Raw genomic sequence first — 71,664 nt, forward strand, 5'->3', positions numbered from 1 at the left:
TTTCTGTTATTTTCATGTTGCTTCTTCTGGATTGCAGGAGTCCAGAGGCGTTGCACACTTGGGCCAGAGCTATAGTTGATGCATATTATAAAAGCAGAGAAGGCACTCTCCTTAGGCAAGCAAGAGACTTGATGAACCCTAAAATCATCAGGAGAGTCGAAGAGATAGTGAAGATAATAAAGGATAAATACCTTTAAGTTTCGATCATCTGAAAATTGGAGTAGGGCAATTGCTGGTATGGAGAAGGGCAATACCTCATATATGAAATGCAGATTGTTGTGACTTAATACAGTGCAAAGGCAATTGTAGCATGTGATATATCAATGTAGCTTTCACTTAGATTTATCTCTTTCTTTTTCAGTTACATATTGGGGTAGTATCCACGTCTTGGATATGCTAAACAGTGTTTGTAATTCATTTGACTAGTATAGATTTTGTTAAAAAAATTTATCAGAAGTCATATTTATGTGCCCAAATGTCCTTGTTGAGCTAGTTGATAATATCAAATAATTGTCCGGATCCTGCTGACCTGAATCATGTTGGACTTTTTTTTGCTTTACAGTACAGCAAATGTTTCTACACATGGTTGAGCTGAACATAGTACCTGGTTGTTCCTGATGTGAACTGTTGTACTACCTATGTAGTATAGTCAACAAAGATTGAGAAGTGGGTGCATCTAACAAAAATTTCTTAATATGTTTTGTTTCTTCATATTCCGTTACATTCTTATGGATGAAAAATGTTTTTATCTGCTTGCAGTTGTAGAAGATAGATTTTCCAGACTCCAATGGAGTAGAAGCCTCAAACTCTGAACTGGTATTCTATCACACGGCCAAGTAGCGTTATCCTCGATGCATATTGTATTAATTAGAGATCTGTTAGAAACCTAATTTTACATTATTTAATGTCATGTCACCTTTTATCTTCCAATATCAAATTCCTCTAGTCTTGTTTGATGTTTCTTGTTATCCCCTGTATAATGTGGTTGACGTTTGGGACAAGCTGATACGTACATTTACTTGCCAGGATGAACTACTGTACTTTTCATGCAAAGGTCACTGCAAATAAATTATTGCACGCAAAATGAAAACTTCAACTTGCTGTTAAATTCCAAACGAGTTAACCCAGAATATGCTGATTCCACCGGCAAATCCAAATCAACCACAGAAACGTTTAGTTTCTTTTGGTTTTTACTGTTTTACAATTGAGATGATTGCACCGCTTGGACCACTCCGTCCAAAGTTTAACAAATTTCCGCATAATCATACTCGCTTAAAACGCGAGAGTTGTATAGGATACAGTGGCTAGAAAATGAGTTTTACCACCAGTATATGTATGTTTGAATCGCATTTCTGCAAAGTTTTCTGCGTTCCAAGTTGAAGCTTTGCTTGACCCAGTGCCGAATCTTGCCAAGGAAGGGCTGCTCCTGCTCAATCATTTACTTTCTGATCCATAGAAAGCGAGAGCGAGCACCGGCTGCTGTTGCGAAGTCAAAAAGGATTTTATCCACGAAAGGCTAGGCACGATGCTGCACACGCTGCCCCCAGAATGCATCGTCAGCTTTCGGAGCACAGTGGTAATTCACAGTTGATTGCGATCGGTCGCGAACTTTTATTTCTGCCTGCCCTGGGCATAGTAGTTGAGAGGACTACGAAAGTTGAAAACCTAGGGCTCCACGATGCATGGTATGAGCACCGTTGATTTCTCGAGACACACATGGATGCTCCACGATTGGATCCTCAACGTTGAGTTGTCGTTCGAACGTTAATTTCCTTGTTTAATTACGAGTGACGATCGATCAAAATATATATACAGCTGCATTTTTTAATGATAATGCGTCTCTGCCGACGATATTTTATGCTTATTTGTTTTAATGGCAGCTCCACTGTTCTTAATTAGGGGCAGCATTTGTGTAGAGTTTCAAGAGATAAGTTTTGTAAGTGGAAAAGGAAAAAAGATGAACAGCGAAGGAAAAATATATCTGTGCTACGCCAAACCAACTAATTTTGGACGTACACCTATATCAGATCCTATATCGTCAGAGTGCAATGCAAAATCGCCCAACGTTGTCTCCTAGTTCTTGACAATGTAGTCAGGGGTGTCCCTGTCGCCTTGGCCTGCAGCCGGCCAACTTGTGCCCTCCTCCCTCCATCGTCTCCCTCCCGCTACAGGACACCTTCGAAGGAGAAGCAAGTCCCCGCCCACGTGAATCACTTTATCCCGGCCCTTCCTTCAACACTTTTAAGCGAATCTGCCCTGCCGCATTGCAGTATAAATGTTACCGCACTTTTGTCGGGTGGGCACCAAGCACTGAACAGCAAACCTGAACGCGACGGGTGGCGCGTCGGCCAGCGGGCGTGCACATGCATGCAGTGGACAGTGCCGACGACGATGAGGCCAGACGAGGCTCTCAACTTCCACGTCGCCGCGGCAACACTGTGGTACATGTGCTACGCCGACACCGGTCATCACCATCGGCACCATGATGCTGCTTCACTTAAACTACTGATATGTGTTTGTATATTGTAATAAAAATATAATATTAGATACAGTAATATTAAATATAAAATTAAGTATAAAGATATAGATACGTTATGGAACACTGTCGAACGAATACGTTATGAGTGATATTATAGTTTTATTTTAGATATAATAAAAAAAGAAAAATAGATTATCTGTAACAATGTAGGGAAGTTGGAGAATAAGAATAGATAAAAAAAATGTATAGATTGTTTAAATTTTATTACTTTTATTATATAGAAGAAGAGTAAAGAGAAGAGGTGATATGAGAATAGCTCGTATTTTATAACTAGAGATTAAGAACATCTCAACCACATCGGATTGGATTTGAGACTACGTGGAGGGGCGGAGGGCAGGAAAGGGAGTCGATGAGAGCTAGTCGCTCACGCACTCAGTTCAGTCTCCCACGCTCCTCTGGCCCACCATGTGCAATCTCTCTCCTGTCTTCCTTCTTTTGTCGAGTGAGCAGGCGCAACAGCAAGCCTGAGCAAGACGGGTGGCAAGCATCGCACACTTTCGGTGCAGCGAACAACCACGCCGCCGCCACCGCTGACGAAGATATGAGCTATGCGTTCGTCACCGCACACGCACACGCACACACAGTGAGACTGACACGGACGAGACGAGGCTCCGAACTTTCATGTCGGGGTTCGAGAGGGATCGAGATGCATGCCCGGCGCCGCAGCGACACCGTAGACTGTAGGAGCACGTGCGACGCCGGCCGACACGGATCAGTACCATCCTGGACGCCTAGGTAGATTAACGGATGCAGGTCAGAGCCTGCCGGAGACTGAAGCTCACGGTAATGGCGGACAGCAGGGGCGATGTGATCCCGATCCCGATCCCGACGCAGCAGGGACGAGACGATGGATGTTTGGTCGGCCCGACATTGTAGTACCTGATGGATGGATGGATGGATGGATGGACCGTGTCATCTTTCTTGAATCCCGCTTCCGCCAATACTTGCTCGTTTAGTCGTTTACCGTTCCTACTGAGCATCACAAAATAATCATTTTTTCAAAAGTCTCGAAAAAGGGGAATCAATTTTTTAAAGAAGTCGTTAAGTAGGAGAACAGGGACGGGGCACCATTTTACGAGCGTCCGTCTAAGGAATCCACCCCTTCCTCCTCACACGGTTGCAAAGTTTATACTTCAGCTAAAAATCCTCCCTTCTAAACCCAATTCAGAGTCTGTGATGAACATTTTCTCGGATTTTAAATTTTGGTGAAAGGAAAACAAGTTCACAAATCTTAGACGGTGACTTAGAACATAGTTTATTCATAACTTCTGATGAAAGTTTAGTATTTTCTTAATTAGAAGCTCAGGATGCTCAAAGCATACAAGTTACCACGTATGCACATCATCACGATTTCCGGGGGATTGGGAATGGGGGTAGTCACTACCCTATCGTCTACCCTGAGCAAGGGTATGAACTATTCACTCAAGCATGTCAATTTGTTCAGAGAGGAGTTGAATTGGAGTGAGCGCCCCTCACATCACTCCCACTACCACTCACCATTGCTGAAATTGGATTCCCCCCCAATTCAACGGCGAACGCCCCAAACTCTGGAGGAAGCGTTGCGAGTCCTACTTCTAGGTCTTTGGGCTGGAACATGAGTTTTGGGTAAGTGTGGCTATGATGCACTGTAGTGGGGGAGTGGCGAGATGCTTGGAGAATGTCAATTTACGTTTAGATCGGCTAGATTGGGAAGAGTTTTGTGAGAAAGTGAATGGTAAATTTGGGAGGGATGAGTTCATTCTGACCTTGCATTAGTTCTTTCAGTATAAGCAGATAGGGATGGTCGGGAAGTATGTGGAGAAATTCGATGAGATGATGCACGCCATGCTGGCTCATCAATCATAGTGGGAGTCGATGTTCTTCGTGTTGCGATTTGTAGATGGGTTGAAGGAAGAGATCAGGGGAGCGGTACTGTTACATCAACCCAAAGAGTTGGATACTGTTGTTTCCTTGGCTTTGTTGTAGATGGAGGTGCTGGACATGGCGAGGCGTAGGGATTCACGGCAGGTTGAACCAGGGGCTGCTGCAGTTCGTGGCACAATGCGCCTGAGTAATCCATTGCCGCCACTGCTGAATCAGACAGGATTGCGACCGACGGCCTAGGTGGAGGAACATAGAGGCACGGAAGGCGTGCGGGCCGCTGGTGAGGCAAAGGAATGGCTCACAGCATTCCGAGCATATGGCAAGGCGAGAGGACAATACTACACATCCAGTGAGAAGTGGACGGGGCGAGATCATCGATGCTCGCCTACTGTTCAGTTGCACATGGTGTAGGAACTGCTCAGTATGCTGACTGGCGATGCGGAGGAAGCGGCTAAAGAGCAAGAGGGGACAGAGTCGAGTGACGAGTATTTGATGAGCATCTCCAGAGAAGCAGTAGTTGGAACGGAGTCAGTGAGGACCATGAGCCTGCAAGAGCTGATTCAGTGCTAACAAGTCACGATGCTTGTGGATCCAGGAAGCTCGAATAGCTTCATCAGCGAGGAGGTTGCGGGGTATCTGGAAGGAGATTCTAGGGCACTCAGGCCTATCTGAGCATGCATCACTGATGGTGGAGTGTTGACATGCAACCGAGAATTCCCCAACTGTGAGTGGTGGGTTGGAGGTGAAACCTTCCGCACCACACTGAAGGTTCTCCCATTGGCTAGGTATGATGTCATCCTGGGAAATGATTGGCTTGAGAGATATACTCCAATGGAAGCACGGGTGAAAATAGGTGGTGTTCGAACATCTGGGAAGGAATGTGCGTTACAAGGAGTGGTGCCCAATTTCTATGAATGTGTTGTGCTGACTAGCACTCAAATGGAAGGACCGAAGAATCATTGTGCTATTGCTCAACTGGTTCAGTTGTGTGCCCTGAACATCAAAAGGAGACGAGCTGACAATGCCCAAGGAAATACAACAGTTGATACAACGGTTTCAAGATTTGTTCCAGGAGCCATCCAAGTTGCCGCCATCGTGCCAATTTGATCATTCAATTTTGTTGTTACCTGGGGCTCAACCAGTCAATTTGCGTCTGTATCGCTACTCTCCCGTGTAGAAGGACGAGATTGAGTCGCAAGTGAAGGAGATGTGGTGACAAGGGGTGATCCAGTTGAGCTCGAGCCTATTTGCGTCGCCCGTGTTGCTTGTGCAGAAGAAATATGTCATGTGGCGGTTCTGTGTGGATTGTCGCCACTTAAATGCAATCACTATCAAGAATTGTTTCCCATTGCCAGACGTTGATGAGCTGCTGGATGAGCTAGCTAAGGCCGTGTGCTTTTCTTGGTTGGGTCTACAGGCAGGCTACCACAAAATACGGATGCGCTCTGATGATGAACACAAGATGGCGTTCAAAACCCTCCATGGCCACTACGAATTCAAGGTGATGTCCTATGGTTTCATGGGAGACCCAGCGAGGTTCCAAGGTACCATGAATTTGATCCCGGCACCACTGCTATGGAAGGGTGTGCTAGTGTTCATCAACGATATCCTCATCTATAGCAGTACCTGGGATCAACATCTGGCATTGCTCGAACAAGTGTTTGTGGTTCTACGAGTGCATCAATTGAAGGTGAAACACGTAAAATGCTCATTTGCTAGAAGGAAGCTAACATTCTTGGGCCATGTGATTGGCGGTGGGTAGGTGGCTACCGATGAGAAGAATGTCTAAGCTGTGCGGAAATGACCGGTATAAATGAATGTCAGGGAAGTAAGAGGATTCCTAGGATTGGTGGGATATTACCTCAAGTTTGTGTGTGGGTTTGGTGAAATCAGTAGGCCTCTGGCGAATCTACTAAAGAATAACATCATTTTTTTCTGGACAGCCAATGTAGAAGCCTCTTTCCTGGCCACACCTATGCTCGCCTTGCCTAACTTTGACAAGCAGTTTGTGATTGAGGCAGATGCGTTGGACAAGGGAGTCAGCGCGGTACTAATGCAGGAAAAGCATCCAATAGAGTTTCTTAGCAAGGCTCTGAGCCTACGAACGCGATGTCTGTTGACTTATGAAAAGGAGAGTCTCACGATTTTGATGGTGGTTGAGCAGTGGAAGCCCCATCTTCAGCACGCCGAATTCTTGATTCGGATGAATCAGCAGAGCATAGTGCATCTGGAATGGCAAAGGATCAGTACCTTATGGCAACATAAGCTTATGACAAAATTGATTGGGCTACAATACCAATTAGTGCACAAGAAAGGGGTTGAGAACAGGGGAGCAGATGCACGGTCCTGTTGTCGACAAGAACCTAACGAAGAGTAGTTGCTGGTGGTGTTAACTTGCGTACCTGCGTGGGTGGAGGCAATAAAGGCAAGGTACATGGTCGATGCTCATGCTGAATTGTTGCATGTTGACCAAATTGAAGTCAAAGTCAAAGGAAGTTGTGTAATATACATCGAAGGATGGAGTGATTTGCTATAAGGGTTGTATTTGGGCATGGAACAGTCTAGCGGTTCATTGCGAATTACTAGACGCCCTGCACTCGGGCATGGTGGATGGACATTCAGGAGTGAAGGCCACTTATCTACGTGACAAACAACTCTTCACGTGGCCAGTCATGAAGAAGGTGATGATTCAATATGTGGAGGCTTGCAGAGTTTGCAAACAGGCCAAGCCTGTGCATGTCAGATACCCAGGGCTTCTATAACCCCTTCTAGTGCTGGAATAACACACTTGGCAGATTGTCACGCTGGACTTCATCGAAGGTTTGCCGACCTTTAACCGATCCAATTATGTCCTAGTAGTTGTTGATAAGTTTTCCAAATACGTGCATTTCGTGCCCCTATGTCACCCATTCATTGATATGCATGTGGTGCAAGCATATGTGAATCAAATTTGTCGTCTGCATGGACTGTCACGGTTGATTATCTCCGAATGTGATCGGATTTTCACTAGGTCAATGTGAGGGAGCTGTTTCAACTGGCAAGCACACAACTTTGGATGAGTACGTCATATCACCCAGAGATGGACGGTTAGACGAAGAGGGTAAACCAGTTCTTTGAGACTTATCTTTGGTATTTTGTGCATGCGTGCCCTCGCAAATGGAGTGCTTGGCTGTCGCTCGCTGAATTCTGGTACCACACTTCTTATCATAACGCTCGGATGAACTCCATTCAAGGTCTTCTATGGTCGTCCTCCGCAACAGTTTAGAATTGTGGATTTATCTATGTGCTCAGTGCCAGATGAGGCCAATTGGATCCAATGACGGGAGCTCATGACAGGGCTGGTGTGGCAACATATGATTTGTGCCCAATAGAGGATGAAGCACTATGCAGACAAGAAGTGCTTTGTCCGATCGTTTGAAGTGGGAGAATGGGTGTATCTAAAAATTCAGACCTCGGTCGCCAACCGTGCTAACCATAAGCTAGCCTTCCGCTATTTCGGACCCTTTCAGGTGTTGCATCGCATGAGATTAGTGGCGTACAAGCTGGAGCTACCCGAGGGGTGCCAGATTCATCCTGTGGTGCACATGTCACAACTGACTGCACCCATCGGAGAGCTATGCTGGAGAACTTTCGGTGATCCCTGAAGAGCTTTCAGAGACTCAGGTGCCTGAAGAAATCCTGGACCAGTGGTTGTACAAGAAGGGATCCACGGCGGCAGCCAAGGTGCATGTCTGTTGGATGGGCTTGCCGTAAACTCTAGTGACATGGGAAGACCTCGAGGCCTTAAGGCATTGCTTTTTGAAGGTGCCGGCTTGGGGACAAGCCATTCCTGACAGAGGGAGGGATGTTAACACTGAAGTGTCGGAGGTGGAAGAAGGCGTTAAGATGGATCAGGTCATGGATGGACTGAGGCGAGGGGAGCGCACCAAGAGGCTCAGTAGTAGATACAACCTAGAGGAGTGAGTGTTGATGCTAGCGAGCATGGGTGCATGCATGCGTGCGTGTGTGAGGGGTTTTAACGTTGAGTTGTAGCCAGCAGAAGAGACGAGAATGATGAACTCACTTGAGTCTAAAACTTCCTCCTTAGAATTCCCCTAATCATACCCCCAATTCTCCATTTCCTAGTCTAGATCGATTGTTCTTGTGACAGTCATGCTCGCTATTACTTTATGATCAAGCTCATCGTGATGTGGTTCTATATGATCACTGAAAATATTAGTTTTCAATTTATATATGTTCGCTATCTTTTATGTATTAACAAGGTCTTCTAAAAGTTTAAGCGGATTGTCCATGTATTCCAACAATATGCATCAGTTTCAGTTTGTGTTTCAAAGAAAATATCGAAGGGCGAGACTTCAACTTCCATCCATTTCTGAACAGTTGATACGCTGAGTGATGCCTACTTTTTTATTTACAAAAATCTGTAATGTAATTATTTCAACCATGCAGCCAAGATATTTTGTAAAAGAAAACATGTTGACTTATCACTTAATCTGAAAAATTCGAATTCTTTTTCTATGTGTAACCATCTCAAAATTTGTGTAAAATCTATGGCATGGTTGGTATCCCCTTAAGGCTGGTATCTCATAGTCTGACAGTTATGCTATGACTCCATCCATGGATTTACCAAGGACTAACAATAAGGGGGTTATGATAACTGAGGAATGGAACCAGAAAATTGAACCATGCCAGTATTTACAACATGTTTGGGTCAATGTGTATGGAGTTCCATATGAAACACATTCTTACTTGCCACTATGTGATGTGGGCTCAGTTCTAGGTGCGACCCAGAAGGTAGATATGGTTTATCTTAAAAGGATAGGGGTGGTTTGCATTTGTGTGGCAGTGACTGATGTCAACAAGATCCCATATGCCATTTGTATTGTAGTGGATGACGCAATATATGAAATTTTCTTTAAGGTTGATAAGGTGTTGCCAACTGATAAGTCAGGTGTTGATCCTGATGAAGGAAAGGGCCATGATGAAGATACCCAGCAAGAAGAGGAAGAGAAAGGGCATGATGACTATGAAAACAAGAGGCCTAAGAGCAATGACAATCAAGGGAGTACATCAAGTGCACCATCCAATGGACAACCTGCTGCAGATAATGATACGTTGCCTAAACAAGCGACTCTGAATGCGAAAATTCATTCCATGGTTAACAGTATAATGGACAATGTCGTGGATGAGCTTCTCATGAGCATAGCTGATAAGGTGATTGCTGAAGATGAGGATGTAGAGATCACAAGCAATGATGAGCACAACTCAGCACTTGTGGAAGAGATCAATGACAAGTTGTCGAAGGATGCTGCTGAGTGTACAGATTACACCACGAATTTTGTGCTACAAGTTGGTATGTCCTTTTTTTGCAAGAGCAAGGGGTCTCTTTGGTGTCGACAGAAGGTGTGGGTGGCAAACTATCGGACACGCAGCCAATACCACACTCACCCGTGATGGGGCCGAAGGGGGCACATGTTGGTGTGCTTCCTGGTGAGGGGGGTGAGCTACATGGCATGGGTTTGTCGATCGCTCACTCGCCCCGCACGGACGCTCACTAGCCGTTCAAGGTGCTACGAATGATTCCTAACTACAGCGTCACACAAGGCCGCATTGTGCTGGTGAGGAGTGTGGGTGGCCTGGCGCGGGACTGTTGGCAATGCAATTGCCTCAAGCGGAAGGTCGTTGGCCGTCGGAGGTGCTGCAGGAGATTCGTGACTGCAAGGCCGTAGGTGGTTGTGCTGATGATGATGAGGAGGGTGAGCGGCTAGGCAAGGGATTGCTAGCTGTTAACTCATCCTTGTCGATTGTGGTGTCAGGTGCTGTCTGCTGGTCCCCCGGATAGCTGCTAGAAATTTGTGGCCGCACGGAGGAGCAGCTCTCGACGCACTGTATGACTGCTACTACAAGGCCATGCACGACCATGCATGTTAAGTTCAAGGCCAACCCACCAATGGGCATGGCTGTGGGAAGTGTGACTATCACGGGCCTCGATCAGGGCAAGCCGAACTGTGGCAAGGATCGGCTATAGAGGCGACGAACATGTTGCCGGCTCTCAATCTCATAGAGAGTGCTAGGAATTTAGAAGCGGCTAAGAAGCTGCTAGTTGCAGCATCACCTTTGATGGTTGCAGATGAGGCATCAATAGCCATGGCTTTAGAATTGCAGTAAGGCGGCAGCTTCAGGAACGACCATGGAGTTGAAGGCAACGAGAAGTTCTCATTGTACCAAGTTGATCACTACTCCAAGGCAGCAGGGTATCACTGATGATGCCATGCTGAATGAGGTTAATGATCAGTTGAACAAAGCACATGTCTTAAGCGATTTTCTCGGCCTTCCTCGACATGTGTTACAGGCTCTTTCCAAACAAAATGGTATACAAGCCAATATGACTAATGTGGCAGTGGCGGAGGCGCTTCATGCACTTGACACTTTGGTGGGGATTGATAGGATATCTATGATGAAGAACAAGACAAATGTGCAGAGTGTGATTGCCTCAGAGGTGGCTAATATTACAACCATTCCTGAGGGTGATAAATCGAACAAAAGGACTAGCAAGAGGACAACAACACAGGGTGATGAGGATCATGGCGGCAAAGAGGAACTTAGATGATGGTATATCTAACAACTCCTTTGTTACTTTGCCTTTTGATAATATTAGCTCCAACATAATAAACCTAGGTGTATCTATGGGTAGAGATAATAGTAATATTATGAACTCTGTTATTTCTATTAAATATATTCAAGTAGATCGCCTTATAGTTGCTGCTAAAAAAAATCTAGTACTATAGGTAATAATCATAATGCTAAGATTCCTCCTCGCTCTGCTAATTTTGAGGATGAGGATGATATGGATGGACTTGATGTGCACCTCAGTCACATATGCTGTGATTTAACTGAGGTTCTCAATGATGAGAGTTTAGATTAAATATGTTGTGATCTAAATGCAGTGCCAAGGAAGAAAAGTCCATTTCTACAAAAAGAAAAGGAAAAATTGAACACCCTCCCAAAATGTCAAATACCCCATCAAAATTAGTTATCTAATGAAATGAATCTATTGGAATAGCAGTGGTTGGGAGACTTGGCTAAATACAACTTTATTTTGAATACTGTAAAAGAATAACACCTAGATTTCCTTGTCATTATGGGGACAGGTAGAAGTGCCTTTCATGCATCAACCCTTAGACAGTTATGTGGAGGGATAGAGCTCTTGTGGCATATTATGCCTCCGCGAGGTCGATCTGGTGGAATGCTTATCAGAGTCAATACAACAATTTTGATATTGGCTCTATTGTTGAAGGAAATTTTTATTCTAAGTTCCATCTAAAAAACAAAGAGGATGGTTTCGCATGGGTTTTATATGCGGTATACGGACCAGCCCAAGATGAGTCCAAATCTTATTTTTTAGCAGAAATGACTCATGTATGTAGTGCTGAAACCCACCCAATATTGATCAAGGGAGAGGGATTTCAACATTATGAGGAAACCGGAGGATAAGAATAATGATAACTTGGATCCACACTGGCCCCGTTTATTCAATGCCGTAATTGAAACAGTGGATTTACGGGAGATCGAGATGAAAGGTCACCAATATACATGGGCTAATGACCTTGATCCTCCAACCTTCGAGAAACTTAATAGGGTACTTGTCGAGGGTTAATCTCTGACAATTTGTCCAAGGTATACCGGTTGATGGGAGCGTGATCAATGTTTGCTACGGGTGTGTTTGTATATGGATGATGAACTCAAGAACACAAGGGGTTATCCAAGTTCAGGCCTCCCGTGGGATAACAGCCATATGTCCTGTGTATTTTCTTAAGATGGGGATCAACTTGGTTATAGAAAGAGTTTCGTGCCTTACAAGCCTGATCCTCCCTCCTTTATATAGTAGGAGGAAAGGCGTATATACAAATAGTACATGTCAGAACTATGGCAATCTCATTCCTACCAAAAACCCCTACTACGAGGCCATCATTACGGAGAGTGGGCATGCTCGATCCGCCTGGTCGTCTTGTGTGTCCTATCCCATCATCCGCACATCATCATGTCCACTTGCGAGACCATCGCACCTGCCTGCAGGGCCGTCCTGTAGCATTAATTGCTATAGGACGGGCTACTACACCACTGTGTCGGTCAAGACTTTGCTCGCCAAAAGGAGGTGCCTGGGGAAGGAGAACACTTGAGTGGATAGCATTAAACGAGATTAAATTGGTTATGTGAATACCTACCCTACGACTAGCAAGGGTTGGCCATGGGGTTTCCCTCCACGATTAGGGGACTGGTCGCGCAGGCCCTGCTAGACGTGCGTGCCGGAGTCAGCATTTGATAATATCTACTACCAACAGGCCTTTGCTAGTGTGGGCCCAAAGAACAGTTGACCCCCTATTTTCTACATCGACAATAGCCCTCAAGCTCCCCTGGGGATGAGGGAGACTAAGTGGTTTTGCCACGTGGCCGTGGTCTGGTCGTATCATTTGGGCCCTAGGTGAATATAAGTTTCAGCCCAGGGGTTAGCTGTCGATGCCACCCCCTCACGTGGTTGGCTCAAGAAACCGCTTCTTGAGGGGAGGATAAATGTCCAGAGAGAGAAAGATGTAAGTGGGAGAGAATCTTAGGAGAGAGAAACATTAACTGCCATCGGACCCGAGAGAATTTTGGTTCCCCATGCGTGGCCCTTCGAATTTTGAAACGGGTGGACTCCGTGACAGTTGGGATATCGCGCAAACCCTATAAATTAGAAAGCTAAATGTTCCCCATGACCTTTTGCCAATATCTCCTAGCCTCCACACCTTCACACCTAGAGACCCTTGTTTTTGTCGCCGTTTGTGCCTCTATTGTCCCCTCCGCCGTATTCCAATGGCATCGTGCCCAGGCAAGGAACCAGACTTTTCCAAGTCCAAGTGTACCGCAGCAAGGATGAAGCAAATGTGTGACAACCATCAACTCCCTCGTCGCTTGTTTTCAAGGTACCACCCTAGGGAGGACGTCCCTGCTCCTTGCGACCGGGAAATCGTGATGTTCGTTTCCTTCTTCTTGGCCGACCTCGTTCCTTCCTTTTCCGAGTTCTTCACCACCATCATTTCTTTGTATGATATCTACCACCTCCATCTCAACCTCAATTCCATCATCATGCTGAGTGTATTTTCTCATATGTGCGAGAATTTCATTGGGTTCGAGTCGTGCCTCAACCTCTTCATGTTCTTCTACACTACCAGGTTACAGACTAGGCCGGCCACCGGGAGCTGCGGATTTCACCTCCATGATGGCGTCGTGGGCTCCTACCTCGAGATGGGCCTCAAGTCATCATGGTCGGGCTGGAGAGAGGAATGGTTCTATCTTGCGATAGAAGATTCCTTGGACAACATTCTCATTCCGAGCCGACCGAAATAGACCACCGAGCACTGGGGGAGCGCTCCCGCGGCAACTTCAGAATTGCTGGTTCTTGTGGCATGGGTTAAGCGGCTTGCGGATGCCAAGCTGTCGGGGTTGGACATTGTCTGTGACTACATCAAATGCTAGTTGTGCCCTTTGCGGAGGAGAGCATATCTGGCATCCAAGTACACCAGGAGCGATGACATCACCCGGGAGAGCTCCGCATGTAATACCGCAGTCGCATCCTGAGTCTTTTTTTGTTTTAGCTATGCGGCATCTTAAGTATCCCCCTCTTACCCAGATCTCCCTGACGAGGTCATTGATTCATGAGTTAAATTCCTAATGGTGGCCGCCCTGAGGAAGGGTGGCCCTCTGTGTGATGCTCCTCCGCTATGTGATCTCCCTTCGTCAGAGAGGGCTGTGTCGCTGCAGGGTCTCCCCAAGGTCAACATCCTGCATATAGTGATTGATGAGGTCATGGAGGTCTTCCGGGAAATCAACTCCGGTGCCCACCTAACCCCTCCATTGCCCAGTACCACTTTGGTCGGTAATCAACTTGGTCATGGTGATGATCGAGCTTCTCGAAGCCGGATATCGACCATGGGTGAAGGTCCTGCGTGCGGTGCCAGTCAATAAAGGGTTAACCAACCTTGCCCCAACTGAACTTGCTCTAACCAGGTCTATGTCCGCATTGACAAGAACCGCCCCGACCAGAGTCGCTCCAATAAGGCCTGTACCGACTAGGTCCACCCCAACTAGACCCACCCCGACCAGACTACTGCTGGCCAATGCTATGCGTCAGTGAGGAAGAGAGCGGCGGAGGACTCTACTTTCGTGGAAGCATCCAAACGCGCCCATGGGACACCAATCACAGGCAGTTTCATGAGGACAAAGCTCGTGCTCACCCCTCCGCCCACGCGGTAAGCTTTTTGCTTAGTCTTAGGTGCTCTGATTTATCTTTTCTTTCTTGACTCTATAATTTGTTGCCGCTGCAGGTCCTCAACCCCCCCCCCCTCATAGACCCCGGTCGTAACTCCTCCTACACCTCAAAGATGCTCCAGCCCCCAGCCTCTAGTAGCTATGATGCCAGGAGCACTGGCCATGGCTTCTACGCTTGTGGGGCCGGTCGTGAAGCCAGCTCCAGCCTCTGAACTGCTTTCCTTGGTTACCAACCTCCCTGCCTCCATTCGAAGACTGATCACTAAGAAGGTGGTGGCGGACAGCAGGTGAGCCGAGCTGGAGAGGTTGGTGGCCAAAGAGAAGGAGGTGAGGTGCTTACTTCAACAGAAAAATGCCAAGCTTCGATAGGAAATGATGCGCTCATTACTGAATGTTCTCAGCTCAAGGAGGGTGAGCGAAAGACCCGTGGTATTCTTGAGGAATCCTTTAAGATGATTCGGTGAACCTTGAGGAGCATCGGGCTGGACGTCCCCAACCCTAAGGACAATAGGGCCACTCAAGGCTGGGCCTACGCCATCTATGTTCTGTCGGAGAGGTTTGCCTAGCTCCTGGACATCTTGGCGGTGAGGACCTCGGAGGACGTGATAACAGCGACAACAGCTGCAACGGCGTACGTTCTCAAGTGCTACCGCTATCGCGACCCAACTTCAACCTCGAGACCATCCGAGAAGAGGTTGTGACCGCTGGTCCCACAACCATGGAGGGGCTGGAGGCAGAGTGCCAAGGGTCAGCGGATTTCGTAGGGTCTATCTTCCAGGTGGAGACCATTGAGGAGGCCGTAGAAGAAGAGTCAACCTCGAACTATAATTTAGGCTTGCATTATGTATGAATGAAGCTTTTGATTTCTCTGATGAGCTTGTGTTGCTTCTATGGTCATAGAGCCCAAGAATTGTCTACCCCTCATGCTTGCTCTAAGCCCTCAACCATGCCTGTTGATAGCGCCGATGACCAACGTAGTCTGGAAGCAGTGGCTGAGTGCAAGCTTAGGTTTAAGGTCAAGCAAGAGATCCTGCAAGGTGATATTCGAGGTGCGTTGACCCTATCACCATTAAGCCACGTGTAGTCCCAGCTAGCCAAATGAGACTTCGACCAGCTGACTCCTGTATGGTTCTGGCACTTGTTTCCTAACCAACTTATCGGGAGGAGCTGTTGGCGGTAAAGAGAGACTTAGATCAAGTGATGAGGGAGGATGACCAATGGCGGGTGCGTTTCTATAACTGCCTCAGTCATACGTTCACCCCCTTTGACTCACTGCTCTGGGCCACCGGTATTTAGATCCGCCCACTTCTGGAGAAGTTGTAGCTAGTCATGTCGACTTGTTCTTGGTGGCCTCCGACGAGGTGGCTGTGCTCGAGCAGAGGCTATGTAGGAACATCAGCGATCACTTGTTTGTGACCACAATCCATGGCACCTACCTTTCCTTTGCTTGTGTTAGCGAGCACTTCCCTGACCTAGACCTTGTTCCAGCGATCTCTGAAGGTTTCGTCAATGTCTGGAAGACCACAGAGGAGCTTCACGACCTTACGGGGGACTTTTCTTTTTGCGACTCAATCTTTGCTTTAGTTCGACTGATTTGACCCCCAAAGGGGCATCTTCAAAACCTAGGGATACTGTAAAAAAAACCATTAGAAACAGCCCTCGGGCATTACCCCAGCGGTTATTTTGTAATACAAGGACATGCTTTTATGCAAACTTTCCCTGTCTTCATGTGGCAAGTAGATTTTGAGTGTTTCTTACATTTAGGAGGGACCAAGGATTTCTATACCACTCGCTAACTAGGTTCATGGCGCATAGGATAACCCTTGGCATGACAAGCCCTTCGGTGGCGACTAGCGCTCAACCTGAGTTAGGACTTGTGGCTTCAAGGTTGTTACCCCCATCTGCCCATATCCTTGAAACTACGCGAGTGGTTAATTGAATCCCCACTCAAATGGTTCGATACTCACCATATGAGCAAACAGGCAAAATAACTAGTAGCATGGAAAAATAGGAAAAAAAGACTATAACCTAAACTGCTCGAAAGCCCCTGACTGCCTGATCGGCAAAAAAGATACGAACAGGCAGTCAAGCCTCAGAAACAAAAAAACTTACAAGTCAGCAGGAGACTATTCCTTTTTGGGAAATCTTGCAAAACAAAGAGTCTAGTTTTTTGAATTGGAAAAACTTACAAGCCATGTTCCACGCTTGTCCAGAAGATCATGCAAAATAGGAAAACAAGCCCGTTTTCAAGCAGCTCTAGACATAGAACTTGTGCGACTGGGCTAATGTTCCAAGGGTTGTGCAATTCACAGCCGTCCTCCATGGCTAATTTGACCACACCAAGTCGGGTGACATCGACCACCTTGTAGGGTCCCTCCCACTTAGGGGAGAGCTTATTTCGGCCTGCTTTATTCTAGACTTTCCTAAGGACGAGGTCACCTACGACTAGTGTCCATTCCCGTACCCTGTGATCGTGGTAGCGTATGAGGCTTTGCTGATATCGGGCTGCTCTAATTAGAGAGCGATTGCGAAACTCTTCGATCAGGTTTTTGTCATCGTCTTATTATATCATCTGGTCATCGTCCGAGTAGTTGGTCATTCGAGGAGACTGAACGGTGATTCCGGATGGGAGCATTGCCTCCGCGCCAAAGACCAGGAAGAAAGGGGTTTTAGACGTAGCCCTGCTGGGAGTCATTCTCAATGACCAGAGCAATGTGGGTAATTCGTCCATCCAGCGTCTAGAATAGCTCTTAAGCCAATCGAAGACTCGGGTCCGCCTGATCGTCTTATGCATCCTGCCCCATCAGCCGCATGTCGTCACGCCCACTTGATAGACCGTCACACCCGCTTGCAGGGCTGTCCCGTAGTATTAATTGCTATGGGACAGGCCACTGCACCACTATGCCAGCCACGACTTCGCTTGCCGAAAGGAGGTGCCTGGGGAAGAAAAACACTTGAATGGGTAGCATTAAATGAGATTAGACTGGTTAGGTGAATACCTTTCCTACGACCAGCAAGGGCTGGTCATGGGGTTTCCCTCCGTGATCAGGGGACTAGTCGCACAAGCCCTACCAGACATACGTGCTGGAGCCAGCCTTTGATAATATCTACTACCAGTGAGCCTTTGCTGGTGTGGGCCCAAAGAATAGGGGAACCCTCTATTCTTTACATTGACAGTACTGATGAGTACTGAGTAGGAACCTAAATATTCAAAGGTCTCCGTCGAGGCTATGTATAGGGTAAGATCGGACCACACTCCGTTATTGCTCAATACAGGAGATCTCTTTTACTATGGAAAACAACATCCTTTCAAATTTGAATTAGGATGGTTAATTTGAGATGATTGTTAATATTTGGCAAAAAGAACATCAGGGAACAATTGCCATTGAAGTATGGCAAAATAAAAATAGATCCCTTAGACAATATTTGAGGGGTTGGGCCAAACATATTGCTGGGATCTTGAAGAAAGAAAAGAAACAGCTAACCAATAAAATAGATGAGCTCAATAAGAAGACGGAAACAATTTCCTTATCACCAAATGAGGTGACTTTCAAACATTATCTCAATGAGAGACTCGCACATCTATTGAGAGTAGAAGAGCTCAAATGGTACCAATGTGCCAAAGTGAAAGAGCTACTTGAGGGTGATAATAATACCAAGTACTTCCAACTTGTAGCTAGTGGTAAGCACCAGAAACAACGGATATACAAATTAGAAGATGAGAATGGCTCCTATATTAGGGCAGCTAAACTCAAAAAGTATATCACCAAATATTACAAGGGGTTATTTGGAAAGCCATAGCATAATAATTTTGTAATAGATGAGTCAATTAAAAATGACATACCCCAAGTGAGTGAGAAAGAAAATGCAATCCTCACTGTAATTTTCCAGATGGAGCATAACAAGGCTCCTGGCCTAGATGGCTTCTCGGCTGAATTTTATCAAGTCTTCTGGGAAGTGATCAAGGGTGATCTCATGAATTTGTTATCTAATTTCCATCAAGGGAGACTGGCTATATACAACCTTAATTTTGGTGTCATAACACTTCCTAAACAAAGCGCTGAAAATTCAAGAGTATCATCCCATTTTTCTACTAAATATTAGCTTTAAAATATTCACCAAAGTTGGCACTAACAGAATAGGTACAGTGGTGGAAAAAGTAATAAGACCCACACATACTACTTCTATGCCAGGTCGAAATATAATGGAGAGAGTAATAATTTTACATGAAACCATCCATGAATTGCATAGGAAGAAGCAAAATGACATAATCTTGAAAATTGACTTTGAGAAAGCCTATGATTAGATTAAATGGTCCTTCATACAACAATCTTTACGAGTGAAGGGTTTCTCAACACAATTTGTGGGTGGATCTGAAGCTTTGTTTCCGGAGGACATGCAGGAATCAAGATAAATGATGAGGTTGGCCCCTACTTCTAAACGAACAAATGACTGTGACAAGGAGACCCCCTTTTCCCTATTGTTTTTAATATTGTAGCAGATATCTGGCAATATTAATATCAAGAGCCAAAAGTGACAGCCAAAATAGAGTGGTTCCACATTTGGTAGATGATGGACTGTCAATACTACAATACGTTGATGACACTATCATATTTATGGACCATAATATAAACAGGCAAAGAATACGAAACTTCTTCTATATGTTTTCGAATAACTCTTGGGGTTGAAAATAAACTTCTATAAAAATAAGTTGTTTTATTATGGAGAAGAAAAGAAATGTGAAGAACTATATGCACAATTATTTTGGTGTGATATTGGTACACATCCATTTAAATACCTTGGCATTCCAATGCATTATAGAAAGCTGCGAAATAGCGATTGGAAGGGGGTTGAGAAAAGATTTGAGCGCAAGTTGAGCAGTTGGAAAGGGATGATGATGTCAGTTGGGGCAGATTAGTCCTCCTAAATTCTGTCTTAAGCAACCTCCCTGTGTTTATGATGTCATTTTTGAAATCCCTTGTGGTGTCCTAAAGAGACTGGATTATCTACTGTCTAGATTCTTTTGGCAAGGTGATAATCACAAGAAAAAATATAGATTAGCATCATGGGATATTCTTTGCCAACCAAAGGACCAGGGTGGATTGGGTATTCTAACCTCTCGGTCAAGAATATATGCCTCCTCAACAAATGGCTTTTTAAGCTCATTACTGAGGACAGGGTTTGGCAACAACTGTTCAGAAACAAGTATCTAGGTTCCAAAGCGCCCACACATGCACAGAGCAAACCAAATGATTCACATTTCTGGTCTGGCCTTATGAAGATAAAAAAATAATTCCTCAAATGGTGTTCTTTTCAGGTACATTATGGGAGCCATACTCGATTATGGAATGATACTTGGTTGGGCAATATTCCATTAAGCATTCAATTGCCATCTCTGTATAATGCTGCGAGGCACAAGCAAACCACAGCCGCGGAAGTAATGAGAAGTATACCTCTTAATTTATCTTTCCTGTGACCAATTGTGGGTGATAAACTAATTGAATGACAAAATTTAACTTTACAATTAGCTCACACAAATCTATCTAACGAGATATATAGGTTCAAGTGGGCTCTAAAGGGAAATGGATTATTTTCAGTCCAATCCATGTATAAGCAAATAATGAATCAACCTATTATGAATTCCCACAAGTGGCTATGGTAATTGAAACTCCCTTTAAAGATAAAGATATTCCTATGGTATATAGGTCGTTGGGTTATTTTGACCAAAGATAATTTGGCAAAAAAAATTGGGATGGTAGTCCAAAGTGCTACTTTTGCAATCACAATGAAAGCATACATCATCTCTTTTTTAAATGTTCCCCGGCCATGATCATCTAGTATATTGTCATAATAGCTTTGTGTATTAATAGACCTAGGAATATTGCTCATATGGTAGGCAATTGGTTACAGGAGGTGGGAACAAATAAAAAGAAAAGAACCTTGATTGGGGTAGCCGCCATTTTTTGAGCTATCTAATTTTGTCTTAATGATATTGTGTTTAATAAAAAAACAAATATGCTATTTATGCAAGCAATTTTTACGGGAACTTACTGATTAAGGTTCTAGAGACTACTACAAAAGGAGGATCAAAGAGAAGATGTATTGAATGTGTGCCACACTCTGGAGATGGTGATAATGGAAATCTTCGTAAAGCATAAGTGGTAATGTAGTTACAGAGTAGATGCTTCATGATGCTTTTTTACTATACTTTATCTCTTTATTGTTGCTAGCTTTTAGCCAAAATATTGTAATAATGATGGTAGCTGTATGCATCTCAGATGCAAAAAAAAAAAAAAAATAGAATGTTATCCATTTTCTAAAAAAAAATGTGACACTAAATGCAAAATATCTTAATAAAATTGTATGTTTTCAGACATAAAAAGTGCAATTCACCATACATGTTTTTATATAGGTTGATTTGGAGTATGAACCTTTTTGTTCCCTCTGTTCTACCTCTGAAACCCTCCCTGATAAATGGAGGTAAAATGGGGGATGTTGCAAGGCATGAAACTAAGTCTAGTCACAGTCACGCCATCGTAAATTTTTCTTGTCTACATCTTCTCCATGGCAAACAAGATACCAATACTACATCAAAGTCTCACCCGTTTTGGCGTTTTCTTGTTCATTACAGCCTAGTGGCAGTAGCAGTAGTAGCCTACTAGGCAGCAAGGCAGCTTGCAGCGGCCGGCTTTGTCGTCAGCTCGTCAGCCCGAACTGCATGCGTCACCACCCATGGACGGAAGCACCCGTCGAAAAATACAAGCATCCGATAGGCACAGACCCGACGTTGACAAATTGTTCATAGTATCAAACGCAAGACGTCGTTTTAGACACATCTTTGGTACACCTAAACACACATAGATATTGTCAATATGCAATTGATCCCTATCCTTGTAGTTGATTAGTTAATACTATTTGTGTATTTTCATCTAGGCTAGAATGCTAGGCACAACTGTAAACTATTAGGACATGTTTTATAATTGAAAGACTGTTCAAATTTGAATAATGGGAGGTGATGAATTGTATAAAGACAAATGTACGGATCTTGTTGCGAGGAACCGGTGTAAGTCAACTCTTGCCTTGCCTGTCGGTACCAACATTTCTCTAATGATATTGTGGCAGTGTAAGGTGTCCCTGTGCATTCACATAAATATAGGTTTGCTTCTTCTTCTTCCATGTCCATTGCAGCTGCCATTAAATTGGAGCTTGGAAGATACTTCACCTCACACTCTCCTTCTTTTGCTCATCCTCTTGTCGAACTCTCGCAGCTAAGAGCATCCATTTGTGTTGATTCGTAGGTGAGCTCTGGTGTTTTTGAATTTTGATGCCCAACACAACTGCTTCATGTGTTTGTTGAAAAGTTGTTTCTTTTTCCCCCTGGAAACTTCCTCATATGACTTGTCTTCTTGCTTTGTTGATGTCAATTTCTTTCTCTTTTGGTTAGGTGCTTTTGATCGATCACTTTCTGCGATACGCCGGTTGTTAGCTTGAACAAAGGTTGCGGTTGCTATCCTTAAGACCACGTTTGCATGGGCTGTGTATCATCGAAGCAGTTCAAACGAGCTCCGGGGTATGAGGATCCCAATATTTTGGCTAAAGGGACCACTTGTAAGAATCTGATTACTCCATGAGAAAATATTTAGGCTCTTTTTTGCAGCTCAAGAATAAAGGAATAATCCTAGTGCTTGCTTGCTGTTCACCTGTTCATACGTGTTGCAGTTTCTGTGAATGAAGTGGAGGCCCTCTATGAGCTGTACAAGAAGATAAGCCATTCCATTTTCAAGGATGGCCTAATTCACAAGGTACAGCCGTACAGCTTGCTTGCAGTGTGACCAAACCTTTCGCTATCGCGACAAATTTGGCCATGTGATTCTGAAGCTCTAAGCAAAATTAATTTCGACTGGTATTTTTCTTGTGCAGGAGGAGTTTCAACTTGCCCTCTTCAGGAACAGCAACAGGAAGAATTTTTTTGCCGATCGGGTCAGTTTTTTAATTCAGTCTCCATTGTAGCAGTTATCTCTTAGGTCATTTCAGTGCCCTTCAATTCTGGTGCCTAAACATATATAATTCCAGATTTTCCTGCTGAAACCTGACCTGGACACTTTCTTATTAGTCTGTTATCTTCATGCAAAAGCTTTTCTAGAAGTATCTGGTGTCAGCTAAACTGTAAAATCTGTCCAGATGTATGACACTCTTCTATAATATGTTCAGATATTTGATTTGTTTGATCTGAAGCGCAATGGGGTGATTGATTTCGGGGAGTTCATTCGGTCCCTCAACATTTTCCATCCGGACACGCCTTTGGCAGAAAAGATCGCCTGTAAGAATCCAAATTTCCTATTTCAGCTCCCATTTCCTGATGTATATGGCCTGAGGTACTTATTGCTCATTACTGCATTGTAGTATTTCAAGATATGGCATAAAAATGGGTCAATTTTTTCTTTTATATAGGAAAATCGGTCAATTTCGAGTAGTAGTATTGCAGCTTTATTTTCCCTTTTTTAGCTCGCTGAAAATCTATAGCAGAAACACAGTTTTCTGACAATTAGGCAGTTTAGAAGATAGAGGCAAACATGAAGCAGTAAAGATGATTTAGTATGCGAAGCAGCAGTCGTCTTGAATTTTTTTTGTGATAGTTATTAATCTCCTGTAATTATTTGTACCCAAGCATATTCTCTCGTCTTCTGTTCAGATGAGTCTTCTCTGTCTGACATCTCAAGGAATTCCTTCCTGCAGTTGCATTTCGGCTATATGATCTGAGAGGTACTGGATACATTGAACGCGAAGAGGTGTGTATCTTTAATAATTTGAATTGAATCATCGAATCATTCTTCTTACAATTCTTCGAAGGAACGTGATACTTACATAATATGCTGATATTACCAATTTCCATGCATAACCTAGCCTTCAGTATTCAGTACTGACAGGAGACAGCACATTTTTTTTAGGAGTACTGACAGCATATTTTCTTGTCATGCAAGAAATTAAGCCACAGTTGAGTAAAATAAATAATGGTAGCCTATTATGTTTGGAAAAAACTCCTTGTCCTAGAAAATCAAATGTTTATAAACTAATGGTAGCGTGTAATAATATCTTACTACTTTAACTCTGAAAATCCTAGAACTGAGACTTTATCTTTGATCAATCACGCAGCTCAAGGAAATGGTGCTTGCCATTCTGAATGAATCAGATTTGCTTCTTTCTGATGACGCCGTTGAACAAATTGTGGATCAGGTACAGTGCATCTAGATGAACCGTTACTTTCAGCTCTTCCCTACAGCTTATGTCTACCACGGATATTGTAGTGTGACACATTCGTTTGCACCAAATTGCCTTGCTACCTGACATTTGGCTATCACACAAGCCCAATTCCTTCACAAAACTTGTCATAGATTTCATTTTGAAATCGCTACTAGTGGCGCAAGAGCCAAGAAGCATTCACATTATGAGGTAGACAGCCAACACATGGGTTCATGATATGCTAACTCAAGTTACGGCAGACGTTCGAGCAAGCCGACATGAACGGTGATGGGAGGATAGATCCCGATGAATGGAAGGTTTTTGCTCGCAAAAACCCTGCTTTGCTGAAGAACATGACGCTTCCATACCTGAAGTAAGTCTACCTGGCACATTTTCATCTTGCAAAAATGCTTGGTGCTCTCCAGTTACCTGCAAATGATTTCATCTATCAAGTAGTAAACTCTGACATTTTGCGATGCACTGCGCGTCTCCTATACAGGGATATAACCATGGCATTCCCCAGCTTTGTTCTGACCTCTGCAGTTGGTGATGAAGAGTTGTAGCACCCTCGCAAAACTCCCCAGGCTCTTTCTATATTGCTCACTGTGGTCATGGCCAAGCTGTGAGGACACTGCAAGCTCAGGTTGCCAGTCATCAGCAAGCATCTATCTGGTGATTCAAGTCTCAGACATTCAGCAGCAGCAACCTCCTGAAGATGCAGGCACAGATCTGGGATTTTGGGGGTGAGATTAGGTGTGCTGTATATGGTAATAAAGAGATCCCGCAAAGAAGGACACCGCGCAAATTACTGTAGAAACAGACCACAAGGTTATTGTAACATGTAAGCAAGTGGTTCACTTGAGGGCGTGGTTGTAAGGATCAGAATGATGAGTGCTAGGTCTTCCCCTTTTCATTTTTGCTTTGGTTCTTGAGGCTGTAAAACTGGCATGTGAAGTGGCTGATTATTAAGTGATGCTGTGTACCAGTTTATAACAACTTCTAATAATTGGAGTCCCATGGTCAACTTTGTGTTGACTTTACAGAGTTGTAGATTTTGCCAGTACAATTTTGCAGAATAGCAGAAGCTACAGTCGACAACAGTTTTTGTCAGAATATATTCAGAAATGAAACTTGTCAGGTACAAAACTGAACGATCCTTTTTGTCACCTACTATGTTCATCACTCATCAGCACCTATCCATGTCCAGTACGACCACATAGATCCTTTACAGTGCATTTACATAGAACAAGCATGATAATGACGTACTTGCATGTAATCGTGAGCAATCTAAAACTAACAAGTCCATCTGTCTGAATCTTCGTAATTCACACGGCATGCATTTCAGTGTGTAACCTGGTACAGGTTCTTTATCGAAAAACACATATGTTGTGCTAGTAACTGCAATGGATATTCAGGTCGGTCCTACAGCTTCAGTTTTACCATCTCCTGCAAGTCCATAGGATAGCACATCTTGGTGTGCTGACCAGACCACACATTATCCGCCAAGATTCGGTTGACAGCATCTGTTGGGTGGAATTCGTCCCACCAGACATGGCTTGATGCGTCGCTGCAGGCCATCTGTGGAAGAACGCACATGAACAGGCCTCCATACTTGCCCAGCCCACAGCAAGCGTCAGTGGTGGTGACAAAACCTGCACATTGTAGTAATTCGATCATGATGTAAGTGCTGCCCTAAGGATAGAAAGCAATCTAAACATGCTAATGATGCATTTACTCACCATAGTGGTCACGATTATTTAGTATGTCCACAGACCCCTCAAAAGTGTCGCAATAACTGATCATAGAGTCTGTGTGCTGGTGGATGAACTCGCTGGACATGTGTCTTAGGGCATAGTTGAATTCAATCACGACATTGTTGATATAATCAATGCACTCCCCATTTTGACTGCCATACTCCTCAAGGAAATGAGGAGTGCAGCCAACAGGAGGTAGGCCCATCAGAATGACTTTTCGGACATTGATGTTGTACAGATTCTGCATAAAATCATCATTGTCAGAAGAGAGCATGCTATATACAACTCATCTAGATATCAAAAGTTCCACAGATAATCTGACAAGAACATATGACAAAGTTACAAAAAAAACATAATTCCTGTTCATTTATGAAAGTTCTATAAACATGAAAATAACTAAGCCATACTGTCAATACAACAATTTCATGGCATGCGCATCTTCAATCAACGCAAATCACATGTTCTATTTTAAGATTCATCAATGGAGATATATTAGGCATAGTGAAAAAATGAACATGAACCTAGAATCATGCTTTATCATAGTCAGGTCATGAGTAGAGAAGGATAAATGTGCAAGCTGTTTTGCCAGTTGAGTTTAAAGTAGAATACATTTAACTTGGACCCCCAAAATGTAGAGCGGTACAAACCACTCAAAAAATAAGTGAGATACGAGTAAGTCAGATGCACATTCAGTCCAAGACATAATCAATAGGGAAAATTGTAAAAGCCCACTTACATGAAAGGGAGTTTTCTTTTCATTTACCCACTCACAAGATCTTTCAATTCAGTCTTACACTTGCAAATTTGAAGTGTTTTTAGATACCCCCTTGGATCCATATGTCGCTTTGACCATCACACGTGTGTGCCACATGGCCGCAAATCGTGTTGCATGGCCTCCGTCAGCTTGTCCAGCGTGATGGGCGTGTGGCTTAGTTTCTCTCCATAGCTCGGCTCTCTTGTATCGTGCTCCCCTCCCAAACTCGTCACCCCAACACCCTCGCCATTAGACGCCACCCCTCACCAAGACCTCCGTCGTTGCCCCTCCCTCGTCCACCACCCCTTCCTCAGCTACCAGATACACCGGATTCGAAGGCGGAAGGAGGGGCGACCGACCTTGATGGACAAGCGGAATCCGGTGGTCACCACCTTTGAATCCGGTGTATTTGGTAGCTGAGGGAGGGGTGGTGGACGGGGAGGGGCGACGATGGAGGTCTTGGCGAGGGGTGGCGGCCGATGGCAGGGGCAATGAGCTTGGGAGGGGAGCATGATGCAGGGGAGCCAAGCTATGGAGAGCTATGGAGAGGAGCCAAGCCGCACGCCCGCCACGCTGGACGAGTCGACGGAGGCCACGCAGCACGATCCGTGGCCATGTGGTGTACACGTGTGACGGTCAAAGCGACATGGATCCAAAGGGGTATCTAAAAACACTTCAAATTTGCAGGTGTAAAATGAACTGAAAGTTCTTGTGAATGGGTAAATGAAAACCCCCCTGTCACGCAAGTGAGTTTTTGCAATTTTCCCTAATCAATATCAATTATAGGTCGTTAGCCCCTAGCATACACAAGATAACTGTTTCAATCAATTTAATTTAATATTCGATTAAAATGCTGCAACTGACGTCAATTGTTTATTTGCATTTTAATAACCATTCGTTAGCACAGAACTTAGGGTGAACTAATGCAAACCAATGTTGCTTTCTTGAAAAACAACCCATATTTGAAACTAAGAAAACCAATGAAAGGTAAAGGACATACACTCCAGAACTGCTACAATCCAAGGTTATAGAAATATATAATAGGTTAATCCATTTTCTGTGTTCAAATGAGTTAGCTTTTCCAAATAGCAAATGTATACAGTTTCCACATAAACAAGTATGTTTAAAAAACACAAATCATCCATTCACTCCTGGGTTTAGACTTGAGAACTGCAAAATACAATAGGCAAATGTGGGAGCAGCCCGTTAAAGCACGAGATAATTTATGAACTAATTGCAAGTAAAAATGGTTCATGCATGCGATCCCCAACTATAATTGGAACAGCTCCACCAAGCTAAACCATAGTATCACAATTAGAAATGCTCACATCTCGGGGCTAAGCATGATACTCCAACGCAATGATTTGCACAAAAACAGAGATAGCAGCCTAGGACAATCCAAATAGAGCAACAAATGCTGCACAGAATAAACTGGACAATGAGAACACACCTTGATTTCCTGCCTCACTGTATTGACAAGGAGCTGGTTGAACTCCCATGGTAGGTAACGCATCTGGACACCAGACACATTGCGCAGGTAGTAGTGGATGAAATCATTGCTCCCGATGGACACAAAGAACACCGACCTCCTGAACAGGTTGGCCACAGCCACCTCCCCGAGAGCCAGTGAGAGCTGCTCATATGTGTCCTCGACCTGCTGCACCTGCTGGGTCAGCGACACATGCATACCCTACAGCACAACCAAAATTGCAGTCAGCCCCACTGAATTAAGGGCCATACTGAAGTGAACAAACCACAATCAACAATAGAATGCCGTGGTCTGCACCAAGGATTGCGCGTTTTCCAAACAGATTCTCAACAACATCAGGACAATACTGCCAAATTGAACTTAACATGGATTTTTTGGGAGAGATGGGAGGACAGACCAGTTCAGAGCCACTACTGGAGATGATGCCGGCTGCGGCGGACGCATAGTTGACACCTTGGATCATTCCATCAATGTTGGTGAGGCCAGCACTGCCGACGCCCATGCGCATGTTCTGTTCAAGGTAGGGAGGCACGAAGGGGAGGCCCAGCCTCTCCGCTGCACGACGAAATCGAAACAAAGATCAATGACACAAGAACGATTCAAAACAAGAGAAGGTTTGAAGTAGTTCTTCAAAAAAAGAGAAGGTTGAGGAAATCGAGAAACAAGCCAAGGACAAACCAAAACCCACATCGGACATCTAAAATCCTCATCCGCCGCAACCTCAACGCACGGACTACTGGAATAGGGAGCCAGGGAACCAAAGGAGGCTGGGCGGAGCCTTACCGATGTAATCGACGGGGATGCGGCCGTTGGAGAATCGCCCGGTGGGGCGGCGCGTGTCGAAGTCGCGGCCGTAGGGCTCTCGGTCGGCGCGGGCGAGCGTGCCGAGGTAGTTGTTGGTGCCGACGTCGGCCGTGGAGTCGCCGATGACGAAGAGCGCCGGGACCAGCGGCGCGGACCGCACCGACGGGGACGGGGACGGCGAGGACAGCGTGGCGGCGGCGGCGGCGGCGGTGGAGTAGCAGCAGCGGGGAACGGAGACGAACAGGAGGAGGAGGACGATGAGGGGCGAGCGAGGCGCCATTTCCGGCGCAGGCGCGCGGTGGCGGTGGCGAGTTCGCGCGCTCGGCGGGTGGGAAAAAGTTGGGAGCGGCCGGTCGGGCGGAGCCGCTCGGCTCGGGGTGTGTGTGGACTTGGACAAGACGGTGGTGGACTCGGGTCGAGTCGGCTCACATATGCTGGTCGGGCTGGGCCGGTTGGCTACTGGGCCTCGTTTTGTGAACCAGGTCTGGTCCTGTCCGGTTCTGTATCTGAGGTGGGCAGAGCGGCTCTTGGTCGGATCTAGTTAGCGATTAGATCAGCCGCTCAAAAAGAAAAATAAAGTTAGAGGTTAGATCAGGTCTAGCAGAGGGCTAAGCAGCACGCCACGATTTCCTACATCATTTAGTCTAAAAAATCCTACATCATTGTATTGGCACCGAGCTGATAGAAATTCAGTCAAGAACTCTATGTTAGAATTTAGAGGGTTTTCTATTAAACTTTGAATTGGAGTCAACTTTGAATGGAGTTAAATTTCAGAAATTGAAAATTGGAAAAGGAAAAGAAAAAAAAAAGGAGAGAGATGAAGAGGCGATCACTGCTGGGCCACTACAAGCCCAATGAGGCCGAGAAGCCCATCACCACTAGGCGCACCTCCTCTTCCTTCCTAGAAAAGGGTTTCCTAGTGGTGAGCCACGGCCAGGTGCGCATACCCTCCACCCTAGCAGAGTACAACTCATTTGTGTGCCCACGTGGGTGTGGGGTGGTGGCAGCGTCTATTGGCTCCAACATTGGATCGATAGAGCAAAGGCCTCGGCTCCATCCTCACCTCAACCTTCCACCTCGCTTCGCTTGATCTCACCAGTGACCTCCTCAATCGTCCTCCTTGCTTCCGTGGCATGGTGAGTCCTACGATGCCGTAGGCGCACCTCCTTACAGTGGTGTGCCCGATCGTGCAGCGCTCGTTGTCACCGGCTTGTGACCATTCGTTGAGCAACGATCCATGTCTCTGTGACCTCGCGCATCGTCTTGGTGGTTGACTACAATATCTTGGTGCGCAGCTTGGCTTCGGCAGTGTCGCACGAGTGTGTCCTTGTTCTTGTGGTCTTGCGATTGTGTTCGGACTTGTGTGCCTTGCCTTCGTTCATGGCTTGGCCATGATGTTCGCGGCCAATTCGTGTTGTTGGTGATTGTGGCCACACCTTCGTGCATGTTTTGCAGGTGGTGACCGTGTTATGTGCACGTATGATCGTGTTATCGTGTGTTCTCCCCGTGTTCTAGTGCTCAGCAGCAATATCCTTGGCCTGGAGTTAGGCCTTTCTCTGTTCCAGCAATCTTTCACTCCTCGGACTTCAATTGCAGTAAGCCCTGCAGGAGGCATAGCGGCATTGTATCTCCGAGAACGAATGCCCATGACGACCTCGGCATACAAGGGGCATCTATGTTATGTTTTCAGAGCATTCATGTCCCTTGCTTTCGGCCTCTCCATCGTCTACTCCAGAAAGTAAGTGTAACACCCCAGGGAACACCATAAGCTCGAAGCACCACTAAAACCTACCTATAGCCCGCCGAACAAGAAAATTTCGTCAACACCTCCCCTATAAATAGAGGTATAACTGATCAAAGATCTCATACACAGAGATAAATATATCTTCACACTAATAGTAAGCATCCTAGCAAACGAAGAACATACCTCAATCACATATCCATACCGCAATGAGGCAAACATACAATAGACGATCAAGAGACATCAAACTGACATTACAACAAAAAAGATAAGCAGAAGTGATTTGTGCAAAAGTCATACTGGTGCCCATCCCGCATGCTCGACGTCACCTCAAGGCGTACCTGAAAAAAATAGCAAGGGTGAGATTCGAAAATCTCAGTAAGTAAATTGCTTTTAAAAACTATTTAGCTACAGTTGATTAAACATTTGTCCTTAACAAAGATAATAAGTTGAACCTGTTAACAATAACTAAAAAACATAATTAATCATGACAAAACATCAAAAACCACATACTAACATCCGCTAGCTATGATTCACCATATCAGTTCTATCTCAAACGATATTAAAGACTTCTTTGCAATGTAAGAACGACACCAAATCAATTAAAGTATAGACATCCATGATAATGCATATGTATGCATATGACATATTCTTTTTCACTCTTACCCCTCTACGAGCAACACAAGGGTGTGCGTTGTACCCCTCCACAGGCAACGTACGATATTGTGCCAGTACGGTCACAGCCATAAGACCACGATAAAACTTTCAATGCAAGATGCTATGCTTATAATATGATTCATGCATAGTCAACAACATAACTTCCAAGATATGCATAACTTTCAGAATCGCATACTATAATGAATGAACAACTACAAGCGATAAATCTTGCATTCTACACATCATAACTCAAGAATCAAGTAAACTTCGAAAAAAGTAAATTAAAGCAACAAGCTTATGCATAATCAAAAGGCATAACTTCCAACATAGGCATACATGTTATGCTTAGCATACGAGGAACGTAAATAAATGCAAGAGAAAAGATCTAACCCACTTCTTTTACCTCTTAATCCAGGAAAAACCATCCAATCTTCAAAATACGGAAAATAACACATTCACATTTCATTCAATAAACTATTAGTAAGTGCGGCAATTAAAATTTGGTGATAACCAAATAATAAGGTAAAGCGTAGCCACCCGCTATATTCACTTGCTTTTACTGACGATGAAGACAAAAGCTAGTTGCGTCCCGAAGCGGCACAACTTGAACAAGTACATACATTAGCACCAAAATGCCGCAACAACAAAAGAAAAAGGAGACACGTTACTACATTTGAAAACCCCATGCACAAGGCAATATTGAATACGGCGGAGAAACATCTACCGCTAGACTAGCACAATGATGGTGTGATCCTCCTCTAGTTAGGTCGAGGTCCAAAGAACTGAAATAAATGCCCGAGCTAAAGAACATTGGACAACAACAATATTTATCAATTACTCCTAATCTGCTCAAAGAACATGAACAAGACCACCACTGGATAGTAATCGACAAGACCTACGACCTTTATTGTAACAATACGATTGAATCTGACACCAGTTAAACCTCAAATTTTGATTTATATTGCTACACGCGACGGATCGACCAAAACACCAATCCAGCGATGAAAACGACTGAACTCCACAATCCTCAAACAACTAAGGACTACGAAGAAAATCACCTTTGGAGCGAGATCATGAATCAACAACGAAATCTGGCTAACTCGTGAAAACCCCTTCTCTTTTCTTCTTCTTCTTCCCTCTTCGTCCTTCTTCCTTCCTTCTTCTTCCTTCTTCCTTCCTTCTTCTTTCTTCTTTCTTTCCTTCTTTCTTCTTTTCTTTCTTTTATTTTCTTCCTTTCTTATTTCTTTTCTCCTGGCCAGCCGGCCCCTTCCTCTCAGCCCCTCCCGCCGCCCCTACTCTCATCTGTCGGTGGGGCTCCATCGAGCGTCGACGGCGGTAGGGCGACACTCTGGCCGGGCTTCGGTGACCAGGCAGCACGGCACGTCCGGGCAGGCGACAGCAATGCGATGACACGGCACGGCGTGATCGAGCGCTGGTGGCAAGGCAACACCACGTGGTTGGGCGCAACTACCAGTGGGCACCGACGGCTGGCCCGATGGTCGGGCTGGCGAGGAGCAGTGATGGGCGACGACGGCGGGTGACGGTAGCACGATGATGAACTACAGCGGCACGGAGGCAGGACGACCCATCAAAGAGGACAGAGGTTGGAGCCGGTCAGGCATTGGGTTGAATGGGGGAGTCGGGCTTTCTTTTCATCCAACGGTCTAAATTAATTGGTGAATGTACGAGATATCGCTTAGAGAGGGGGTGAATAGGCGTTTCCAGAAATTTTAAAACTTCAAAGCGGATTAAAATGTCCAGATGCTCCAGGTAAGTCCAGAGACTCCGGGTTATACAGACCCGGATACTCCGAGCGAACCCGAATACTCCGGCTTGATTAGGAAATCGAGAAACTAAGAACTTTTAAGCAAACCAAATTTAGTCTATGAGTTACCACAAGTTCTAATAGATGCCTAAAGACCTATTGATCAACAACCTACAACAAAAACACTCACAAGCAAGTAGATCGAGGCAAATCTCCTAAAATCAACTAGAACAAGATAATGTGCACAAAGTAAAGGAGACAAGACATTGTATCCCAAAGTTCGGCCACTCCACAAAGAAGTGCCTACGTCTTCATTGAGGAGCTCACAAAGAGTTGGGTCTCTTTCAACCCTTTCCTCACCCAAACGACCACCAAGATCAATCTAGGGTTGCTTACTCAAATTGTTGGGGGTAATACAAATTTTCCGGGGCACTCCACAAGCTTGGGCGCTCTCCGGACGATGCCTAACCATCTAGGAGCTTAAGGCTCCAAGAGTAAAGAACACGGATCGACGGCTTAACGATGAACTCAAGTGCTCAAGATTGGATATAAGCTCACTAGCTCTTTAATCTCACTCTCCCAACCTTACTCTCCAAACCTTCGAAGATTTAATGTTTTAGTGGAGTTAGGAGGGCTATTGAATGGCTATAAATGAGTTTATCCATGAGTAGCTCAGCAGCAAATGAAGGAAGGGGAGAGGGGGGTATTTATACCCACTCTCTCAAAAACTAGCCATTACTGTGTTTTTTGAACTGATCCAGAGTATCCAGATCAACCTGGAGACTTCGGGTTGGCACGCCACGCACAGTCATAAGCTTGTCCGGAACCCTACCCAGAGGGTCCGGATGAAAACAGAACTCCGGAGTATCCGGGTCAACCCGGAGACTCTGATGTAAATATTTAGGTGCAAACCGAGACTCCCTACTGGAGAGAAGTCCGGAGGCTTCGGTCACCCGGAGTATCCGAGCCAACTCAGAAACTCTGTGTTAAAATTAAATACCTATCCCGAGAGGTCGGCTAGGAGCTCCACCCGGAGACTCCGAGTTGCTGTCCAGAATCCAGAGTATCCGGCCTTACTCGGAGACTCCGGGTTCAATCAAGATAGAAATTTTCCCAGTATCTGTGGATTATTGTGTATCTCAATTTTCTTGTTCTAGAAGGATATCATGAGCACTAAGACACCAACAAAACTATCAATACATGTCCCTCTTGATAGAACGACATTCCTAAACTAAAATTTGAAAATAAAGCGAATTAAAACCTATTGAGTAACTACATGCCGCTTCACTTTTCTTTTGAGGGATATCATCGTCTTTTAATTTCTCCATCGGGACTAAAACCTATACATAACCTCAATAAACATCAATAAACATGTTAGTTCCTTAATTGTTTGTCATCAATTAGCCAAAACCCATATAGGGGGCCTAGATGCATTTACAGTTTCCCCCCTTTTAGTGATTGATGACAACACGATTAAGCTTACAAAAGATAATTGAATTAATGATTTTTGAATTCTAAGGTATATGGTGAGATCCCCTAAATGTGTGCATTGATTGAAATTTAAATTTTAGATCAAATGCACATATTTAAATGAATTCTTTTACGAGAACTCCCCATATATCTTAGCATTTGTGAGATACAAGAGAGTGAACATGATAAGCATTGATGCATATGACAGGATATATCACAAAAAGAAAGAGAAAAGCAAATATTACATCAAGCATATCATAGCATCATACTAACATAATAAAGACTTACAAATATTAAAGCTCAACTACTAGCACACCACCACAATGTCACAAAATATTACATAGGTCTTACATGCCCAACGGAAATGATAAAGATTGAAATACATAAGAGAGAAGACACACTGCCTAGAACAGAACAAAACAGCATAATAGATTAGGCATTCTCTCCCCCTTTGGCATCAAGCACAAAAAAAAGGAAAGAGAAGCAAAGATGAAGAACTACTCGTTGTCTGCCGCAAACTCCTCATCTTCATCACCATCGTCTCCGTTGCCATCATTATCATCATCATCATCAGGAGAGCTAACCTCGGCTCCTGCTACGTCCTCCTCCTCAGTCTCCTCATCATCAACTTCTTGGGCATGTGAAGTCCCAGCAGCAGCTTGAGCATCGTCATACCAAGCCCACGGATTGTCAAAGGTCTCGGGCTCGCTAACCTCTTCCTCAGAGGCAAGTGGAGAGCAAGGGGACTGAATCCCCAAATGAGCATGAATGGCCTTTTGTCTCTCCTCTATCTTCCTCAACCTCGCATTAGTCTTGTCTTTGTATTCCTTGATCTCTGTGGTATTATGAGTGCAAATTCTGAATATAGCCTTGAGAGCCATTTTGATGAAGGAAGGAGCCACGTGAGGAAGATCGACGCTTCGAAGCCACCCTTTGAGCACTTGGAGCCTTGGGTGGAGGAGAAGGTGGAGGTGTATAGGATTTTGTGCTTACCAACCTCATCCTATAGGGCTCATGCTTCACTTCTTTGAAAAAAAATTCTTGGTAACCTTCTCAAGCATGTACATAATGTATGGAGCATAGGCACAACTTCGTGTAAGAGAGTGTGATGCAGTATGAATCTCTTCCCATATGAAATCCACCACACTAAAGGAAGCGGCCTCATTTGATATCCTAGCTAGGAGGTTTCTTGAGATACCTTGTACCATTGTGGCATCTCCACTCTTTGGAGCCAATGTGAGACGAAACAAGGAGTTGATATATTTGTAGAAAGGCCTCATTCCCGTAACCGTGCGATAAGTCACCTTTCCATGATCCTCATACATAAATTCCATATCTTTGGAGGAGAGTTAGGTCTCATTGTGAATTTTGGTCTTTTGCGTATCACGGACATCAAATCCAAATACATAAGCAAAAGCCCGACATGTAATTTTGTATTGCTCTCCGTCGATCATCCAGAACATGGTTTGATTTTTCTCATGATCATACCAAAGTGTTGCGTAGAATTGGACAATCACCTCCTCACTCCAATCAAATTTTAAACACATGAGGTCTTTGATTCTTTTCTCTTCTCAAGCTGCAATAACTTCATTAGAAATCAGATCATTCTTCCTTTGCATATAATCATAATCAATCCATTGCATTGGAGTTATTGGCTTCTTCTTAGTGAGAGTCACTGTTTCATAAAAATCCGCTTGAAAGTCACTCCAAAATCGATGATCAGCCACATTTTTCACATACTCAAATGGATTTTCATATTTTTTTCTATTTTCACCTTGCTTGCCTTCTTCATATTGTTTATGACTTGTTTAGACGTATCCATTGTTGTATGTGCCTTGAGAGGCCTGTGAAGCTTCAAGGGACCCATCATTGGATTTTCGTCTTCCTCAATTTCTTCTTGCCTATGAGTACTTGAGCCGGAGGCCACGGCTTTTCCCTTGCCTCTATCTCCTATTGTTCCACTTTCTCTTCCTCTTCCCTGAGACATCAAAATATCACCTCGAGGTACATTTGTGGTTTGGGCCGCCTCATCAATCTGAATACCACCAGCTTGAGTTACCCTTACTTTCCTAACAACCTTGCGAACTCGCCTCGGTCTACCACCATTGCCACTTACACTGCACTGCCACTATCATTGCCACCAGATTCAGCAGGCTGCGGAGGCGAATCGCTTTGAGCATGCAGATCAAAACAAGTTTTCGTCCTTCGTTGATAGGTTTGAGAATCAAACTTGTCACGGACCATCTTGATATACCCTGAGATAGATATGAATAGGACGCTTGAGATTCAAGAAGAATTGCACAAGATTTGAACTGACAAACGATTCTCAGACGAACAAGTCTGTATAGCCCATCCGGGCCAAGCCGGATACTTTGGGTAGCCCGACTCCGAGAGAATAATATGGGATTTGGTAATTTGTCCGATGCATTGCAAAACCCTTGAAGTAGGTGCTTCTAGGATGGATAAGGAGTATTTCTTCCAGAGGGATTTGATTCTAGATAAAGATATTGAGAGATCCGGTAGAATGTTCTTGAGGAGTACCTTTAGGTCACACAACACTCGAACAGTCAATCCGAAGGGAGGGCCAAAGAATCCAACCTAGAGATGAAGGTGATTTGATGAAGAACTCACCAAATCCACAATGGAGTCTTGAAATCACCGGAGGGGGCTTCTCCACGATGAGAGGGTTGAAAAAGGAGTTGAAAGAATGAGGTGAAGGGGTAACTTCTCAGGAAGATACAGAATCTAGGATGACCCGGAGTATCCGGGTGGACCCGGAGACTCCGGATTGGAAAATAATTCCAGACCAGACGCTCTCCCAGAGGGGAACCTGAACCATTTATGATCAGCCAGCAAACAACAATACATAACTATGATCACAAGTAGCAAATTATGATCACAAGATCAAGAACCAAATATTTAGAAAATAGTACACAAAAGACATTTTTGCAAACTCCTAGCTATAAAGCTAAAACAATCAATTGTATGCAACATATCAAGCAACGTTGCGAGAATCTAGGATATTTAGCTCACTTCTCAACTCATAAAACCTTTTCTCATCTAGTGGCTTGGTGAGGATATCGGCTAGTTATATTTCGGTTCTTACATGGTGAATATCGATATCCCCTTTGGTTGAATGATCTCTCAAGAAATGATGTCAGATGTCTATATGTTTGATTGTTGAGTGTTGCACGGGATTGTTTGCTATTTTGATGACACTCTCATTATCACACAAAAGTGAGACTTTGGTCATGTTGTAGCCATAATCTCTCAAGGTTTGCCTTATCCGAAGAAGTTGAGCACAACAAGCACCCGCGACAACATACTCGGCTTCGGTGGTGAAAAGGACTACGGAATTTTGTTTCATAGATGACCAAAACACGAAGGACCTACCCAAGAATTGACAAGTCCCGAATGTGCTCTTCCTATCCACTTTGCAACCGGCATAATCGGAATCCGAATAGCCGATGAGCTCAAAGGATGAACCCTTAGGATACCATAAGCCAAGGTAAGGGATATGAACTAAATATCTAAGAATTCTTTTAACAGCTACTAAATGACACTCTTTTGGAGTGGTTTGAAATCTTGCACGCATGCATACACTAAGCATAATATCAGGCCTAGATGCACAAAGGTAAATCAAAGATCCTATCATGGAGCGATATACCTTTTAATGCACGGCATTCCCTTCTTCGTTGAGGTCGAGATGTCCATTAGTTTGCATGGGAGTCATGATAGGCTTCGCATTCTCCATATCAAACTTCTTGAGAATATCTTTGATGTACTTAGTTTGACATATGAAGGTCCCTTCCTTGAATTATTTGATTTGAAATCCTAGAAAGAACTTCAACTCTCCTATCATTGACATTTCAAACCTCTTAGTTATGATCCTACTAAACTCTTCACAAAATATTTTGTTAGTATAACCAACTATAATGTCATTGACATATATTTGGCAAACAAATAAATCATTATCAACACTTTTAGTGAAAAGAGTAGAATCGGCTTTGCCTATTTGAAAGCTTTTCTTGATAAGAAAATTCCTAAAGTATTCATACCATACTCTAGTTGATTTCTTAATTCCATAGAGCGTCTTATGAAGTTTATACACATGATGAAGATGTTTAGGATCTTCAAAAATCCTGGTGGTTGCTCCACATAAACCAATTTGGAGATTGGTTCATTAAGAAAAGCGCTATTTACATCCATTTAATATAGCTTGAAATCATGGTGAGTGGCATAGGCAAGTAATATTTGAATAGACTCAAGCCTACCTATGAGAGTATAGGTTTCACCAAAATCCAAACCTTCGATTTGTGTGAAGCCTTAAGTAACTAACCTTGTGTTGTTCCTTGTCATGGTCCCATTCCCATCTTGCTTATTGCGGAAGACCCATTTGGTGTCAATCACATTTTTATTGGGTCTATCTACCAATGACCATACTTTATTTCTCTTAAAGTTGTTGAGCTCTTCTTGCATGATCATCATCTAATCCGGATCTCTAAGTGCATCATCTACCTTTAAAGGCTCCAAAGAGGAGACAAAAGAGTAATATTCACAAAAATTTACAATTTTAGAATGAGTAGTTACTCCCTTTTATATATCACCAAGTATATTGTCGAAGGGGACCTCTTTGGACACTTTGATGAACTCTTGGGTGTGGCACTTGGGATTGGAGTTGAATTTCTTCCACTTCATCATCATCGAGGAATTTGTTGGAGTTATCATGAGCTTGATCTTGATACTGACCTTGGTCTTGATCTTAAGTTGATATAGATGGATCCACTTGAGTTGATGATGATAGATGAGCTTGATCATTATTGGCCATTTGTAGTTCTTGAGGCTCTTGGGGCTTAATTTCACCTATTGTCATCTTCTTTATCACCTCACTTGGAATTTCTTCATCTCTTAAAACATTGAGATCAACTTGCTTCACTTGAGAGCTGTTAGATTCATCAAGTGTCACGTCACGTGCAATTTCAACACAACCGGTGGTTTTGTTGAAAACACAGTATGCGTAGGCATTTGATCCATAACCAAGCAAAAAACCTTCATATAATTTAAGAGCAAATTTGGAACTTCTTACTTTCTTATTTAGAATAAAGCATTTACTACCAAAAACTCTAAAATATGAAATATTAGGCTTGTTACTGGTTAGAAGCTCATAGGCGGTCTTCTTCAAGATCTTGTGGAGATACAACCGGTTGATGGCATGACATGCGGTGTTGACGGTCTTTACCCAAAATTGATTCAAAATTTTGTATTCATCAAGCATTGTCCTCGCCGACTCTATGAGAGTCATATTCTTTCTCTCGACAACCCCATTTTGTTGAGGGGAGTAGGGTGCTGAGAACTCATGCTTGATCTCTTCTTCAACAAGGAATTCTTCAACTTGTGTATTCTTGAATTCACTTTCATTGTCACTTCTCACCCTCTTGATCTTCACACCAAATTTGTTTCGAGCTTTTCTCACAAATTTCTTGAGTATAGCTTGTGTTTCACTTTTGTCATGCAAAAAGAATACCCAAGTGAAACGAGAATAGTGATCAACAATAATCAAACTATATTTGTTACCGCCAATGCTTATGTAGGCAATTGGTCCGAATAAGTCCATGTGAAGGAATTTCAATGGTCTTGTGATCGTCATCACATTCTTGGCGAGGTAAGTAGCTCCAATTTACTTTTCTGCTTGACATGCACTACAAATTCTATCTTTCTCAAAAAAAAATATTTGTTAGTCTAAGGATGTGCTCCCCTTTTAGAAGTTTAGACAAATTTCTCATGCTAACATGTACTAGTCGGCGATGCTATAGCCAACCCATACTAGACTTAGCAATCAAGCAAGTTTTAGGTCTCACTTCATCCATTAAAAAATCAACAAGATAAAATTTACTTTTCAACTTACCGGTGAAGCCTATTGAGGTGTCATCTCTTCTAGAGACAGTCACACCTTCATTAGTAAAAAGACAATTATAACCTATCTCACAAAGTTGTAATACGTATAACAAATTATAACTAAAAGATTTAACTAATAAGACATTTGAGATAGAATGATCATTGGAAATAGCAATTTTACCTAAGTCAATTACCTCTCCTTTCCCATCATCAAAAAACGATATTTTCATGAGATCCTTCATTTTGTTCAAATGATGAGAACACCCCCTTCTCTCCGGTCATATGATTTGTACATCCACTATCTAGCACCCAACTCGATCCACCGGAGGAGTATGCCTACAAAATAATTTTAAGTCTTCGTTTTAGACACCCAAATTTGTTTGGGTCCTTTCATGTTAGTCACAAGCACTTTTGGTACCCACATATTCCTTTTCACAACTCTATCTTTTGCACGGACACCAATATATAGAGCAACTACTTTACCACGGTGGTTCCTCTTAAGCACATAAGATGCATAAAATGTGGATTGATGTGCATGCCATTTGGATTGTTTGGCTTGTGTGGTGAGACTATTTTGCTTGCCTCCATTGATGAATTTAAGGCACCCCTTGCCATTGATCACCACAAGCTCACTTGGTTTGCTTGTATACATATCAAATCCAAGATCTCTCTTTTGCCTATTGTCCTTGATCTCAATTGTTTGTATAGTGTATCTTTGGATTTGTACATCTTGATGTACCCATACTTAACCAAGCCGTTAGCCTCTCATTTTCCTTTTGCAATGCTTGCAAAGATTGAATATTAGTAGCACAAGCATTTATATCAATATTATAACAATGAGAGAAATCATTACTAGTGGAAGCACTAGAGAGCAAGATTGCATCATTAGAAGTAGGAGAGCTATTCTTAAGAGCATCAAATTGCACTTCAAGAGTTTTATAAGATTCATCTTAACATTCAAAATTCTCTTGAAGTGTAACATTCCTACTCTGAAGACTAGCAACAGATTCATTGGCCAAGCTAAGTTGCTTGGTCACCTTCTCAACCTTCTCCCTCTCTTTAGCAATAAGCTCCTCGAATTCAAGGTTTCTCTTCTTTTCAAGATGATCAATTCTTCTTGCTTCTCAAGAATCTCCTCATGACTCTCTATTGTTTCTATTAGTTCTTTTATTTTAGACATAGTATTTTTACTAAGATCTTTAAACATGCTTTTACTATCACTATCACTATCATTATCTAGGATCCTCGTGGATGAAAAATGAGCTATGTTGGAATGAAGCTTAATATAGAAGTATTTGTATAAAAGGACTAGGTTACGATTTGCAATGACTTGTGGCTCGTGGAAAACCTTGTGAACATGTTTGCAAAAATAAAAACTTGAAATCTTTCTTAAAGATCCAGTATGCTATTACAAGATAACACCATAGATTTCTTTGCAAAACTAGAACTTAGAGCAACTGAAGTATATTTGAAGAAGTCCTATAAAAAATAAAGTCCATGTGACCATAGGAACATAGTTCATAGAACCTAAAGCCAGTTGTTACCAACGAAGTCCCGCTTTGTTTTTGACTTGATGTGGTTCAAGAAAAGGTTTCTTCCCAACAATACGTTGGTGGGTTTCCCAATAATATTGTATTTTAAGGAAATTTCAATAATTTTAGGTGGTCGATATTACATGTCTTTATGACTATGAGCTCTAAGCCATATGCATAAGAATGTTGCGCAGCATAATGCTGCAACAACAAAGCTATTATAAATTGGACAAAGTTATAAAATCATATGATAAGTAGATCATGGATAATTTAGCATCATGACAACTCTTGTTACTAGATGTTGTAAGGTAATTGTGGATTGCTTATACTCAATTTGTTCTTTTTTATTTGTCTTTATAAGATCCTAAGAAGAGACACGGTCATAAGTGCCCATCTCATTTAGTGTTGGCTATATTTTTCAAAGCTTAACTCTATATTTTATTGGTTGGGTAGTTAGGGAGATAACTAACTTAGAAGAATACGAGCACATCCTTTCTTCATACCTATACACAAAGTTAAAAGGGGAAAAAAAGACAGAAGGAGTAGAGTGTTTTTTAAGGATTTAATTTCCCGAAGAAACTATTATGACTTCTATTCTGTAATAGCTTAAAAAAGTAAGCACATTATAAGCGATCGCGAATAAAGAACTTGTTGGTGGAACTTAAAAAATTGATCGAATGTTCCAACATTCACGACGAGAAACGTGATTCACACAACGATTTATTGTCGATGAATCATACGCAGAGTCCTTATCATCGCAGGATTTATTATCTGAGTCTCAGAAAACGAACTTTCCCTGTTATTATCCAGGTGGAACAGGATAGGATTGGTGGCGCACATCCAATCGAACAACGAAAAACTAATCCGCCGAGGAGAAAAAACCCAAGCAAAATAAGCGCAACAATCTTACAAATCCCTCCTTGAGGCGACCACCCCCAACGCAAACCCACCCTTCTTCTTCATCCCCTTCCCGAAGCGGGGGCCTCCGATCTCTTCCGCCGCCGCTCCGGCGGAAAGATCCCGGCTTTTCCGTTCTCCGGCGGAAAGATCGCGCCTCTCTTAGTTTTCCGGCGAGGACAGGCCCCAAGAAACGGGAGGGCCTCCCGGTTTGGCGGCCTCGCTGTCGATGCGATCGGTCGAAGCGGCGGGGGAGGAGAGGTCGGATCAGAACAGCCGCAAGAAGCCGCGCGTGGAGACCGGGATGCCGCTCGCGGACGCCGTGGTGGCCGGCGGCAGCGGCGGGGGTGTGGAGAGCGCGGCGGTTGGGGAGTGTTCTAGCATGACGGTGGAGGAGATCGTGCAGCACCCGCTGCCGGGCTACGGGGTGCCGGTGGCGCTCAGCTTCAGCCCCGACGACCGGCGGGTGGCCTACCTGTACAGCCCCGACGGCACGCTCCACCGGAAGGTGTTCACCTTCGACACCGCGCAGCGCCGCCAGGAGCTGCTCTTCGGGGCCCCCGACGGCGGCGGGCTCGAGGAGGGCAACCTCTCCGCCGAGGAGCGGCTGCGGCGCGAGCGCGCCCGGGAGCGCGGCCTCGGGGTCACGCGGTACGAGTGGCGCGCTCGGCATTCTGGTGGCCCATCCTCTCGTGCTGGCATTCTAGTGCCGCTCCCGTCCGGGGTTCGTAAATTCTTCAGTAGCACTTACTACAACTTCTCTGTTGCGTGAATATGTCCTTGTGGTTCAATTGAATTGGGTATGCAGGACAAATCAGTTCCGTCGAATCTGGTAGTTTAATTTTGTTCAATGGACTACTTGAATTGTGTTTGATTCTGTTGAATCAAATAGATAGATGTTCCTATATAAAAAAATAGATAGATGTTATACGGTACTGGTTTTGTAAGGAGAGTTTTGATGTGGCAAATTGCTTTCGTGGGTTAATAGTGGTTGATAGTTTGGGTTGCGATCACACATCACACTTGGATGGTTTAATAGACTAAGCTCACACTCATTGTTCTTTAACCTGTTACAATTTAATGGAAACTTGCTGTTGGTTATGTTGAGAGGTTTTAATTAGGCTTATGGTGTCTAGGAGTGGAATTTATCCCATGGGGATGAAACTGTAGAGCTTGCACTGTTTAAGGCACTGTAGCACAAACTATGGGACATTTAAATCTGTATATACCATGTAGTGCCTTTATTATTCTAGACTTGAATTGAAACTTAAGTTTGTACAGTAGAATTTGAGTAGAAGTATATGTCTAAACTCTCTCAATATAATGATTAAACTATCATTAGAGCATCTCCAACCAAGCCCTCTTCTCACCCCCTATCCTATATTTGAGGAAAAAACGATGAAAATTGATCTCCAACCGACCCCCTATCCGACCCCCTTTATTTGAGGACCCCTCAAATCTCCTCCCTCACCCCCTACATTTAGGAGCTCCTCATCCAACCCCTCATTTGGGAGAGAGGGGAGAGAGAGAGAGGAAGAGAGGGGAGAGAGAGTTACCGGATATTAATAAAATAGAGGTGATTCGAATATAGGGGGTCAAATATGAGGGGTCGATTGGAACACGTTGAGAAATAGGGGATGGAATCTGGATAAGGAGCCCCTAAATAAGAGGGATAGGGGGTCAAATATGAGGGCTTGGTTGGAGATGCTCTTATAATTTATAACCACAAGCTCTCGTTCATTTGTTTACATCCCCATGAGCTCCTCTACTATTTGGACTTTGTTTCATTAAGCTCCTTTACTACTAAAACTTTTCTAGGGCCTTCCAGGTGTTTGTATCAAGTGGGGCCGCATGTCTTCCTGCCCCTGTGCTTGCCCAGGGCTGGCCGGTGCTTAGATGATTTGGTTTGATTAGATAAATTTTTTTGGGGAGGTTTTCTTGATTTAAAGGGATATAAACTGTTTGATTGGATACCAAGTAACAAGAATGAATCTAGTTCCTCCACCTCTCTTTCTCTCTCCCCCTCCCTTCACATCCCCTTGCGCTTCTCTCTTCCTCACCTGTGCACCGCAGCACAAAGATGGCATGGTCTGGGATCTCTGCCTCCTGTGTTGCATAGTTATCGGTTGCGTTCCTTGTCTGGGGAACATGGCAATCTATAACATGGGTGTTATGTTGAGACAATGAGGATCTGTAACTGAAAAGCTTACTGCGTAAATAATATTTAAGGTTCTCTGCAGAAAAAATTCTACAGAAACAGTAAATTGGCGAAAAAATTGTACATAAAAAAGACCTCTAATGTTTTATTTTAGGAGAAAACTATCTCAAAAACAAGTTGTGAAGTCTCAATAAAATTTTACTGTTCTGCGTCACAATTTTGTTAATCTTGTACCTGATTTGACATTTATGAGGTGCAAGGGATAATGAACAAAACTGTATTATTGAGGGACTCAAACAAACAAAATTGAACTTATAGGGCTTGATTGCACAAAGTTGAATAGTTGAGGGGTTCAAATTTATTGTCCAGTGATTATTTTATTTTTACCTAGGCACCTTTGTTTAGCTAAATCTTTCTTGGGCACCCATGTTGTTGGGTTAATTACCAATTCAGTTCTATGGAAAGCTTTCAGTGATAGTTGTGTGTTGTTACTTCTGTCTGCTGATAGTAAAATATATTTCTTTAATGATTTTAAGAAAGTCAAATTTGGAATATGTGCTGTTTGTTTTCATCTGTGGTTAGTTTAGTGCTAATGTGCTCGTTTTAAGGATATTCTGATATTGAAATAGTGTAAGCTACTTCTTAAAACCTCTGTACATATTCAAATATGCTATATTTCATCAGAGATATGTTTGAGTGCTTTCTCTTTTTCAATAGGTTTACTTCCAGGATTTGTCTGGCTCCGAACCAGTACTGAAGCTGCAAAGTTCTCCCACATCCCCGATAATTGACCCTCATCTATCTCCAAATGGGAGCATGATTGCATATGTTAAGGACGACGAGCTGCACACCTTGGTTTTTTCCAATGGAGAGAGTAGGCAATTAACTTATGGTGCAAGAGAAAGTAGGAAGGTAGTTCCTTACAGTATCTTTTATTTTAATAGAACAATGTTCTTATATATTTATAGTTCATATTATCCAGTGTTAACCAGCATTTGTGAAGTATCATATCTTGTTGAATATAAGCTTTTGAATGCTTGGTTTTTGCATGTCCAACGTGACTATGCTTCAAACTGCAAGTTTACTTTGTCACTTATCATAACATATATAATGCATTGTGTCGATCTCTCAGTAGTGTTTCAGAATTAAACCATCAAGCAAACTGTGGTACCCTTTCTAACTATGCTAAGGCCTCTGTTCGGTTCTGTTTAATCGTTGGTCGGCCACCACAATAAGCTTAGTCCGGAGCCAGAGAGCTGGATTATGTTGTATTTAATTGTAAACCGTAGCTTTCCTTCCATAGGGAATCTGAAGCTAGTGCGGGTGGCTTGTGGTGGTTTGAAAATCTGCAAAGGTTTACGAGTATGCAACAGCTTTTGAGGGTATTCTAGGTTTGTAGGAGCTGCCTTATAACAATGTATCCCATGAACCTAATAAATTAGTGCATATGATTAGCTGTTATAGGCCTATATCACGGGTTCTTATGCTATGCTATGCGAGATGTACGTTCTTATGCTAATGTACTCTTATAAGTTATAACAGTTAAAACAGCAGGTAAGTTGTGCATTTGTTGTTGGTGATTTGTAAAGAGCTCACATGTTATTGTTCTTGCTACTTTAGAACCTGACATTTGTGTGCATTTTATCTTTTCAGATCCACGGACTTGCCGAGTATATTGCACAGGTGCTCATGATGTTCCATCAACATTGGTATGCAAAATTGTTTTGACTGGTGATTGCTAATATTTGCATTTTCTAATTTTAGGAAGAGATGGAAAGGAAGATGGGATTCTGGTGGTCTCCTGATAGCAAACACCTTGCATTTACTGAAGTGGACTCATCTGAGATTCCACTGTATAGAATTATGCATCAGGGCAAAAGTTCTGTTGGTCCAGATGCTCAAGAAGACCATGCGTACCCCTTTGCGGGAGCAGCTAATGTTAAAGTGCGACTTGGTGTTGTTCCTTCCCATGGAGGAGAAATAACTTGGATGGATCTCCTTTGTGGAGACCCAAATGGTACCCATGGTGACGAAGAATATCTAGCTAGAGTCAACTGGATGCATAATAATGTTCTAGCTGTTCAAGTTCTCAACAGAACCCAAACAAAACTTAAATTACTAAAGTTTGATATTACCACGGGTAAAAGGGAAGTCTTACTAGAAGAACAGCATAATATATGGATCACATTGCATGATTGTTTCACCCCTCTAGACAAAGGAGTGAACAGTAAACATCCAGGTGGCTTTATTTGGGCCAGTGAGAAGACAGGGTTCAGGCACTTGTATGTTCATGACAAGGATGGCATGTGCTTGGGACCCCTCACACAAGGTGATTGGATGGTCGAGCAAATTGCTGGTGTCAATGAGAGTTCTGGACTTATATATTTCACTGGTACGCTGGATGGACCATTGGAGACAAATCTGTACCAAACCAATCTCTTTCCAGATTGGAGTCTTCCCTTGCAACCCCCTAAAAGGCTAACTCGTGGAACTGGAAGACATTCAGTAATTCTTGATCATCAGTTGCTAAGGTTTATTGATGTGTATGACTCAATAAAATCTCCACCTGTGATCATGCTGTGTTCTTTGCTTGATGGAAATGTAATTATGCCTCTGTTTGAGCAGCCATTAACAGTTCCGCCAATTAAAAAGTTTCAGCAGCTGTCTCCGGAGATAGTCCAAATTGCAGCGAAGGATGGGACCGCTTTATATGGCACTCTATACCTTCCTGATGAGAGAAAATATGGGCCACCTCCCTACAAAACGCTTATTAATGTTTATGGTGGCCCCAGTGTCCAGCTCGTTAGTGATTCATGGATAAGTACAGTTGACATGAGAGCTCAATACCTACGAAATAAGGGTATATTAGTTTGGAAGGTAAATATTCTGTTCTTGCTTCTTTTTGGCATTGAGCATCATGTTTCTTCATGAGATAGTGTGTTATATTTTAATTTAGATGTTCTCCTATGAGAATTGCATGCCAACGAGTGGAGACATTCATGAACTGTAATAAAAGGGGTGAAAAGAATTGCACTAGAGCCAAGTTACATTCCAAAGCAATTTGCGGCTTCAATCAAAGAGTTGATAAATGTCATCAATTCTGTGTTAATACATTTCCTAGAGTTTATCTTCACTTAGAAATGTAAGTTCCACTGAGCTGATAGAATTTTATTGCCTACAAATCTGTGAAATCTGGGCATGTAGAAATATGCAACTTAAATTCATGATATACCATTTCCACATTGCACCCCAAAGATTTTATAAGATAACTACATTTGATGATATGCCATTTCCGTATTGGACCCCAAATGTAGGCTGTATCCTTTTTACATTTTAACATGCATGTGTGGAACAAATAAATATTGTATTAAATGATTGTTGGTACTTGTTGAAAAAGTAAATTTAGTCAGCTGGCTAGCAATTGGGTATGAAACAAATATTGTTTGAATTGTTTCCTAGTGTTGCACTCCATATTCTGTGCAAAACTTTGTCAGTGCAGCTGTTTAATCGAACTAAGTGGTTGCAGTTGTAGTGCAAGCATAATTCACTTGTATCTTGCAAACTTTAGTACATACAACATGAATTCTGGCTTTCATTTGGATTTATGATGGGGCTCATGACATATAAATTTGTTTTAGTACATCATAGCTGACACTTTTTTTTTGCAGATGGATAATCGAGGATCTGCAAGGCGAGGATTGCATTTTGAGGGACAGCTGAAGTACAACATTGGCCGTGTCGATGCCGAAGATCAATTAACAGGCGCCGAGTGGCTAATAAAGCAAGGCCTTGCAAAATCTGGCCATATTGGTCTGTACGGCTGGAGCTATGGTGGCTTTCTCTCAGCAATGTGCCTTGCAAGGTTTCCTGATACGTTCTGTTGTGCGGTGTCTGGTGCTCCAGTGACGGCATGGGATGGGTATGATACCTTCTATACCGAGAAGTACATGGGTCTGCCCTCGGAGCATACTGATGCTTACGAATATGGGTCGATCATGCACCATGTGAGAACCCTGAAAGGGAAGTTGCTCCTCATCCATGGGATGATCGATGAGAACGTGCATTTTAGGCACACGGCGAGGCTCATCAACTCGTTGATGGTGGAGGGCAAGCCATATGAGATCCTCCTCTTCCCTGATGAAAGGCACATGCCACGCCGGCTTGGTGACCGGATCTACATGGAGGAGAGGATCTGGGATTTTGTAGAGAGAAGCCTGTAAATGGCGCTATATAAATTTATTGCCCGCTGTTGGCAGGTTATGACTGGGATGTTTTGGCACAAGTATTCGTGTTATTTCATTTCATCAGTATTTATCCCCAATTTCCTTGATTCTTTTATCTGTCACAAGAATGGTTGGCAGCTGCTTGGCTGCACTTACAGGGTTCAAAATAATCCAAAACTTCCTGTGATTCTAGAATCTCTGGTGCAGGGGGCTTATTTGGTCTGCTAGCTTTGTTTTTTTGTTTTCAAAATAATCGCGGTCTTTACACCCACTCCATGTAACTTGTTTTTGCTCTGTGATCTAACGTCATGTTTATTTTATTATCTGTATGTCATCGTGTTTTAGAAATTCAATCGTTTTTAGGGTTGAGCAAAGACTGACCCGAACATGACCGAGACCCGGTGTAGCTTGATTTTGAACTTTGAATAACCAGAATAACCGAATAGGACACCAAGTCATATTGTTTCTATATGTGTTTAGTAGATTTTGTAGATATTATGTATATTCACAACGCCAAACTCCATGATCATTCAGATTGTAACTGTAAATGTGTTCTTTCAACTAACAGACTTTGTAAATTATTTAGACTAGATTTGAATGCAAATAGAGAGATACAAGTAATGGATTTAATTGGATTTCTTATTGATAGATGGATGTTTATATACATGATAAAAGGGTGTCTGTTGTTGCTGGACGGCTGTCGGTTTGGATCACTTTAATTTCTAACATAAATAACACAAACTACACAAATAATTTACTATTAATGAGGAAAATTATATATTTTATTGAATAATCTTTTCTAAAACAGTCAGCTGAAATAACCGACTGAATTAAGCATGTTAAAACGACAACAACCGGTGCCCATGCGCCTTGACTTGGCTTTGTGATCATTTGACTCTCAGGTCAGAGCCAGCTTCAGTGACGTCCAGACTGAACGTCTCACCCCTAGAGTCCTTCTGATTTTGGTGAGGATCCGACCATTCTATATTTGCTTTGGCGCTGAATCTAAGTCGTCCTATGCTAAATTAGACATCATGTCAACGTACGTGTGGGCGTTTGGCTATATGCGTATATCTCGTCACTCGTAGCCGTAGTACAGCAGCAAACTTGGTCGCCTGCGTACTTTTGTAGCGGGTAGTGGAGGTGGTTGTACCTTCTACTTGTCAGAGATTAAATCCCTAACTTGTTTTTTTATTAAGTTACAATTTTATTTTAACGGTAGATGATGTATTTATCGATAGCAGATGTTTATGGTGACTTCGTTAATATCCAATCTCCGTATCTTCAGTCTTCAGAATGCATTATGTGAGTGTAATAGTATGAGTATGCGTGTGCGTCTATAAGTTGTCCACTAGTGTTTCTCAAATAAGAAAACAGAAATTATTTTATTTGCCATTGAAAGATAAGGCAATTCCTTATTTATCATCATACAAAATGAACTTCCGTATTTGCCGTTATTTCTAATTTTCATTTGTTCCTTACAACTACCATCCATTTGACCCATGAAAAATATGTATTTGCTCTTAGAGAGGAGGACGACGACCTCATGCACACACATTAAACACATTGATTCTGTGTCACACACATTAAACGACTTATTGTCTACATGGTATAAAAATATAAAACTTGCAACCAACAAGAAACATATTCATATGTGACAACTAATATAAAAAATCGTAATTAATATACCACACTTCTTAGTTAGAAAGTATTATAAATATTAAACTAAATTGTATTAAAAAATAGTAACGACACTGATATATCCACTGCAGTCAAGTTACATTGTTATTTTCATATATATTTTTCTACAACAGGAAACATAACAAATAAGTACACTAAAATTATCTATACAAAATTTTCTACAACTTTGATATTCACCACAAAAAATAATTATGACTTTTCTATACCTAATCATAGTCATAATATAACCATACAGTTTCCCCTAATGATTTGCAAACAACACGACTTCAAAAATTCATATCTCCTCATCTATTCTTTCAAAAAGCCTATAAAAACATAAAGAAATTGTCTACAAATCTCTAGTACATTATATTCTAAGATTCGGCCTCTAAATATACCTAAACTTTAATTATTACCTAGTGATTGTGCCCGAGGCCGTCCTCCTCCTCCCAAAAACAAATGTGTCTTTTCTATTAGTCAAATAACATAAAAATTAGAACAATAGCAAATAATAAAGTTCATTTTGTAGGATAGTAAATAGGAAGCTACCTTATGTTCCGATAGCAAATAAAGAGTTTTTTTTTTTTAAAAGAATGAAACTCTCGTGACGAGGGTAAATCCATCCATGGAGTAATTAGGTCATATTTAGCACGGCTTCAGCTCCAAAATTCATACTAGATCTAGAGTTTATAAGATAAAATAAAACAGTTTAATTTTATTTTTTATCTAAAATAAAAACTAAATGACTGAATCAAATATCCTCGATCCATCGCAGCTCTAAATCTAAGATTTTTTAAACCTAATGATGACTAATTTAAAAAAATTTAATCTAAAACTATATCAAATATGATCTTAATTAGCAAACTTGCCCGCTACTAGGCTACGAAACGCCTTTCCTTTCCTTCATCCAAACGGCCGGTCGAGTCCGAGGCACCTAATATAAATAGCCGCAGGCACCTCCCGTCCCCCACTTCAAGGTCAAACTGGATCTGTTATTCCCACTTTGGTTTCGCAGCGGGGCATTCCAATCTATCGGGAACCACCCTCCCCTCCGGTAAGATCGATCTCTCTCTCCGGTTCGTGCCGCGATTGTACCCGCATTGTTTTTTCCCGTTCGATTCGATTCGTAGTGTAGTAGGATCCGTGGATCGGTTGGACTAGATCTTTTATGGTGGTGGTGGTGGTTTTGTCAGACCCCTCCTTCGAGTCACCTTGTGTAGTTCATACCAGTCCCTGGATCAGTAGCTGGTACGCACAAATTTCCAATAGAAGTAGACATCACAAACATACATCGATTAAGTACAATAATAGGGTATATCACAGAGTTCATTACAATAATGCCCCGTAGGCATAATTAAACAAACCCTCACAGCACAACGAAAATAACGCAAAAGTGACCCATGCCCTACAGGCAGCTTGAGTGTAAACAAAACCAGCTTCTCTATTATTCATCTTCCCTTTCAACGAAGTCGGCCTCTGGATCATCTGGGTCCACAATTAGCAAGTGTGAGTACATAAGGTACTCAACAAGTCCTACCTCTAGGGGGGAATATTAGATGTATATGTGTAGATCAAGGATAAGGCTGTAGAGTCTTTTAGGTTTTGCAGAAAGCTAGTTTTTTTATGCAAGGTTCAATTTGCAAAAACTACCTTAAAAAATATTTCTGAAGGGAACACATAAGTCGAGCTTATGGGGGTTGACGGACCTAGGGGAGATACTTACTTCTATCTCGCCAGTTCCCACAAGTCTTTTGCCGGCGGACACACAGTCCAGGATGCTTAGGGCACAAAGCCAAACTATTCTTTTCGGAAACACGGGCACGCTGCCCACTCACACATCAAGGAGATCCTCACGCCGAAAAGCTAATCATTGTGACAGAACCATAGCATGTTCTTGACCGAGGACACGGCTATCCGGATAGGTTTAACACTCTGCAGATGTTGTACACTTTACCCACAAGATATGCACAGGCTCCCACCTTAGCAACTGGTGGAGCTGTCATAATAAGACGCACGACCTCACAATATAGTCACAATATCCACCCATGGGACACTAAGATACTAGGGGTCTTAGAAGATCCACGGGAAGGACCACTTAGTAATCACAAGGCTTTGACATAGCTTAATAATATCACCAGCTGGACCTTAGGCTACATACCACCCAAGTCTTCTCCTGGTCCCCATTACCACTACCAGTCTCCGGGTGGGTACCGAACTAAGTCAGAGGGGTTAGGTCAAGTCTTGCCATTCAGGTCATGTGGTTGTACGAGTGGATACTAGATAAGATGTCACAGTGAACTGATCCTTATACGACAGAGGCAAGAGTCTCCCAGCATGATCACCACAAAGGCGAACCTTGCCCCAAGGTAGTTCCCACCTTTGTGGGGGTACCTTACTCACCTTCGTCCACAATACTCTAGAGTTTTCCCCAAAAACACAAGTTTTACATGCACATGCACTACGCACACATCACTTCACATTTTCGAAAAGGCGTGATTAACATATGTAAATAATATGGATTTTCTTTTTGAGCAAAGCAATCCTAAGCATGCTAGTAAACAAACATTCATCCAAACACTCATTATAGTTGATGTTCGGGACCTTCTAGGGTTTCAAGAGAATAAAGGTAACAACATCAAGGCATGGCATAAACAAGCTAGGTCATAACTATTCTAGCATATCTTTAAAATCATAGCTATTAACTTAATCATGCATATCCCTATTGTTTGAAATAATGGCTCTACGGGTTGTATTTGAAAACCTAGGATCAATATGGTTGACACAGCCTCTCCCAAAGGATTGTGTTGTCTTCTTCTGCTATCCTGAAACTTGCGATCCACCATGTCCAACTCCTGATGTTGCTGTCCTAGCACTTGCTGTGGTCTTTATTGGGGCACTAAGATACCAGGGGCCTTAGAAGATCTATGGAAAGGACCACTTAGCAATCCCAAGGTTTTGACATAGCCTTAACAATATTACCAACCGAACCATGGGCTACGTACCACCCAAGTCTTCTCCTGGTCCCCATTGCCACTACCGGCCTTCGGGTGGGTACCGAACTAAGTCGGAGGGGTTAGGTCAAGTCCTGCCCATTCAGGCCATGTGGCTGTACGAGTGGATACTAGGTAAGATGTCACAGCGAACCAGTCTTTATACGACAGAGGTAAGAGTCTCCCAGCAAGATCACCACAAAGGCGAATCTTGCCCCAAGGTAGTTCCCACCTTTGTGGGGTACCTTACTCACCCTCGTCCACAATACTCTAGAGTTTTTCCCAAGAACACAAGTTTTACACGCACACGCACTACACATACATCACTTCACATTTTTGAAAAGGCATGATTAACATATGTAAATAATCTGATTTTTCTTTTTGAGCAAAGCAATCCTAAGCATGCTAGTAAACACGTATTCATCCGAACAATCATTATAGTTGATGTTCGGGACCTTCTAGGGTTTCAAGAGAATAAAGGTAACAACATCAAGGCATGGCATAAACAAGCTAGGTTATAACTATTCTAGCATATCTTTAAAATCATAGCTATTAACTTAATCATGCATATCCCTATTGTTTGAAACAATGGCTCTACGGGTTGTCTTTGAAAACATAGGATCAATATGATCAATGGTTGTAGGACTTGCCTTCGTTGAAGTCCTCGTCTGCTCCTTCTTCAAACTCCGGATCCTCGGGGCCTTCCTCGAATGCGCCTTTCTCTAACAATCGCAACAACGATAAAGGCGCACACAATGAAACAACGATTAAAATAAGGACTAAACAATTTACAAAAATTATGAAATTGACATGATTGGGTAGGTCTTGAATTTAGATGAATATTGGTGGAAGAATTGTTGAAAACGGAATTAGGACGGAGTAGAAACGGGCTTTGGAAGTTTTGCGGGTGGAGAAAATCAGAAAAAGAAAAGAGGAGAATATTCCTGGAATATTCCTTTTTTGAATCGGCTCGGGGCTCTGCTCGGGAATCGGCTGCTCGGCTCGGCTCGGAGTTGGCTCGACTCAACTGCGACGGCTCAGTTCGGCGGGGCCCACCAGTCAGCCGAGAGAGAGAGAGAGAGAGAGAGAGAGAGAGAGAGAGAGAGATAAAGGGAGAGTCGGCTCTGGTGTTCTCTACGGGGAGAACAAGAGGGGGTGAGAGGGAGAGAGGGGAAGGAGCGACACGGCGGCGGCGGCGAGGAAGCAGGCTCTTCGACCGGGGCGATGACGAAGAGCGGCGGACGGCGACAACGGGGGACCCAGGTACGCCCATAGGGGGGAAAAGAGGGCGAGAGAGAGAAGAATGGGGGCTCACCGGTGGCGGCGGTGCTCGGAGGGGAAGGGAGGGAGGCGGCGGAGGTGAGGAAGAGGGCGGTGGTGTGGTGCGGACGGGGGAGAACGAGCGCACTGTTCATCTCTTAAATAGGGGCGGAGAGGGGCTGCATGAGGTGCGAGGACCGCCTGCGACGCGCGGCGACAGGACGGCGCGGCGCTGGGCAAGGTGGCGGGGTCATGGGGAGTGGAAGAGAGAAGAGAAAGAGAGAGAAGGGAGCTTCCTTCAAAAAAAGTAATCCGTAGTGCAATTAGCAAACCTCCATTGTTTTTACTGGTGATTCTGCTGGTGGTTGACTGTTAGTGGTTTTGGACTCCACGCGTCCCCCGCGTGGCGCCGGTTGGAGTCAGCAAAGATGTCATCGGCTGGCGTCACAACGCGCAGCCCCCTGCTGGATTCCATCCTCATTTTCCTTGCCGTGCCTGGCATGCCACCGGTGCCGATGGGTGTTTTGGGCTCGGAGTCTGTTCCTTGCCGTGCCTGGCATGCCACCGGTGCCGATGGGCGTTTTGGGCTCGGAGTCTGTGGCCTCCGTCAAGCTTCGCGTCCAGCGGTTCAAGGGGTTTGTCACTACAAAGCAGGGGCTGGTGTTTGGCGGGCATGAGCTGTCACACAACAACTCCAGTGTCAGGGACTATGGGCTTGCCGATGGCAATGTTCTGAACCTTGTTGTCCGGTTGGATAACCTCCGTGCGACAACAATTGAGACTACCAATGGGAAGAAGTTCCGGTTCGAGGTGCGGAGTGACTGCAATGTTGAGTATCTCAAGTACAACTCGGGAACCTAAAGGATCAAACGCTTGTAATTGATGAAGAGGAGCTCGAGGATCACCAGTTGGTCACTGATGTTGCCAAGAAGGGTGACGCGCAGATTCACTTGTTCATCCGCCAGCCAGCAAAGGTAAGAACACAACAGGTTGATAAGGAAACTGTGGTTACAGTTGTTACTCCAAAAGAAAAAGAAAAGCTCCAAATAGATGCCTTGAACCTTACAGAAAGTGCTCTAGTTGAGCTAATTATTGTTAATAGGAAGGTGAAGCTATCTCCTGTTATAATGGAAATGATCGGCACAACAACTGCTGGTCTGGAAAATGGACACCTTCCTGCCATGTCAACAGAAAGTTCAAGGGGAGTCTATTTTATGAAGGATCATTCAGGTCAAAGCATTGTTGCAGTTTTCAAACCTATAGATGAGGAACCAATGGTGGAGAATAACCCCAGGAGTCTTCATTTGTCAGTTGATGTTGAGGGGTTAAAAAGAGATACACGAGTCGGGCAAGGGTCATTAAAGGAGGTTGCAGCGCATATTCTTGACCACACGATCGATGGTTGCAAATCAAATGATGCTACTGGATTTTCTGGTGTACCTACAACAGCGTTGGTTCATTGTTTCCATATGGGAAAGGGGTTTAAAATTGGATCATTACAGATGTTTGTGAAGAATCATGGAGGCCGTGAGGATATGGGCCCTCAAGCTTTTCCGGTGAAGGAGGTTCAGAAAATTGCCGTGCTGGATATTAGGTTAGCCAATGCTGATCGTCATGCAGGGAACTTGCTAGTGTGCCAAGATGAAGATCACATCAAGTTGGTTCCAGTCGATCATGGAGACTGCTTCCCAGAGAAAGTAGGTGATCATTGATGTTATGTGTTTTACTGTTTCGGCTTACTAGAAGAGAACCTTTACAGTACACTATGATATTAGATGATGAAGAGTATCATTGTTGTGATCCAACCGTCCATTTTAGTAGGTATTATTGTAATTATCTTGATACCCTTAGGGGTAATTACGTCATTGACTGACCGGACTTCGGACTTTCGTCACCCATCATCGACCGACCGACGGAGGGTGGAAACCCTAATAAATGAAATGAACAGAATAAGTGAAAGCTTATCCGAAGAATAAACTAACATTTTGATCTTCCCTAATTAAACATATAATTTACAAGTTTATCATAGTTTTTTTTTCCAATTATACTCTTATGATACCCATGATACTCTTTAATGATACCCATGATACTGATGGGCGATAGAGTATCATTGGACCAATCTAAGCCATCGGATGAAGAAAATGGACGGTATGCACTCATTTAGGTGTACTGTAAAAGTCCTCTACTAGAATTACCAAACCATACTCTGCTTTCTTTCTATTCAGCATAGCAAGTTGTAAAGTTTAAACGGTAGCTTCATTTGTTATTCTGCAACTCATTTGCGTATATGCTGGATGTTTCTTTCTTTTAGAGGTCATTTTGTTTACTAGCCAAGTAGACATATATCTAACCTGCCTGTAATTTTTTTTTTGTTATGGCCCCTGGCCCGTTTGCGTGCTCTAGTGCAGCGGCTGCCGCCATTGCCGTTCGGCGGCCAGCGGTAGAGCCAAGCGGCCTCCCTTCCTCTCCTCTCCCTCTCTTCTCTTTCTTCTCTTCTTGGCTTAGGCGGCGTCGGTCTCGCGGTGTGGGTGCGGCGTCGTCCTGCTTGGCGCTTTCCTCCTCAGCATCGGCGGGATCCATGCGCCGCCGGCGGATTCCACACGTGGGCGGCTGGTTTCGCTCGGTGCCGGCGGGATCCGTGCGTGGGCAGCCGGAACCGTTTGCTGCTGGTGGGATCCGTACAGTAGGTCGATGGTTGGCTCACCGCCATGCTCTTGGTACTCGCTGGCTTCACCGACTAGGAGGCGGTCATCTAAGTTTCACCAGTACGCAATACGCTGATACAGATACGGGTACGGTGATACGGCGATCGCCTAAAAACAAGAATACGCCGATACAGCGAGTATATATATATATATATATATATATATATATATATATATTGTTAAAATGTAAATAACTGAATACGTCGATACCTCTCTTCCTCGTCTTCCCTCCTTTCCCTTTCTTTTCTCCAAGCCCAAGTTCACTAGACCAAGGTCGGCCTGCTCTCCTTCTCTTCTACAGGCCCAGCTGATCCCTCCTTTCTCCCCCTACTCAGCAAGCTCAGTTGGCCCACACACCCTTCTCCTTCCTCTACCCGAATTGCACAGGAGCCTCTCCTCTATCTCCATGACCGAAACAAACAAAGCATCCGACGCGGAGCTAGGCATCCGACGGGTGCGGCTCATTCGGGCGAGAGGGGCCCTGGTGGCATGGGCTGGAGGCCCTGGTGGTGGCGTGCCCACGGCTGTAGATGGTCGACCTGTCCCACTGCATGGTCGTCGGGGACTGGGAGTCAGAGATGGCTGCCCTGGTCATGGCGGCGGGGCTCAAGAAGCTAGTGCTAGACAAGTGTTTGGCTGTGACAGATGTCAGGCTAGCGAAGGTGGCCATGGGGTGCTCAAGGCTAGAGAGTCTCAATGTCAAGTGGTGTCGCGAGATCTCCAACATTGGTGTCGAGTTGGGCCCAAAGTATCAGAAGGAGGTATTGACAAGTATCGACGAGCGTATCACGATTTTTTTATTTTTATATTGTAATTTCCCGATACTCCCCGATACCCTTATCGGGCCGTATCACGTCGTATCGGTGTATCGTGCCGTATTAGATACGGGTACGTTAGCCTCTGCCAAGTATTAGTGATACTTAGGCGGTCATCTCCGGATCTGAGTTTGTGAGGCTCTTTGGCGGTTCGCTCAACACTCCTGATGGGAACAACGACTCCACCGTGCCGCGCTCTCCTTCATCAGGACAGCGAAGTGGATCCAGAGGCCTTTCCTCTTACGGCCGTCGACGTCCATGGCGATAGCCTCCAGTGCACCATCATGGGGGCTGTTGTCCCTCTGCAAAACTGGTCCACCTGATCGCACCGGTGGAGCGGTGGAGTGCTGGCCCGCTAAAATGGTTGCCTCTGGGTTGGTCGCTATGCTGTTGGTCACGAGGGTGGAGCTAGTTACGGGCCACGACCGTTGCACTCGTCAGGTCCTGCTCTGTCGTGTTGCCGCTGTTCCAGATGCTTGTGCAAGAGTTAGTGCTGCAGCTAGCTGCCTTTGTGCTCGCCTCCTAGCCTCCTGATGCCACCTGTGCTCCTTCTCTTCGTCAGATCTATCTCCTTTCCCTAGGATCCAGCCTGCGGGGAGCGCGGTGGCTTGGTGGTGACTCGGGGCCGGCGTGTGCGTGGTTGGGGGCGGCCTTGATTTCGTCGTGCGGGTTGTGGGGTTTCGGGCGAAGGCCCTGCTCGGCTTCCTGCTGATGCTGACAACGACGACGCCATTGGCGCCACTACCCTCATTGGAGGTGTTGTTGTGATGCCCCCACCCTCCTTGTTGGGGGTTTTTCTGGGTGAAAACCTAGTTTTGGATGACCGGGCTGCGATGGCAGCGTCTACGGATGTCATGCCCTCCTTAAAGGCTTCGCTGTAGAGACACCCCCGCCCCTGAGTTGCTGCTGCTGGTGGCTTATGAGCGGATCTGGTTTTTCGGCGACGACTTCATCCTCACCGACCCTTTCAGAACCCTTGGATGCCTCGTTTGTGTTGCTCTCCTCTATTGGTCGTCTTTAGTGCTTGGGGCTAGCTGCGCAGTTGTGAAGTCAGAGCTCCTGCGTCATGGGGGGTGCGACGAAGCTCGGCAACGATGACGCATTGCTTTGCTACACCCTCGCTCCCACACGACGGAGTTGGTGGTTGAGGCAGTTGTTATGGATCACCGCAGTCATGCTTGCCAGCGATAACCTATGGCATAATCGTCCAGTTGTAATGTTGAAGTAGCTGTAGTATGCCCTTGTGGGCTGTTGTTCCGACAGAGTTTGTCTGTCGTACAGGGGGTTTTCTGCCGGTTGACCCTTAAATCAACCTTGCGGTTGTGATGTTTTTGGGCTCGATTTCCCTTATAAACTGGGTCAATTATCTTTTTTCATGAAAAATTCGACAATGGTCATGCTATCCTTTCGAAAAAATAATACCTTTTCTGTTATACATATGAGTTCTTTCTAATTTTAAACTTGGTTTACTTAAAACATTACCTTTTTATCATACTAATGAAAAATCTATTGCCTTTTTCCAATGTAGTTTGTAGATTGTACCTTTGAGTGGCTCTACTGGCCCCAAGCCCGCGAGACCTTCGGTTCCAAAACCGTAGCCTACATCAAATCACTAGATGCTGAAAAGGACATTGCACTTCTCAAGTTCCATGGGTGGGAGCTATCCCCTCAGTGTGCCCGAGTTCTGCGTATTAGCACTATGCTTCTGCAGAAGGGCGCAGAGAAATGTCTCACGCCTTATGACATTGACAGAATCTTGTGCAGGGAAACGGTGAAGAAAAAATCTGAAATTGAGGCCATCATTGAGGAAGCAGAGGATGCTGTTCTTCCAGAAACCGGTGAGAAGACGTTCTTGGAGACCATATCGGAGATCATGGACCTAGAAAGACGTAATAATACATGTGGTTGTTCGGTTGCGTCCAGTTGTAAATATTTTTAGCGGTCACTAATGCAGACTGTGGATTTTTCTTTAGTATAACAAGGAAGATCCCAGTCTGGTTCAAAATCTTAGTTATGTTTCGGGTGTTGTTTTATTTATTTTTGTTTTGTGTTGATTGCGGGTTTATTCAGTACTTAGCAACTTAACAAGTGATAATAATGTACAGTTCAGCTGGTTGGGATGGGATTCCTTATTAGTCCTCCATTCTAGCTTATCTGTCTACTACTTTTTTTTCTAAGAAAATATAAATGTACATCTGAAAAATTATTTGAATGTTAATGGTATGAAAGATTTTTTTCCCCTTGCGAGTAGGTGTGTCATTTCTTTAGAGACAAGTATAAATTCTATGTATCTTTATGGGCAAAAGTTTTAAGCCTGATTGGAAAAACGTGACTAGTTTACTAGATTTAAGTAAGATGATTGTTTACGACGTTTGCTTGTTTTTTCATTGTATGCTGAATTTCTCATAGTTGTATTAAGAGTGCACTATGCATATTTATGTTGAATTCTTTGTATATTTTTGCTAGTTTTTAAATTTCCCTAGTTCTAGAAAAGGAAAAAAAGAAACACAACTTCCACAGAAATCATCTCATTTCCTACCGGAGATGAATCCAATGTATAAAAAGATTCGGTTGATTTAGGGCCCAGAATCTAGATTCTCCTGAAACGTTTTGGTTTAAAATTCTGTCTGAAAATATTTCTTTGGTGAATTAAAATCACCTCTGGAATTCTTGGCTACCTGTATGGATTTAGTTTCTTGAAAGAGAGGATGATAATGCAATTGACCATTTTACTCTTATCCTGATACGATGTTTATGTGTTTCATTTGCAATAACAACATTATAAATGAGCGGTAACAAAATACATGATTCAAATATAATATTATAAAATACATGGTTCCAATTCTTGTTCAAAAAACTGGTGATTGGTAGCTGCTCAGCCGGCGGGGTAGTATGGATTAATCAGTTAATCGGGGATTAATTGAATGAATCAGTTGACCATTAATCGCTTGGTATAAAGTACTTATGTAAATATGTATAAGATGCTAAGAATTAACTAGAACAACAAGGTGTTACCTTGATGGCTTGATATTGTAGTTTTGATGACAAATGCTTGATTGGAAGACGATAAATCTGCAAAATAAACAACGATCTATGAGTATGTGCTTCAAATATAAACTATAAATTCCAAAAAAAATGGCAGCAATCATTGTCATTCAACCAAATACATAAAAAATATACTCAAAATCTCAAATACAAATACCTGGAGCTAAGCTGTAACCTGGAGCTGGGCGAGTCATTTTGCGACTGAGTCAGGGGATTAATCGGTCAGTCAACCCGATTAATTGGGTTGCGAGACCGATTAATTGGCCAGTCGATTGTAGAGCCGATAACAGGCTAATCTACTTGTTGCCCTACTGATCACCGATTAATCGGCCAATTGGCCAATTTTTTCATCAATGGTTCCAATACAATATTACAAAATACATGGTTTCAAACAAAATATTACAAAATACATGGTTCCAATATAATATTACAAAATACATGGTACCATAATACAAGCCATGAGAATTGAGTTATCTTTTAGATTGCATTATTCCTCTCCCAAGATTATCACATAATCTATCCATATTAATGTCACTTGCATTGGACGCTGACACATCGAACACATTTTGAGATGGTGCATGCCTTACATATCTTCGCAGTATCGTGGGCATATAGTCAAGATCCTCATCGCATCACCAAACATTTCTGTCAAGTGCATAATTTTCATGGATGAAATTATGGATGCACATGGTAGCTGCCACAATCCCCTTTCGCCTAGGCATTGGATAACTCGGCATCTTTTCGCCTAGGCATTGGATAACTTGGCATCTTGAGAAGAATTATCCACTTTATCTTCCACATATCATCACTCATTTTTACCGTCCCCTTTTTCTCATCCCAACCTATACTAGTTTGTTTCAACAATTTCTTCCAGGCAGCATATTCTCCCTTCAGTTTAGCCCACTTGTTCTTAAATTAGGATCATTGGTACAAAAGACCGGTCCTCTCTTTAAATTTCATTTTTTCTTTCGAAAAGATGGCACAAGATTTGTCAATTTTATTAGAGTAGGAGTAAAAGCGGGGACAAAACAAAGGGACCTAGAGTTTGTACTAGGGGAACAACATAGCGTGCCTGTGACAACTATGGGAGCACAATCCAAAAGCTAGGGAAACAAAAGACCTCGCTACCACTAGATATGACAAACATTTCAACCAAGTAGCGGGCATTGGAATTCTTCAATTTGCTCCTTGATCCACTCCCTGCACAACATCACATTTGACATTTTGGAAAATTCTTATGTTCCTTTCTTTCTATATGTTCCACCAAAAAGCGATCACAAAACCATCGAACAATCTTCGAAGTTCTTTGTCCATTTGGCGTGACACCGCGGTCCACTAGCCCTTTGTGGTGCGGTAGGAAGATAGCTGTGTCAAGGTGGGTAGATGCAACCATTGAGACAAATGAGCCCAAACCTGTCGTGTAAACATACACTCTGTGCACAAGTGTGTGGGTGTTTCCTCCTCTTGATCACATAGGCGACATGTTTGATGTCTAGGCCATCCTCTTTTTGCGAGGTTGTCCGCGGTTAGAATCTTATTTTGCAGGAGCACCTAGGAGAATGTCTTGCATTTTGGTTCAACTCTTGCCTTCCAAACAGATCGCATCTTATATTTGCTTATTTGGCTAACAAATTGGATCTTATATGCACTTTTGCCGTGAGGCCGTTATTGGTTCAATGCCATGTTATACGATCTTGTGTGTATAGTTGGAGTTGTTGGCTGCTCAGTAAGCTCCATAGATGTGAGATTTGAAGTAGCTCATGCTCGGTTTTGATTCGGCTGATGTAGCCAAGCCATCTGTGTTCCGATAGCCCTTGTTTGATCGTGAAGTTTTTCCTCGAGGATATAGCATTGGAGAGGCATAATGTTCTTGGGTGCCTGGACACTGAGCCAACTCGAATGCTATAGTGCAGTCTTCTCACCATTGCCAATTATTACCATTGTCGAGGCATTAAAAAGGTCAATGTCTGTTTGATCACAAGGCACCGAGAATCCATTCCATGGTCTATCATCTTGCCACAAGAACCACAACCATCAAAGTCTAAGCGCTCTCACAAAATGTTGTAGCTCCAGGATACCAAGGTTGCCCAATTCTTTAGACTTTGTTACGGTTGGCCAATTGACAAGGCAATGCCCCCTTGAAGAATTTTTCCAGGTCTTTCCCTCTCCAGAGGAAGTGTTGGGGGATACTCCCTGATAATGAGTCCGAGGTATACCGGTCGATGGGCACGTTGATCAATGTTTCTTGGGGTTGGATCTAATGGACTCAAGAATAGAATAATTTTATCCAGGTTCGGGCCTCACATGGAATAATAGCCCTACGTCATGTGTATTTTCTTATGGATTGAATGAACTTGTTACATAATGTATTTTTTTTATATCCTACAAGTCAGGTTCTCCCCCTTTATATAACAGGAGAAAAGGTGCATATACAAATGGACCGTGCCAAACTCTGTGGCAGATCTACACCTGACAAAGCCAACTACTTCTAGCTCATCACAACGAAGGATAAGCACGCACGCGCTGCTCTGGTCATCTTGCATGCCCTATCCCATCACCGAACGTTGTCATACTTGTCTGCGAGGCCATCCCGTAGCATTAAATGCTACGGGACGGGTCACTACACCACCACACCTGCCCATGACCTTTCTCGCTGAAAGGGTGTGCCTGGAGAAGGAAAAACACTTGAGTGTGTGGCATTAAATGTGATTTAACCAGTTAGATGAGTACCTGCCCTGCGACCAACAGGGGCTGGTTGCAGGGTTTGGTCCTCTACCAGGGGAGTAGTCGCAGGAGCCTTGTCCTGGTTGCAAGGTGAGGTTGTGGTCTTGAGGGTATTCACCCACCGGTTGACACATGATAGCGTGGGGCCTGCCGTGTGGGGCACCTCCTTTCCTATTATACAGATAGTAGCCCGCAAGCTCGATCGCGGATATGGTGGACTGAGTGGTCATGGCTGCTGCGCAACGTGTGGTCATGGTTGGGTCCAGTTGCGCCACTTGGGACCTAGGTGAGCGCATGTCTGCCCTAGGGAGTGGTCGTCGACACAGCTGGCCTTAGTGGTTGACTCAGGAAATCACATCCCGAGGGGAGGTTAAATGTCCGGAGAGAGAGAGAGAGAGAGAGAGAGAGAGAGAGAGAGAGAGAGAGAAGTGGGAGGGAGAAAATGAAATGATGTTGGACTCGAGGGAATTTTGATTTACCAAGCGCGACTTTTTGAAATTCAAAAGGACCAAGCCCTGTGGAGGTTGAGATACCACAACGTCCCTTTAAATTTGAGCACTGAGGTCCTTCACGAACCTTTCCGCCGCCTCCCTTAGCCCCCAAACTTCCGCGCCCAGAGCCCTTTGTCTCCAAGCTTCTACGCCCATAGTCCTTCACCTCAACCATCATTCTTGCCACCGACGCAATCTCCGCCTCCTTCTGATGGTGTGCACTGGCAGAGAGCCCGCTTTTCCCAAGTCCAAGTGTGATGTAGCAAGGCTGAGGCAAATGCAGAACACTGGCCTGCTCACCTGCCACCTAACCTCAGGGTACCGCTTTAGGGAGAGCGTGCCTACTCCTCACCAGGGAAGATCATGATGTTCATTTACTTCTTCTTGGCTGGCCTTGTGTCGCCCTTCTTTGAATTCTTTACCACCGTCATTTCCTTCTACAATATCTGCCACCTTTACCTCAACCCCAATTCGATTGTGAGAACTTCGTTAGGGTCAAACCATGCCTTGACCTCTTTTGGTTCTTTTACACATGCCAATCGGTGACCAGGTAGGCCACCAAATGTTGTAGGTTATGTCTCTACGATGGCGTCATGGACTCCTACATCAAGGTGGGCCTCGAGTTGTTTCGGTTGGGCTGGACAGAGGATTGGTTCTACCTCACGACAGATAGCTCCTTGGACAACCTTCGCGTGCTGAGCGCGCTAGCGCAAGTCACCGACAACTGAGGGGTACCACATCAACAACTCTGGAGCTACTGACCCTCACCAAATGGATCAGCCAGCTTGGAGAGGCCCAACTGATAAGATCCGATGTTGTCCATAATTTCATCAAGCTCTGATTGTGCCCCTTATGGAGGAGAGCACATCTGGCATTCCAGTACGTTGTGCCTGAAGACGTCTCCCGGGAGAGCTCTGCAGGTAATACCATAGTCGTTTCCTTATCGCTTTTTGTTAGGTGTGTGACCTCTCAAGTCTCCCTATTACGCAGATCTTACTGACAATGCCGTCGACTCGCGGGTCTGAATGCTAATGTCAGCTACCCCGAGGAGAGATGGCCCTCCGTCTGGCTCTCCTCCGCTGTGCCATCTCCCTTTGTCCGAGAAGGCATGGTTCAGGAGGGTAAGTTTGGCATTTTCACAAAATTTCCACCTCCAAGCCTTCTCCTAGGTTAGGGTTTCATGGTTTGCACCACTGTAGGGTCTTCCTGAGGTCGATGTCCTGCGTCCAATAGTTGACAAGGTCATGGGGGTCACCCGGAACATCAATCCTAGCGCCCAAACGATCCCTCCATCGCCCAATACCACCCTGGTCGGTAACCAATCTAGTTGTGGTATAGACTCATTTGGTCGCAGCGATGACCAGGCCACTCAGAGTCAGCTATTGACCACAGGTGGAGGCTCTGCGAGCAGTGCTGATCAGCAGAGGGATGACCAGCCTCACCCCGAACCAACCAAGGCTGATCAGGCTGCTGCTCGGAGTCGGCTATCGACCACGGGAGGAGGCTCTATGAGCAGTACCAGTTAGCAGAGGGAGGACTAACCTCACCCTAATCTGGCCGAGGATGGCTAGGCTGCAACTCGTCAAGCCTCAGAGAAAGGGAAAGAGATCGATGACGGATTTGGCCTCCCAGAAGCATCCAAACGCGCCCATGGGACACCGACCACCCACGGCTCTCTCGCGGTTACGACCTCCCCCTCGCCTACTCTTAGCGGTTTTGCGAGGATGAGAGTTGTGCTCGCCACTCCAGCCATACCATAAGCTCTCTGGCTAGTCATAGACACTTCAAGTTCTTTTCTTGACTCTGTAATTCATGGTCACTGTAGGTCCTCGATCCCATCAACAACTATGGGCGCAAACCCTCCTCTGCCGCCCTCCGCTCTTGAGTCCTCCACAACCGCAGAGCCATCTGTGTCCTTGCTCGCGGTGCTAGCTCCTTCCTCTGACCCGCTCTCTTTGGTCGCCAGCCTTTCTGCCTCTATCAGCAAACTGATCACAAAGAAAGAGGTGGCAGACTGCAGATGTACCGAGCTAGAGAGATTGGTTGCTGATGAGAAGGAGGCATGGCACGCACTTCAGTAGGAGAAAGCTGAGCTCATCACCCGGAGTGCCTAGCAGCTAGATGTCGAGAGGACAACACGTAGCTTTCTGAGGGGTGCCTTCTTGGAAATGCAGGGGCCCTTGACGAGCGTTGACTAGAAGTCACCAGGCCCAAGGAAGAGACCGCACAGGACTGGGCCTATGCCATCAGCATGTTGGTGGAGAAGTTCACCCAGCTCCCGAGCATCCTGGCAGTGACCGCTAAGGATGTGGTGAAGGTGGAAACAACCACGACGGAGTATGTTCTCCAGTGCTACTGCTGCTGTGACTCCAACTTCAACCACGAGGTTGTTCGGGAGGGGTTTGTGACCAATGGTCTTGAAGCCAAGGCAAGGCTGGAGACGGAGTGCCAAGGGCCGGTGGTGTACGTAGGGTCTCTCTTCTGGGTGGAAAACATTGAATAGTAAATATTGTAATGTACCTTAGGCTTGTAATATATTTGAATGAAGTTTTTCCTTTATTTGATGGGCTTATGTTGTCGTTGTGGTCGTAGTGCTTCTACGTTAACCATCCCTTCTGCTTGCTCTAAGCCTACGACCAACCTCATCGACGATTCCATCGACCAGCGTAGTTAGGAAGCGGTGACCGAGTGTGAACTTAGGTTTGCAGTCGAGCGAGAGAACCTGCAGAGCGATCTTTGAGGTGCGCCAACCCTGCATAGGCTAAGTCACATGTAGTCTCATGCTAGCCAAGACTCAGCCAACTCACCTCTACATGTTTTGTGACCTGTTTATTCGACCAGCTTGTTAGGAGGAGCTGCTGGTGGTGCAAAAGGGCATGGAGCGGATGACGCGAGAAAATGACCAACGGCGGGAGTACTTTTATGATTGCCTTAGTCGGATGTTTTCCCCCTTTGACTCGCTACTTTGGTCCATCGGCGTTCAAGATCACTTAACTCCCGAAGACATCATGACTAATCATATCGGTTGGCTCTTGGCAGCCTCCGAGGAGGTAGGACTGCTCGAGCAGAGGCTTCGCGAGACCGTTGGCAACCTCCTGTTTGAGGTCAAAGTTTACGGCACCTGCCTTGCCATTGCCTGTGTCAACAAGAACTTTCCTAACCTCAACCTTGCTCTGGCAGTCTCTGAAGGCTTCACTGGTGCCCAGAAGACCACAGAAGAGCTTCACAACCTTGCAGACTCATATCTTTTCACAGCTTGCTCCCTTCTTTTGACCGTCCGATTTGAACTGCTGAGAAGCATCTTTGCATCCTGGGGACACTGAATAAACTTTTAGAACTAGCCCTCGGGTGTTACCCAGGAGGTCATTTTGTAACCCAAGGACTTGTTTCTGAAATTGTTTTCTTGTGCTCATGTGGTAAGTAGGTTCTGATTTCCTGTTAGTCCTAGAGGGGACCAAGGTTTTCCATGCTGCTCGCTTGTTATGTTTGTGGCACCTAGGACAGTTTTTAGCACGACAAGCACTTCGGTGGTGACCAGCGCTTGACCCGAAGTGGGCTTGTGACCACTTGGCCATTTTCCTCCGGTCGCCCACATCTCTAACGTTGTGCAAGTGGAAATTTTCTTTCCCCTCTAAGCGACTTGGTACTCACAAAATGCGTGAACAAGCAAAATAATCTAGGTGCATAAAAAGGTAATCTAGGAGCATGAAAAAGAACATAAATCATCATTACTCTAGCCCTTGACCATCTAGCCGGCAGAAGGGTAGCCGACCAGGTGGTCTAACTTTTGAATTAGAAAAACTTACAAGTCAAGGGCAATCCGGTCTTGTCCAAGATATCATGCAAAACAGAGCATTGGTAGGGCATGACCTCTGAATCAGAAAAACTTACGACTTGAGGGCAGTCCAGTGTTGTCTAGAAGATCCTACAAAATAGAGCGTCTGGTAGGGAAGAACTTTTGAATAAAAAAACTTACAAGTCGAGGGCAGTCCACTCTTGTCCGGGAGATCCTGCAAAACAGAGAAAAGGGGCACGTGCTCGAGCAGCCTTACACATAGAACTTGTGCAATTGGTTTATGTTCCAGGAACTATGCAATTCACGACCATCCTCCATGGCTAGTTTGACCGCACCAGGTCAGGTAACCTTTACCACTGTGTAGGGCTCTTCCCACTTGGGGGAGAGCTTCTTTCGGCTTGCCTTGTTTTGGATTTTCCTTAGGACGAGGTTGCCTACAACCAGGGTTAGCTCTCGCACCCGGCGATCGTTGTAGCACATGAGGCTTTGCTGGTATCAAGCTACCAAAATCAGAGCACGATCGCAGAACTCTTCGATCAGATTTATATCATTCTCCCATCGAGCCACCGGGACAAGTGCGTAAGAAGAAGCTCGATGGGCGAGTTCACCGGTGAGGAAGTTGTCCCTGTACAGAACATGCTTGACCTCAAAACTGATAAAGCGTCACTCAAGCCTTCTCACTTCAGAGAGGTATGCCACCATTGTTGGGTTAGAGCACTTAAACTCATTTTGCACTTGGTTTATGACCAGTAGTGAGTCCCCTTTCGCAAGCAGACACTTTATACCGAGTGCGGAGGCTGCTCTCATTCCAGACAAGAGGCCCTCATATTTTGCAATATTATTGGTGGCAAGAAAACATAATTGAACTACGTACCTTAGGGTGTCGCTAGTTGGTTAGGTCAAGATCACTCCAGCCTCTGCTCCCTTCAGCGTGAACGACCCATTGAAGTGCATGGTCCAATGTTCTTCCACCTCTGATCCTTGTTCCTGCTCGGGCTCAAAGGATGACCACTCGGCCACAAAATTGACCAGCACCTGGGACTTGATAGCCATCCGGGGGACGAACTAAGTATTGTACTCCCCGAGCTTCACTGCCCACTTGAAGCATCTAGGCCCCTAATTCGAGTTTTGGTAATTAATGGCAATATATAAATTGTAGACTAACATGTTTAATTGAGTTATTAAAAGGTTAGTCCCAAGGATGTTGTAAAGCTAGAAGAAGCATGTGTGGAAGATATGTAAATGACTAGCTCAAGGCAAATGTATAAAATATAGGACATTTTCTTTTGCTGGTCAATGGTGATTAGAGAAGAGAAATGACTGGATTGATAGGATAAGTGATGTACTATTAAGAGGGATTGATGTTCGTTTACTTGAGATATCAAAAGTTCCACAACTGCTCAAACTTGCATTTAATCTAGAATGAGGATTTTAGTTTGAGAAGAATCGAAGAAAAACTACCGCTGAGAGTTTTCTGTGTAGTGGCGGTCTGACTGCTATCTAAACAAGGCAAAATCTTGAGATGGTCCTCAGTCTTGGTCTGACCGAGGGTGTCCCAGTCTGACCACCAAGGAACAAAGAGTTTCAGACTCTGCTCCGACTGGTAGTCTAACAGCTAAGGCCAGCCAGTCTGACCGCCAGGGAATAGAGAGTTTTGGTACTCTATTCCAGGCTCGCGATCTAACCGAGATAAGTGGCGGTCTGACCGCTAGGTCTGTTTTTCCTTGATGTCAGAGTTATCATTAAACCTTTTACAACCGTTGTATTGGTGATGGTATGATCGCCGAATGAACTGTGGTCTGACCACTAGATGCATAGAGTATTCAAACTTTGGGCAATTGCCACATTTTGAGTTGTGGGTTCTAAATAGACCCCTTGCTGGTTCAAAGGGGGTAAGCAAGCATCTCATTTCTGAACTCCCGGTTTTAACAGACAAAACCACATGCGGGTTATGTGTGCCCAGGATGTTCAACACACATTAGGATGTCACATGTGAAGTAACAAAAGCAATACTTTTATTAAATAAACGTTAAACTCTTACAGCAATTGACATATATTGTCTTCTATGAAGATATCTGTAGCAGAACAGAAGCACTAGTGCCTAACAACACCGCAGGAAACCGACCGGGAGACATGCACCTAGAACTTCACAACCTCATCTTGATAGTCTTCAACATCTTCACTCACTGAGCAGCAGCACACATGTCGCATAGTATAGGGAAAATAGCAAGTGTGAGCACATGACACGCTCAGCAAGTGTGGGAAAGATAATGATATGCAGACTTATATCGAGAATAGGCTAACACATGGTATATTTTCATAAATGCAAGTAATGAAAACATATTTGGACTCAAAAAACATTAAACAATTTTTAAGTGAATGTAACCCATACAGTCCAACACCCAGTATACAAGACTCCCCACCTTGCATACCATAACCATCTAGTACTCCCTGTACTATAACCAGAACCACAACCAAACCCATAACCACAACTCATAACCACAACCCACTAATCATGTGAGGATCCAAGTCTCTCATAACCATGAGCATGGCTGATATATCAGATTTTACACTCTGCAGAGGTTGTCCAGCTTTCCCCACAAGTCGTGATTTCCATGTTGTCGTGTTAGCTAGACACTTAACACACTCCAGTGGTGTATCGTCCGGAAAGTCACTTCAAAGCCGTTACAAAGTTTCATCCAGTATATGCATGCCTGCTAGGTTTCACCACCGTCAAAGTGGTATTCACACCACCCAAAAGCCCCCTTTTGTGCCTTGTAGTTTCTAGAAAGTATTCACCCTTCTCTTCCACTACACATCTCATACCACTAACCAAATGGTTCTGGCCTTAGCCGTCCCCACATATCCACTCTTTTGTTTGGCACGCACAAAAACTAGAATCCACTAATTAATAGGTCAGGCATGTCCCATACCAGGTCTCGTGGTTGGTTCGATATTTCTTAGGTTGTCGCTCCACGAACCGGTCCTTACTTAGGTTACTTAAGCAAATACTAAACCAACAACATAACCATGGAAACCACCAAAACCACTTTGCTCAAGGCCTAAGGT

At 44.0% G+C, this 71,664-nt stretch overlaps 4 protein-coding genes and 1 pseudogene across 5 annotated transcripts in view; 4 read left to right on the forward strand and 1 right to left on the reverse strand.

Annotated features, from left to right (window-relative positions):
* The window catches only part of LOC133922259 (uncharacterized protein At4g37920), a 5,373-nt gene extending 4,417 nt beyond the window's left edge, over positions 1-956 (forward strand). Inside the window, exons 6-8 of one of the 2 annotated variants that reach the window (XR_009910429.1) lie at positions 38-235; positions 563-666; positions 760-956. Coding sequence is in view for 1 of the 2 variants with exons in the window: in XM_062367503.1 (XP_062223487.1) it covers positions 38-197 (160 nt within the window). In the remaining variant the exon portion in view is untranslated. Of the gene's footprint in view, positions 1-37; positions 531-562; positions 667-759 lie in introns of those variants that run through there. The other variant, XM_062367503.1, reaches the window with a different exon arrangement.
* Positions 957-21,782: 20,826 nt separating this feature from the next.
* Positions 21,783-24,921, forward strand: LOC133922262 (calcineurin B-like protein 7). Its single transcript, XM_062367505.1, has 9 exons — positions 21,783-22,008; positions 22,155-22,318; positions 22,430-22,512; positions 22,631-22,690; positions 22,922-23,030; positions 23,447-23,499; positions 23,864-23,944; positions 24,211-24,323; positions 24,450-24,921. Exons 2-9 carry the CDS (start codon positions 22,240-22,242, stop codon positions 24,511-24,513), a joined length of 642 nt encoding a protein of 213 aa, XP_062223489.1. The 5' UTR covers positions 21,783-22,008; positions 22,155-22,239; the 3' UTR covers positions 24,514-24,921.
* Positions 24,922-25,041: 120 nt separating this feature from the next.
* On the reverse strand, positions 25,042-29,479 carry LOC133922261 (GDSL esterase/lipase 7-like). Its single transcript, XM_062367504.1, has 5 exons — positions 28,731-29,479; positions 28,345-28,502; positions 27,909-28,148; positions 25,690-25,945; positions 25,042-25,602 (listed from the first exon to the last, which is right to left on the reverse strand). Exons 1-5 carry the CDS (start codon positions 29,029-29,031, stop codon positions 25,373-25,375), a joined length of 1,185 nt encoding a protein of 394 aa, XP_062223488.1. The 5' UTR covers positions 29,032-29,479; the 3' UTR covers positions 25,042-25,372.
* Positions 29,480-42,640: 13,161 nt separating this feature from the next.
* Positions 42,641-49,284, forward strand: LOC133922263 (uncharacterized). Its single transcript, XM_062367506.1, has 5 exons — positions 42,641-43,432; positions 45,584-45,778; positions 46,520-46,549; positions 46,631-47,743; positions 48,535-49,284. Exons 1-5 carry the CDS (start codon positions 42,938-42,940, stop codon positions 49,084-49,086), a joined length of 2,385 nt encoding a protein of 794 aa, XP_062223490.1. The 5' UTR covers positions 42,641-42,937; the 3' UTR covers positions 49,087-49,284.
* A 4,585-nt stretch (positions 49,285-53,869) lies between these two features.
* On the forward strand, positions 53,870-60,555 carry LOC133923141 (phosphatidylinositol 4-kinase gamma 4-like; annotated as a pseudogene).
* The last annotated feature ends 11,109 nt before the right edge of the window (positions 60,556-71,664 follow it).

This window comes from Phragmites australis, chromosome 6, assembly GCF_958298935.1.
Source record: "Phragmites australis chromosome 6, lpPhrAust1.1, whole genome shotgun sequence".
Lineage (NCBI taxonomy): Eukaryota > Viridiplantae > Streptophyta > Magnoliopsida > Poales > Poaceae > Phragmites > Phragmites australis.

Bases quoted from the DNA above. Each gene is read 5' to 3' on its own strand.
- LOC133922262 (XM_062367505.1), top strand. From the start codon at position 22,240: ATGGGCTGTGTATCATCGAAGCAGTTCAAACGAGCTCCGGGGTATGAG. The intron at 22,319-22,429 runs GTAAGAATCTGA...TACGTGTTGCAG, and splicing joins TTTGGCTAAAGGGACCACTT to TTTCTGTGAATGAAGTGGAG. The intron at 22,513-22,630 runs GTACAGCCGTAC...TTTCTTGTGCAG, and splicing joins AGGATGGCCTAATTCACAAG to GAGGAGTTTCAACTTGCCCT.
- LOC133922261 (XM_062367504.1), bottom strand. From the start codon at position 29,031: ATGGCGCCTCGCTCGCCCCTCATCGTCCTCCTCCTCCTGTTCGTCTCC. The intron at 28,503-28,730 runs GTAAGGCTCCGC...TTCGTCGTGCAG, and splicing joins CATCCCCGTCGATTACATCG to CGGAGAGGCTGGGCCTCCCC. The intron at 28,149-28,344 runs GTCTGTCCTCCC...GTTGTGCTGTAG, and splicing joins CCAGTAGTGGCTCTGAACTG to GGTATGCATGTGTCGCTGAC.
- LOC133922263 (XM_062367506.1), top strand. From the start codon at position 42,938: ATGCGATCGGTCGAAGCGGCGGGGGAGGAGAGGTCGGATCAGAACAGC. The intron at 46,550-46,630 runs GTGCTCATGATG...TTCTAATTTTAG, and splicing joins TTGCCGAGTATATTGCACAG to GAAGAGATGGAAAGGAAGAT. The intron at 47,744-48,534 runs GTAAATATTCTG...TTTTTTTTGCAG, and splicing joins AGGGTATATTAGTTTGGAAG to ATGGATAATCGAGGATCTGC.